Here is a 72,089-nt window from a genome sequence, read left to right as displayed (position 1 = left end):
GTAACTAGCTATGTTACCACATGCCTCTCTTTCTCCATTAATTACATGCCACATCATCTATTTTTTCTAGATAAGTGTGATGTTACCATCTATGTTACTCCCACTGTGGGTAGTTTAAGTCATCTTAGGTTGTGCACCGCGACCAAGGCGGAGGGAAAAATGAGAGAACTTAATGTCTTTTTGCTAATTAATAGCATTGCATGCAATGAACTAACCACTACATGTCATGTTTGTTAGTCTCAAGTCATTAAAAGCATGCATGGCCCACATCTCTTATTGGTTGATACGTCATGAAACAAGAAACGAGAAGGGAGTTAATTACCGTGCCTAAGTGTTTTGGGTTTATTTCGTTTTCGTAAGGTGACTTACCCACCTAGACGGAGGGAGTAGTTAAGTTACTCCCACTATGACTAGCCTAATATGTTACCATCACATAGCGCTTTCCAATGCAAAATGAGTCTACAAAATAGTAAATGAAGACATGTAGTACTATGTTATCACATATATGACACTACCCACTATGATGGTACTAGTAACTATTCTATGTCACTCTCCACTATGACCAGCCAAAGTCGAGGCGCGGGTACTAATGAGGGCCTGGTTGTGTCTATACTTGGACAACTTACCCGACTGCATGCGCACCAGGCAGACGAAGCTCGTGTCGTGTTGGTACCGTGTGCGGCCCGCACATTAACCAAAACCTCGCGCCTCCATCTTAGCCTCCGCGTTTTAAACTTCTCAATCTCAAGGCCAAGGAGCAACGTGAAACCTATGATGGAGCCAATCGGATGGTTGAGAACACTACAATTCGTAGCTACAGATGCGTGTGTGAGAGAGGACAAGTGTGTGTGTGCACCTCTTCTCTTCCTGTATAACATACTAAACTCAGAGTACAAGTGTATGTGGGTGGCATCGACCTAGGGAGCAGTGATGGTGCGTGCGAGAAGTCCCGAGAGATAGGTGTAATGCGTCTAAAAAAAGACTAGTCTATAGCTCCCCACGAGGCTATTCCTGTCGAACGCCAAGCATAAGATATGTATCTGACGGTGCCAGTTTTTGCACGTACACAGCATTAGAAAAACAACTAGCACCATGGCATATGCTACACCACGGCCGAGAACACGTGCCCACGTCACGCCATTTGGGAATAGTGCCGCACTTCGAAACTAGAACCGTCAATAAATTTTGAGCGCGTCTCATCACATTCCAAATTACTACTACTACCACGCTATATTTAATTGCAAACCTGTTCACACCGATCACAACCTAAATTGTTTCCCACTTAGGACCATATTAGTAGTACTCGGTTATAAGTACTACTATGCCAAGATAACCGCACATTCCTCCTCAACTCCTCATCCACAAAAAGCAATCAAGTCAATCAAGCCATGGCCAGCATGAGTTCCGAGTCGAGAGATTTCCACCGAGGAGAGGCGAGCATGGAAGAGGAAGCACGAGAGATGTCCCGCCTCGCCGCGAAAGCAGCTGACATGTCCAGCCACGTAGTAGTAGTAGCACAGAGGTCCCGCCGCACCACCGAAGCAGCACAAATGTCCTGCGGCATCGTCGATGTAGCAGACTGGTTCAACCATGCCGCGAAAGCAACCAAGATGTCCTGCCGCGCCGCCAAAGCTGCACGGAGGTCCCGCCGCGCCACGGTGGCCTGGGAAAATTTCTCGCGGGCAGGCGAGGACTCTTACAGGCGCATGCATGTGATCGTCCATAGCCAGATGAGTTTGCAGGACGAGGCTACCAGCGTCATCTGGCAACTAGGGTAGGGCAATGCGAAGCTCTGGGGCGAGCGCGACCTGCTGAGGGCGAAGATCGCCAGAAGGGCGAACCAGGAGGAGGAGACCGCTGCCTTGTTGCAGAGGACAGGCGTCATCGTCAAGAAACTTATGGACGAGAATGCCAAGCTACACATCGAGCGCAACAGGCTGGTGGAGGAATCCAGGGATGCTGCCAAGCAGCGTATTAAGGACATGAAACTGATGAAAGAGATCATCGCCCGCCGCGAGAACTAGTCTCCGCGACCTGCAACGCATAAATAAAGTAGAGATCAACGAGCCAGATCGTTGTATGCGTCTTCCTTCTTCTTTTGCCCTAGTGTATTTCGGGTGTAGCCGCATGTGGCTTTTTTTAATTATCTTCCTAATTATGTAAGACAATTATTATCCACTCTCGTTGTCCTTATATATATATATTCATCAATCTTGCTATAAGTCGCAGTAGATGTAGGTCCGTCGGATCTTACATCAAGATCCATGCAAAATTTTCTTTCAGGTTCTCTTTTTTATCTCTTAAATCTCAGTCGAGTGAGACATTGCCACGCCATTAAATAGAGGCTCGGGTGCCAATAATGGAGACCTTGGGAGAGAGGTGGACGATAGATGGAGGTCAAAGGGCTCTCCTCCCAATAAGCACGCGCAGGGGTCTGATCGCACGCCTCCCATACTCAAATAGCTACCCTACACGGCACCTCCTAGCTAATAAAAAAAGGGACGCGTGGCAGCACGTAAATGGTAAATAGAATGCTCACGGTTTCAATAATACTTGTGTTTCCGATTGTAACGTGACAGCACTTGTTCCAAAATGACTTTGTTGATTGTTAATGTGTGCGCCTTCGCAAATCAGACAGAAAAATTACCACAACATGTTGGTGCCATGTCATGACACCAAGCCAAGTTTCATGATTTTCATGCGTGTTTCGGATTTACAGGAATTAAAAAGCCAAGTTTCTCAATGTTTCCAGCCGAGCAACGACGCCCAGATGTTTGAATTTCATTCCCATTTCTTGCATGGGCCCTAGAAAATTACCTGAGGACACACATGTGATTTTTCAACCAACTTTCGTGCACTGGAGCGTGTGCTTGTATTTCAAATTTGAATTATGCACACAAAGGTGACACGTTCCCTCTCAGAACCATGAGCCTTCTTGAGAGAAGCTCCGGTTTGCAAGAAACTAATACCAAAACTTGTTCCTATTCTTCCAATTTTTTAACCACAACATGGTAGTACCATGACATGACACCATGCCAAGTTTCATGATTTTCAGGCATGTTTTGGATTTACAAGAATTTTAAAACCAAGCTTCTCAATGTTCTCGGCCGAGCCACGATGCCGAGATGTTTGAATTTCATTCCCATTTCTTTCATGGGACCTAGAAATTCACCCGTGGACACACATGTGATTTTTCAACCACCTTTGGTGCACGGGAGCATGTGCTTGAAGTTCAAATTTGAATTATGCACATTAAATGACCAGAAACACAATTAATGTATAAAAAAGGCCAAACAAACCCGGAATAATTCCAAAATTTAACAGGGCACTCATGTAGTTCTATGTTGTCTCTGTAAAGAAACTCAATGGGGGCAGTGTATGTTGTTTCACACTCAAAAGGTGATATGTTCCCTCTTAGAACCACGAGCCTTCTTGAGAGAAGCTCCGGTTTGCAAGAAGCTTATTCCAAAATTTGTTCCTATTTGGCCATTTTTTTACCAGGGCATGGTAGTACCATGAGATGACACCATGCCAAGTTTCATGATTTTTAGACGTGTTTTGGATTTACAAGAATTTTAAAACCAAGTTTCTCAATGTTCTCGGCCGAGCCATGATGCCCAGAATTTTGAATTTCATTCACATTTCTTGCGTGGGACCAAGAAATTCACCCGAAGACACACATGTGATTTTTCAACCAACTTTGGTGCATGGGAGCATGTGTTTGTAGTTCAAATTTGAATTATGCACATTAAATGACCAGGAACTCAATTAATGTATAAAAAAGGCCAAACGAACCTGAAATAATTCCAAAATTTAACAGGGCACTCATGTACTTCTATGTTGCCTCTGTAAACAAACTCAAGGGGGGGCAGGGTATATCGTTTCACACTCAAAGGTGACACGTTCGCTCTCAAAACCATGAGCCTTCTTGAGAGAAGCTCCGGCTTGCAAGAAGCTTATACCAAATCTTGTTCCAAATCGGCCCAATTTTTTACCACAACATGTTAGTGCCATGACATGACACCATGCCAAGTTTCATGATTTCCAGGCGAGTTTTGGATTTACATGAATTTAAAAACCAAGTTTCTTGATGTTCTCGGCCGAGTCACGACGCCCAGATGTTTGAATTTCATTCCCATTTCTTGCATGGGACCTAGAAATTCACCCAAGGACACACATGTGATTATTCAACCAACTTTGGTGCACCGGAACATGTGCTTGCAGTTCAAATTTGGATTATGCACATTAAATGTCCAGAAACTCAATAAATGTATAAAAAAGGCCAAACGAACCCGGAATAGTTCCAAAAGTTAACAGGGCACTCATATAGTTCTATGTTGCCTCTGTAAAGAAAATCTGGGGGGGGCAGCGTATATTGTTTCACACACAAAGGTGACACGTTCCCTCTCGAAACCATGAGGCTTGTTGAGAGAATCTCCAGTTTTGCAAGAAGCTTATACAAAAACTTGCCCCAATTCAACCAAGAACTTTATACATATGAAAACAGGGTTTAGATTATCCCGAGCATCTCGCTACCTAGACCAATGTACTCTGATTTGAATTCAACATAACATGAATACAAATAATTGAGTTGGATATGGTATGTTACATGTAGTTTATAGTGAAATATGATTACTGCTATATGCATGTTTTTGTTATCAAGATAATATTTAAATGATTGTATAACTTGACAACAATCGTATTCAAATAAGGCAAATTGATTCAAATTTAGTCCATATGGTAGACGACAATATATATGTTCATAGGGTGGAGTAAAATGTTCATATATGATGGAAGATCAAAATGTAGGACTACATCCATTATAAACCGCAAGGTCACCTAACGATATATTCGAATTCAACATAATGTGGATTCAAAAATTGAAATTCGAGATCCTGGTATTTGTAATCATATAAAAAGGGACACGACTCTTTCTTTTGCTGGAAATTGATTTGTGTTTTGTTGTTGTTGAGGGAAGTGCGGATCGATTTGGTACTGTACAAGGTAATCTTGTTCTCCCGATTTTTTTACATTTTTCTTGTGGTTTTTTCAATGACATTTATAGAAATATAGTAAAAGGGTACATGACTCTCTTGTGTCTTGTATGAATTGTTTTTTTACACGTTAAGTTTGTTCTGCCAAACAAGGAATCCGTGCCTTGTTATCTCGAAATTTTAAGCTCGAGTATCTTTTGTCTCATCTGCTTTAAAACTCCCGCCTCTTCAACCCACGCCACACCTTGTTATCCCGAAATTTTGACGCGTGCGAAAACTCCCTCCTCATCCGAAATTGGTCCCGCAGCCCAGACACGCGAAATCCCCCTTCTACCCCTCAGCCGGAAATGCTGGCTCGACATCACGGTATCAAAACCGGTGGGGGTACGCTGGTAACTTACCCTACATTTCGGACAAGCGCGTCCCTAAGCCATGGCTCCCCCTACCTTCCCCTTCGCTCCCCATTCGTACACCGAGGCCTCCAAAACCACGAAACCCCATGCTCCTCGGTCGGCCTGCCGACCGCCGCCTAGCCAGAGACTCTTCCCCGACGACGTCGTCCATTGCAACAGCTCGCCGTCCCTCATCCACTGCACCGGATGAGGATCCTTCGTCGATATCGTCGTCCCGCCGGATCAGCTGCCCCGTCCTCCACCTCCAAGGAGCTGCCCCGACGTTCGCCTCGTCTATCGTGCCACCTCCATCCCCATAGCGCCGTCTTGACCTGCCCCACCGGAGCCACAGCACCCTCACCAATTCCTCCGATGAAGCCGAGGCCAACTCGGCGCCACCAAGGAGGTTTTGCACTCACCACTGCATTTTATCTTTTATTCGATCTCACGGGGCTGCCGGTGCTCGATACCGAGCAGCCATGGCGGGTCTCCATCGACGGTGCCGTCGCCGACCACTTCATCCACGGCATCTCTCCCCCATGTCGTTGCTTCCTCGGTGGCCACTTCGTGCTGCAGCTCTACTCTGCTATTGTTGTCGGTCACGCTATTGCTCTGCTCTTGCTCTTCTTCGTGCCTCTGCTCTGCTCTCGCTCTCGCTCGCCTGCTGCTGCTGCACGACCTCCGGCAGCTACAGGAGTTGCTGCTTTAGCACTCACTCGCGGTTTTGCTGCACGACTTGCTCTCTACTAGTGTGTTCCCTTCTCAAGCGTCTGCTGATTTAGATCACTGCTTCTCTGCTACTAGTGCTTGAATGCCCTAAACATCTATTGCAATGCTCTTCTACTAGTTCAATCAGTTTCGACAGTAAAATTTAGTTTCGACTGTAAAGTTCAGTTTCTTCAGTTAAGTTTGGAGTAAACAGTATTTACAGCATCTGTCGGAGCGGCCGTGGCGTGGCTGATGCGTTTTACATCTAGCACTTTTTGGTGATGTATTTTACATCTATTGCAGATGATATTAGAGTCCCACTTCAGATTAACATTGTCTGTCTTGTCCTGCTTCAGCCTTGACGCCGTACACCTCATCGGAGCTGCTCCAATGACGGAACCATCCATCACAGCGGAGTAGTACCCTCGGCGTCATTTCCAGCCTCCGACGGTTACACCAGCATCGCCACCCTCCACGTCCAACCCAATGATGCTGAGGTCGACAAGGCTATGCCAAAGAGGTTGTACACTTGTTGCATCACTTTGTTACTGTGCAATCATGTCGATCCCTCAGGGATCCTTTGCGATGGAACTACTATGGTACTACTATTCATGCATTTGGTTAGGAGTGGAGCAAAGCAAAACTGGAGGATTTTTTCCTTTGGTGTCTCTTTCAAAGAAAAATGGTAGGAATTTTAATATCCAGTTGGACATCCTTTTGAAATTAATATGCATGAAGAACATGACTAATTGCATTACTAGCATAATTAGATTCTTATTTTTTCATTTTCACGTGGTTTGACTTTAATTTGACCATGTTTCTCCATTCCCGTGTTCTTCCAATTCATGTGAACCAAACACCGAGGTTCATAGAAATCCTATGTTTCCAAATGCTCTGTTTTGCACGTGCATTCCTATCCTATTCCTGTGTTTTTCATGTCCCTACGTTTATAGAATCCTCCAATTCTAAGGAGCCCATACAGATTTACTTCATTTTCAGATAGGCGTTAAAGAAAACTCTGTGTGTTATGTCCTGCCCCTGCCGTGCCATCATCCACCCCACCTGAGGTGCACCCTCGATAGAAGTGTTCACTACAGCAGAGATTCCCCCTACAAACTTTCTTTCACTGCCTCAGATCATCTTCCCCGTTGCCGGCAACCATGCCAACTACATTACCATCATCGACTGAGCAGATGAACCTGAGAACTACACTATTTTGTAAGAGAGGTCGCAGTCTTTCGTGTTTGCTTACGTTATACATCGGTTACTATAACCTGCTACTTCATCATTCAAAGTTGAGTTTTAAAATGCCCGTGGGTCTCATATCGAGGCAGCAACGAATAGTATCTATCTACTATCTTGTTCATCTGGGGTCTTCTATGTGGTTCATGTTGGGTGGGCAACAAACAGTAGATGATCCATTGTCTATCTTTTTAAACTGAAGCTATAATCTACCTGCTATCATTAGTTTTGGATCTATCCACTCGTTTGCTACCATCAGTCTTGATTTCTGCATGCACCCCTTAGGCCTTACAAAATCTCACTAATTTTTTCTTATGCATGTCAATTATTGTACACAATCGTACTGAACATGTAGAGAAAAAGAGAAGACCATTGCGTGGGAATACAATGTCATGCAGACATCGCTCCATGGTGGGCGAAGTGCCCCCTCCCGCCATTCCAGATTGTATTCTAGAGGAAGATAACTGTTCAGATGGGGATTCAGAGGGAGCCGACCACTCCTATTTACCACCTGAGGTGTTTGCTCTAACCTGGCATCCTGATGTTGGTCATATCATGCATATGGCGCCTCGCATTGCTTACATTATCCATCTTATATGTCATCAGCTTAGTTTAGATTTGCTTTGTGTGAATGCCACCTGTTCGGTTTCTATATCATACTTCCACCGTTCCTAAATATTTGTCTTTTTAGATATTTCAACAAGTGACTACATACGGAGCAAAATGAGTGAATCTACACTCTAAAATATGTGTATATACGTCTGTATGTAGTAGTCCATTTGAAATCTCTAAAAAGACAAATATTTAGGACCGGAGGGAGTATATGGGAATTATGCAATGCCATGTTTTTCAGCAAGTTATCATATATGTGAATTATGCACCGCCATGTAGCGAGGCATCATATATGTGAATTATCTCATGCCATCTTTTTTTTTCATTACATATTCCATTTGTCGACAATCTGTGTATATTAAACTACTCTTCATGTGTATCAGCCATTTGAGCCGGTTATGGAACAATCAGGAGTGAAAACAAGGTCTTCAGAGCAGGCAATGGTACCTGTTGAAGCATATATCTCGATGGTTACATGGATCTCCTCAGAGGAGGATTCAGAGACAGATGACCAGTCCTATATCCCACCTGAGGTGTATGTTCTAAGTTGCAATGTTTATATTTTTCATATCATGCATATGGTATCTTGCATTGCTTATTTTAGACATCATATGCACAATATTGAATTCCATCTGCTCAATTTAGAGATCATACATGCGAGTGCCAGTTGCTTAGTATATGAATCAATCGTGTCAATTATATCATGCCATCATGTATACTTAGACAACATTTATGTGAATTATTTCATCCCAACCTATTTTAGAAAGACATCATATAGTTTTGTCATGTCGTCCTGTTTAGATACTTATCATATGTTGAATTATCCCATTATATCATGTTAAGTTATCCATCATATATCTGAAACTGTGTCATGCTATCCTGTTTAGTTAGGCATCATATTTGTGAAATTGCGTCATGCTGTCCTGTTTGCTTAGACAACATATATGTGAATTACCACATCTGTCTATCATACAATGTATGTACGTTCAATTTCTTTTCTTATTTATCAGCCATTTGAATTGGAGGGGGTGATGGCAGTATCTAAGGGAGCAAAAACCCGTTATTCACAAAAGACAGTGCTACCCGTCCATGCAGATAGAACCATGGTTGTACTGGCCCACAAACTTGCCCCACCACACATAATCGAGACTCTTCTAGATTGCACACTTAGACCGTTGGGCAGAGAACCAGCTACAACCCATCTAACCCCAACCCCAGCGGATAGTAACCCACTTCTAGTTGACAAAGCACCATGTACACCACAGAGTACCCCCACACGAGCATTTTGTAAAGCAACTGCAGTGCCCAAAGCACGAAGACCACCACAGCGAGCCCAAACTCCACGTTTAAAGCAGAAGAGCAATTGTTCTCAGGTCAGATTCTGTAGCTATGGTCCATACTGCTGTGCTGTTGCATCACTGTATTTAGTCATACCAACTACTATCGAATATGAAGGATCTAATTGAAACTCCAATGGCGCAACAGGTATGTTTTAAATCTATTTATTTAACTGGATTGCTGTTCTAACTTCTTGCTCTATGTTGATTTCAGTTTCAGTTGTATAAACAGTTATGTTCTCATGTGATGCACATTATAAGTGTTGCCAATGTTGTGTAGTTTCTCACACTTATATTCTGTCTATGATGTTGTGTCTTCAAAATATATGAGTTGAAATGTGTCTCTATCTTGATTTAGCAACATAAACTAGAATTATATGGACAATACAGTGACCATAGTACATAGATATATGTTTGTTTCATGTTGTTATCCTGTCCACCTTACTACTGAACCGGTTTACCAAATGAGTTTGGTATACTACATGATAAACATGTGATGTGTCTGCTTGTTTCTCTTGTAGTATGCGAACAGAATATTGGAGAAGAGGTTCAAGATAGTGAGACAACCCTGTTGGTCTCCAAGAAAGGTGATAAAAACGATCTTATAGACAGTGAGAAAACCCCACAGTCCTGCATTGATGTAGTGTTTGAGTTACTGGCCGGTACCGCTGGCACAAGCTCTTCGACCCCGCTGCCTGAATCACTTCGACTTCTTCAGTCTCAGGTACAAGCTAAAAGGCATCAGTCAGCTGTGCTGCGGCAAGAAGCTGAAGGACTGAGGAAGTCACTGCAGAATTCAGATGCATACTTTCTTGTGCAACAGCAAGCGCTGGAGGATTTAAGCGCCAAACAAGAGAAAGATAATAAGCTTTCTAAGCATCTTTCCAGCATTATGGGTACCCAGGATATTATTTCTTGAGCTCTTCTAAAGTGGTTTCAGTTCTGGACTTCTTTTGCTACGGCGTTTATTTGCACTGGTCGCCAACTTTGACGACCAGTGTATGTGATATGCTGCTTTGTTCCCTATATTTGCACTGGTAGTGAACTTTGATGCCCAGTGGATGTAATATGTGTAATAGTCGTGATAGCCTAGCGTAAGTTTCTTGCTTATTTAGTTCCTTGTTGTCTTGTTTATTTGTTTGCTTGTAGTCAACGCAGTTCTTTTTCCACGGTTTGCTAGTGGCCGCAATAACCTTTTTTTAAAACTAGGCCACAATAACCATGGGCTACATATTTACTGTAGTTACCATGGGCCTCCTACGGGCGTAGAAACAATGGGCCTTCTATGGGTCGTAGCATCAATGGGCCTTCTACGTGTCGTATGATTGATAGGCCAAACATGGGCCAATAACATACCGCATTATGGGCCGTAAACAGGCTAGATTTGGAATCGTCCGTTCATGGGCTGACAATAACAGGTTGTCATTAATCGTCATATTGGACAACGCTATGAAAACGCCCCAATGGATTAACGGGCTGCAAACGGGCCGATTGTAACCGCGGGCAGAATTTGGCCCACAAGCAGAAAAGGCCAATAACGGGCCGTAAATAACTGAATGCTGGAAATGAGCCCAAGAATAAATGGGCCCTGAGAAGGCCGAAAGATAACACGGGTTGGAAACGGCCCAAATGAATCATGGGCCGTTAATGGGTATAAAGGGGTACATTGTTCATTGCGGGCCAGAATCACCACGGGCCGTTAATGGGCCAAGAGTTACAAATGGCCTCATATGGGCTGAAAGACATCATGGGCCATACATGGGCCGGAAGTTACAACGGGCTGGAATCATATTGAATGGCCCAAATGAAGCTACCGGGCTTAATTCCGATAGGCTGTAACGGGCCGTGAGTTAGCGAGCCATAAATGGGCTATATAAGAACATGCTTTCCATGGACCGGCCCGTTACCTTTTGACCAAGTCAAACGGGTCGGCCTTTTCATCGGAATGGGCCTCTATTGGGTCGTGCCACGTGTCAACATATCATAGGCGCCTCCTGTCCAATGAATGGACGACATCTCTCCCAACAATGAGCCAACATGTGTTTCCTCCAGCCAATGAGAATTTTACATGTGGAAAATCCTCATTGGTCCGGGCTGTTGGCGGGTTATCGGATCCAAAACCGGACCCGATAGCTTAATGGTGACCCGTTATGGTGGATGCCACATGTCGTTCACCCTTGACGAAAGCACTTCCATGACACGCGACTTATCGTCATGGAAGTGGACACTTCCGTGATGATAATTTTGGTAATGTCGTGGAACACTTCTACGATAGCACAGGTATGACTATCTTGATTCTGTCATAAAATCGTAATGGATGTACATGCATGACAGAAAACGTGACCTACTGTGACAAACACGTATCATCACGGAAGTGTCTTTTTTTGTAGTGAAAGCACCTCTTCCCACGGCAAGAAAAATCGATCTAGTTGGCCTAACTAAACCAAAGATTCGAAGAAGAAATACAAGGCTATAAGTAATCATGCATATAAGAGATCACGGAAACTCAAATAACTTTCTTGGATAAAAACATAGATCCGATCATAAACTCAAAGTTCATCGGATCCCAACAAACACACCGCAAAAAGAGTTACATCAGATATATCTCCAAGAGACTATTGTATTGAGAATCAAGAGAGAGAGAGAGAGGAAGCCATCTAGCCACTAAGTATGGACCCGTAGGTCTACAATGAACTACTCACGCATCATTGGAGAGGCACCAATGTGGATGATGAACCCCTCCGTGATGGTGTCTAGATTGGATCTGGTGGTTCTGGAACTTGCGGCAGCTGGAATTGATTTTCGTTGACTCCCCTAGGGTTTCTGGAATATGGGGGTATTTATTGTGCAAAGAGGCGGTGCGGGAGGCCACCGAGGTGGGCACAACCCACCTGGGCGCACCTGTCCCCCCTCCCAGGCGCGCCCTGGTGGGTTGTGCTCCCCTTGGAGCCCCCCTCTGGTACTTCTTTGGCCCAACAGGTGTCTTATGGTCCAGAAAAAATCACCAAAATGGTTTGCTGCATTTTGACTCTGTTTGGTATTGATTTTCTGCAAAGTAAAAAACAGCAACTGGCACTGGGCCTTATGTCAAGAGGTTAGTCCCAAAAAATGATATAAAGTTGCTATAAAATGATTGTAAAAATCCAAGAATGATAATATAATAGCATGGAACAATCAAAAATTATAGATACGTTCCAGACGTATCAACATTGAATTGATGAATAGGAGCTATTGTGTATCACTCTAGGTTGTGACTGCTATAGGATGAATGTCATCCAACACAAATGTCCATTGCTGATCTAATGGCTACACCTTTCTCATATTGTCTTTGCTAAGTTACTACTGTTGCTGCTGTTACAATCACTACAAAACTGCTATTGTTACTATTGCTACTATTGCCGCTACTATCAAACCATCATACTACTGTTCTACTAAATACTTTGATGCAGAAATATTATTCTCTAGGTGTGGTTGAATTGACAACTCAACTACGAAGGATCATAAATATTCTTTGAATCCCCTTGTGTCAAATCAATAAATTTGTGTGAAATACTACCCTCAAAGACTGTCGCGCTCCCCTATACTTGTGGTAATGATAATGATGATGCTAGTAATGATCATATCACTACTGCAGGATGCTGCTAACGCAACACTACAATCAGAGACCCTTCAACGAAACTATGTGCGATGTATTAATCGCAAGCAGTGATGTAAAAACCGTCAAAAAAATATGCAAAATGTTTGCGATGGCGGATGCATCAAAGACAGTTCAGATTTTAGTTACGTGTGCGATGTGGGGCATACGGTTCAGTTCAATGAACTATTTGCAATGAGGCGGAACAACAGAAATGGGCATCCAGATGAAGGTGTGTGTGCGATGTACGACATACAGTTGACTCGGATAAACTGTTTGTGATGAGGTGGAACAACAGAAACGAGCAGCCAGATAAAGGTGTGTGCGATATAAAACATACAGTTCAGTCGGATGAACTATTTAGGCAACACAAAAGAAATGGTCAGCCAGATCATGGTGTGTGTGATATACGGCATACGGTTCACTCAGATGAACTATTTGCGTTGGGCAAAGAGAACAAAAATGGTTCAACTTAACAAGATTTTTGTGATACACGACAAACAGGTCTGTAATCAGAAATGTGTGCGAAGACCGATAATAACACAGACGATTGCTGCTAATAAGAAGTGTGTGTTGTGCGATGTGATTGCATACAGAACAACAACATATCTTTACCTAATAATAAAGCAAATTGGGTTTCTTTCGTCCGTCATGGCATTTTCCAGAAAAGTCCCTCTATTTCAGAGAATTCAACCCGCAGTCCTGTTTTAAGTCAAAACGAATCGTTATTTTCGTATTTTACACAAAAGTCCCTGCCTTTTCTTGAAATCAACCCGCCGTCCGGATTTAAGTCACACTCGAACCATTATTTTACAATTTTCGAAAACCCCCCTAATGTTTTAGGTAATTCATCCCTAGATCATATTTAAGTCAAACAAATACTTTTTAAAATCATCCATATCTTTTAAACCGTAACTCTGATTTCAACATGTTATATATGAAATTTGATTAGAAAAATATGTAGAATATGAATATTAGATTATTTTTACCCGTTAAGTATTTTTAAATATTATTTTGAAATATATTTGGGTCAAACCAAATGATTTCCTAAATTATCTATATCTTTTAAACCGTAACTTCGATTTTAACATATTATATATGAAATTTTATTAGAAAAATGTGTGGAATCTAAATATGATGTTAATTTTACCTGTTAAATATTTTTAAAATATTTTTGTGGAAGCAAACTTATAATTTATAGTGAAAGATCCGTTTTTTCATACCGGCGGTGATCCAGATTGCAACTAAACACCCCACTATAACCATATAGGGAAAAGAAAACATCGATAACTACACATGCATACCTCTGAAAAATGTCGCAGTGGAAAATAACAGATTTCTCATCGCGAGAGTGAGAGAAAGCGAGAGAGAGAGAGAGAGGGAGGGAGGGAGGGAGAGAGAGAGATGGAGGAGAGAGGGGGAGAGAGACGCCTTAGGATTAACCATATTCAACACACGTTTTTTGTTGTTTTTTGTGAACACCGAGGCCAACGCCGGTGAGGGGGAGAAGGAGGATAAGCGGCAACACAAATATGATGCCTTGCAAAAATAAAGGAGATGGACCTATTGTGGTCTTGAGTGATGGTTTTCTAAATTATACAGATCTTTTAAACCGTAACTCTGATTTTAATATGTTATATATGAAATTTGATTAAAAAAATATGTGAAATCTGAATATGATGTTAATTTTACCTGTTAAATATTTTTTAGATATTGTTTTGGAAGCAAACTTATAACTATAGCGCACGATCCATTTTTCTTTCGTACAGGCGGCGATCCGGATTGCAAATAAACACCCACTATAGTCATATAGGAAAAAGAAAACATCGAGAACTACACATGCATACCTCTAAATACATCGCAGGGGAAAACAATAGATTTCTCATCATGAGTGTGAGAGAAAGAGAGAGAGATGGAGGGAGAGGGAGGAGAGATGGAGAGAGAGACGTCTTAGGATTAACCACATTCAAACACATTTTGGTTTGTGTGAACACTAAGGCCATCGCCGGCGAGGGTGAGAAGAAGGATAAGCGGCAACACAAATATGATGCGTCGCTAAAATAAAGGAGATGGACCTATTGTGGTCTTGAGTGATGGTTGTTCGGTTAAGAGTGTGTGTTGTGTTTTTTCTCCCGTTGCAACGCACGCGCTCTTTTGCTAGTATATATATATATATATACACTTATAAGGACATGGTTGCATAACCAAATTAAACATCCAATTACATAGGTGGCTACTACACACATGACATTTGCACACACCAATGTAAACTATTACATGCATAATTACATAGGTGGCTACTACACACATGACATTTACACACACCAAAGTAAAATATATATTACATGCATAATTAACTAGGATAAATGACCATATGATCATCATCTACTTCTTGTGATGCTTTCCGCTACTGCTCTGCTTGTGGCTTGATCCGTCCTCATCGATTTTGGGAACGAGGCACATCCTCATGTCAACGATCCGCCAGTGCATCTCGTAGCATGTGTACACGCTCTTGGCCACAAACCTGAGGTGAGGTTCATCCAGTTGCCGCATCCAAGCCCGTGCCAGGACACGGGACGTGTTTTGTTGTCATCCTACTTCATCTTTTTGTAGTATAGGTCGATGATGGCCAAGGCGAGTTCAACTAGGGAGTCCTTCGTGCTGCACCAGACCCTGTAGTGGTCATGGATTTTGACACGGTTCTTGCAGGCCAAGCCCGTAACCATGAGCGCTTTTACATAGTTGGAGGTTTCCACCGTAGAGAACTTGTAGTCGGTGCTGTTGACAAACCTGGCAAAACGCTCGCAAGGCTCTGTGGCCATGCAGTGGTGATAGATGAGGACATGATGGCGCACACACAACTAGGCGACGACAACCTTCTGATCTTTGCCCGGATGACCGCCGGTGTACTGGAGGTTGATACGTCTTTGTCGTATCTACTTTTCCTAATGCTTTTCCTCTTGTTTTGGACTCTAATTTGCATGATCTGAATGAAACTAACCCAGACTGACGCTGTTTTCAGCATAACTACAATGGTGTTGTTTTTGTGCAGAAATAAAAGTTCTTGGATTGGAACGAAACTTTTTGGAGAATTTTTATACAATAAAAGAAAAATATTGGAGCCAAGAACCATCGGAGGGGAGGCCTGGGTGAGCACAACCCACCAGGGCGCGCCACCCTCAGGCACGCCTAGGGGGGTTGTGCCCACCTGGTGGCCCCGCAGACCCTGATTCTAGTGTTATAAAATCCTATTTTTTGAAGAAAAAAACAAGAAGGAAGAATTATCTCATTTCGCGATACGGAGCCGCCGTCACCTCCTGTTCTTCATCGGGAGGCCAGATCTGGAGTCCGTTTTGGGCTCTGAAGAGGGGGATCTTCGATCTTTATCATCACCAACCCTCCTTCATCGCCAATTCCATGATGCTTCGCACAGGGAGTTAGTAATTCCTTCATAGGCTCGCTGGTCGGTGAGGAGTTGGATGATATTCATCATGTAATCGAGTTAGTTTTGTTAGGGCTTGATCCCTAGTATCCACTATGTGCTAAGATTGATGTTGATATGACTTTGCCATGCTTAATGCTTGTCACTTTGGGCTCGGGTGCCATGATTTCCGATCTGAACCATTTATGTTATCACCTTTTATATCTATGTTCTAGATCCGATCTTGCAAGTTATATTCACCTATTACGTGTTATGATCCGTAAACCCTGGAGTGTCAGTAGTCTTGATAATTTCCGGTGATGATCGTAGTTTGAGGAGTTCATGTATTCACTATGTGTTAATGCTTTGTTCCGTTTCTCTATTAAAAGGAGGCCTTAATATCCCCTTAGTTTCCATATGGACCCTGCTGCCACGGGAGGGTAGGACAAAAGATGTCATGCAAGTTCTGTCCAGAAGCACGTATGACTATTTACGGAATACATGCCTACATTATATTTACGGACTGGAGCTAGTTTTGTATTGCCCTAGGTTATCACTGTTATACGATGAATATCATCCAACGAATCCATCGATCCAATGCCTACGAATTTCACTTATATTGTTCTTGCTAAGTTACTACTGCTACTGTTACTGTTACACTTGCTACAAAATCATTGCTATCACTATTACCATTACTATTGCTGGAGCTACTACTATCAAAACTATCATACTACTTTGCTACTGATCACCTTGCTGCAGATAATTAATCTCCAGGTGTGGTTGAATTGACAACTCAGTTGTTAATACTTGCAAATATTGTTTGGCTCCCTTTGTGTCGAATCAATAAATTTGGGTTGAATACTCTACCCTCAAAAACTATTGCGATCCTCTATACTTGTGGGTTATCAAGACCTTTTTTCGGCGCCATTGCCCGTGAGCATAGCTATATTTGTTGAGTCACTTGGGATTATTATCAATTTATTACTAAGAAGAATCTGAAGGATACAAAGACTAAGATTGTTCCCTCTAGGACGAGGGGAGGTAAGGAACTCCCATCACACTCTACACTTGATTCACCTTCTGTTTTTGTAGACTTTCAACACCTCCACATGCTATTAATCCTAATATGTCGCAAGTTATTGATGATGCTACTTCTATAAATACTACTCATGATGATGTTAGTACCTTGCTTGATGATGGTGTGCCACTAGGTGATTTTCCTAATGAACAAATTGCTAGAGCTAAAGAGAATGAAATTACTGAAACTGATGAAATACCTAAATCTGAAAATCTTGATACACCTATTAGATCAAGTTCTCCTAGATATGAATTGCCTAAGATACCGGAAGGTTATGTTATGGATGAGGAGACAACTAGAGACTTTCTTGCTTGCAATGATAGGGATGATCTTAACAAATTATTATGCAAACTGAAAGAAAAATCTTTGAATGCTAGAATGAAATGTGATCCTAAGTTTGCTACTTCACCTATCTTTGTTGATGATAAGGATTATGAATTCTCTGTCGACCCAGAGTTAATTATTTTGGTTGAATCTGATCCTTTCCATGGTTATGAAGCTGAAACTGTTGTGGCACATCTTACTAAGTTGAATGATATAGCCACCCTATTTGCTCATGATGAGAAAATTTGCTACTATTATATTCTCAAGTTATTTCTGTTCTCATTAAAGGGTGATGCTAAGACTTGGTATAATACTCTTGCTCCTGGTTGTGTGCGTAGTTCCCAGGATATGATTTACTAGTTCTCTGAAAAATATTTTCCTACTCATAAGAAACAAGCTGCCTTACAAGAAATATTTAACTTTGTGCAAATTGAAGAAGAGAGTCTCCCACAATCTTGTGGAGGCTTATCCAATTGCTGAATGCTTTACCTGAATCCTCTTAAGAAAGCGAAGTACTTGATATCTTCTATAATGGAATAACCGATGCTTCTAGGGACTTCCTAGATAGTTGTGCTGATTGTGTTTTCAGGGAACGAACTATTGAACAAGCTGAAGAATTATTGAATAACATATTGAAAATTATGATGATTGGACTCTTCCTGAACCACTGCCTAAACCCACTCAGAAGAAGAGGGGTATCTTATATCTCAATCCTGAAGATAGGCAAGAGGCAAAGAAATGTATGAAGGAAAAATGTATTAAACCCGAGGATGCAAATTTTTTAACTCTTATTGAAAAATACATGGGCTTGATACACCACCACCAAAGGTGGTAGAGGTAAATGCTTTAGTGAAATTTTATAAAAAGGACAATCCTTATAATATGCATCCTAGTCAGTGCCTTTATGAGTTTGATAACTATATTAGAAAACAAGATCACTTCAATGCAAATACTATGAAACAATTGAAATATAATTCTGATATGATTGCTCGCTTGAGTGACTTGTTATTTAGAATCTCAAATGATGTTAGAGGTGTAGGAAAAGATGCCTCTATTGTCCAAACTCAAACAGAACAAGTTGCTAAATCTCAAGGAGAATTGCTTGATGAAATGAACAATAATATCAATGATCATGTTGTTAGGGTAATGACTAGAGGAGGTAGAATAACTCATGAACCACTCTATCATGACGGTCACCCTACAAGAATTGAACAAGACTCTCAAATAATTAACACTGATGCACCTAATCCTTCTAAAAAGAAGAAGAAAGGGAAAAATGACAGGACTTTGCATACCTCTAGTGAACCTGAAGTAGAAAAGCCTCCTGAAGCTAATAATGATGTTTCTATTTCTGATGTTGAAACTCAATCTGGTAATGAACATTCATCTAGTGATGACAAAAAGATAATGATGATGTTCATGTGGTCACTCAACGAAACAATGATAAACCACCAGAAAATGATGTTGAAATAGAACCAGCTGTTGATCTTGATAACCCACAACCCAAAAATAAAAGATATGATAAAAGAAACTTTATTACTGGAAAACATGGAAGAGAAAGAGAACCATGGGTTGAAAAACCCATGCTCTTTCCACCTAAATCAACTAAGAAGAAAGATGATGAAGAATTTGAACGCTTTGCTGAAATGATTAGGCCAGTCCTTTTGCGAACTCGCTTGACTGATATTTTGAAGATGGCCCCTTATTCAAAATACATGAAAGACATCATCACTAATGAAAGGAAAATACCTAAAGCTAAAATCTCCACCATTCTTGCTAATTATTATTTCAAGGATGGAGTACCTAAAAACTTAGAGACCCGGGAATACCAACTATACCTTGCTCCATCAAAAGAAACTATGTGAAAACTGCTTTATGTGATTTAGGAGCTGGTGTTAGTGTTATGCCTTTCTATTTATACAAAAGACTTGATTTGAATAAACTCACACCTATTGAAATATCTTTGCAAATGGTTGATAGATCAATCGCCATACCTATCGGTATTTGTGAGGATGTGCTTGTTGTTGTTGCAAATGTTACCATCTTAACTGACTTTGTTATACTTGAGATGCCCGAGGACGACAACATGTCGATTATCCTTGGTAGACCCTTTCTGAATACTACAGGGGCTATTATTGATTGCAATAAAACCAAGGTCACTTTTCATATCAATGGTAATGAGCATATGGTGCACTTTCTGAAGTAACAATTCCAAGTGAATGGTATAAATGTTATTGAAAAAATTCCAACACTCACTATCGGAAGTTTTCAACTACCTCTACCTACTGCCAAAAGGAATATTGTAACATCCCAAATTTTCAATTTGGAATGTTATACATAGATCATCATGCATAGCATATTTTCTTGCATTTAGGTTGATCCTAGAAATTTCACGCAACTCAAGGACCCTCGGAGAGAGTTGGAGATTTCGTTATTTTCATATTTGAGATTTCTCAAATTTTGAAAAGGAGGATCATTTGATTTATTTTATTTTATCTTCAATAATTTTTCCGATGTCAAAATATATGAGAGAGGGAATAATATGACTTTCCCAAAATTTAGGGAAAATGAAGATTTAATAAATAGATCAATTTTGTTTGCCGGTGTTTATTTGCATTTTATTTGGATAGGGAAAAATGCGCGTTTTCGAAAATTGCATTTTAGGTCCGGAGAAAAGTTCATTTTGTTTGGCTCATTTTTAGGAGTCGGGGAAAATTTACTTTAGACTTTTCGGAGTTCGTTTAGATCTCTTTTTGTTTTTTTTCTCTGCGCGCGGAAACTATTTATAAAAAAACAAAAAAAGCAGGAGCCAGGCCAGCCAGGCCAAGGCCCAAGCCAGCCGGCCGGCCGCCCAGCCCCTGCGTGCGCGCGTGCCAGGCAAGGCAGGAGGCCGCCGCCTCGTCTCTTGCTTCTTTAGCCGAGTCCTAGATGGACTCTAGGCTAGCTTTTTCCTCTTTCCGTTTTTCCTTTTCATCTAGGATTCCTATTCCTAGTCTAATTCCTTGCCCTCTACCCCAAGTAAACCCCTCCCCTCCCCAATATAAATACCCAAGCACCCCCCCTCTAAATCATCAAACCCAAAGCCTAGAGCTCCACCACACCCCACGCCGCGCCACGCCGCCACCCCACACCCGCCGCCGCCGCCTTTAGCCGCCACCGCCGCACCTAGCCGCCGCCGCCCTACGCCGCCGCCGGAGCCCCTCGCCGGAGACCTCGCCGGAGGTTGCCCCGCGTCTATTTTCCTCGGATCATTTTCTTCTAATCGTTCCGATTCTTTTCTTTTCTAAACCGTTCCGGTTTTCTAGATCGGTTTTTCGTTCGGTTTTCTTCTCCGAAACCCTAGATCGGATTCGTTTTCTTCTCCGATTTAGTTGCCTTGGAACGTTCGCCGGACCGTTCGTCCTAACGAACGTGATCACCGGATTCTTCTAGGTTAACGAACGTCCGTTCATTTAACCGTTCTTCTTTTTCTTTTCGTCGGATTTATTCCGCGTCTTTTCCGCGATCGTGATCTCAGATCCGATCTTCGTTCTAGTCTTTCTTTTCGCTCATTTATCGGAATCAGGTGATTCAAGCGCCTGGAGTTTCGTCTCGAAACCGCCGTTCCGTCTAATCAACTTTAACTAAGTTTTGGTACGATAAAATTTGACCTAGTTTCAACTTGCTAGAACCGAGTTGTTCTCTTTCGCCGTTTGTTTTCGGTTTCTTTGTTCGGTTCTTTCTTTCTGTGCAACCGGAGTTCTTAAGTTGAACTACCTGGTTCGTTCTCTTGTTCGAGTTCTACCTGTGCATTAGATGAGTACTTATTGTATGCTTGTTGTTTGTCTGTGATAGATTACCCGGATTGCGCCGCTTGTTACTTCGAAACCCTAGGACTCGCAGATCATCAGCAAGGCAAGTAACACTTTGATCATACCTTTTCTACAACCCAGTTTTATTGCATTAGATCAATCCTCACACATTTCATGATTAGGATCTAATTAAATTGTGGGATAGGAAGTAGATGAGGTAGTACCTATTACCTGTATTATTATCAAACCTTTGGGAGTTACTTCTACGTTTGCTTATTATGCCATGCTATGCTAGTAGACGTGGATTGGGTGAGTGATATCCATGACAGATGTGAGATTGATAATTTTAATAGTTTATCTAAGGTGGCAACTTAAACACACATCTGGGTGGATTGAGGCACCTGATGTCTATCAGGACTTGCCTGTTTTTTTTGGATTGCCACCCAGGCTCAAAGGGATCATAAGATCTTTCATGCTAGAAACTTCCGTGTGCAGCCACATGCCATTATGGGCTCTGGCATAGTTGACTAAGTTGTGCGAACTCTTACGGGGTGGACTAGCAGATGTAGGGGTTATAGGTGGTACGGTCTACCCCACATGTAAGGTGCTAGCGCTTCTGAAAGACTGTGTCTCGGTCATCCGTTTCTCAAACACCATGTAGTGCGAGAAAACAAACGGAGGCGATCGAGTCATGTGGGGAAAAGTGTGCAAACCTCTGCAGAGTGTACAAACTAATCATGATTAGCCGTGTGCCCGGTTATGGACAACTTGAGTATCTAGTACTTGAATATCGAGTGAATCTCAACATGTTACCTCTAATTAATGTTATTGGGTTTTAATTATTTTTAATTGGGATTGAGAATGCTGTCAACCATTCTCAATGTTTCACAACCACCATGATAGTTAAATAAATTTATTCCTTTGCAGTAGGGAAAAATTGGCTTTACGCAAAACTGTAACCATAGAGCTTTCCACCAGCCATATATGCATATAGTATAGCTGTTTCATTCCATTACTCTCTATGTGTTACTTTGCCAGCATATCCCATGTGCTGGCCCGTTTTCGGGCTGCAACATTAATGTTGCAGACTTTTCAGACGACGATTGAGGTGCTTTTAGGTCGTGGTTCTATACTCAGTGATGCCGCTAGAGTTGATGGACCCATTTATCTTCCGAGTCTTCCGCTGTTATCGATATTATATGGCCTTCAGCCATATTTATTGTAATAAGTTCTTTTTGAGCCATCGATGTAATAAGTGTGTGATTGCAACTCTGCTATAAAACCTCGATGTACTGTGTGGTGTCAGCATTACTGATCCAGGGATGACACCGTAGCACAGTAGACGTGATCCATTCGGGTCAGGTCGCTACAAAGATGGTATCAGAGCACACGCTGACTGTAGGACACGACCACTAAGTTAAAGCCATAGATCACCATTCTCTTCTCATTTTCTAACTCCTCATCTTTTCTACTCCTTTAGGATGAAGGACGCGAAGATTAAGTACGCTCAACCGGATGAAGGCACACCTTTTGGATTTCACTTGAAGGAAGTCACCAAGTACCTGAACATTGGATTACCAAGCTTCACGGGAACCTTCAACGCCACTCTGCCTGAAGAGGAGCGCTGGAAGATTCAAGCTCACGTTCCGGGAAGAACATTCACGCCAATCACGAAGCCCATAGATAGTGTTTTCAATGCACCAACCTGGAGTCTGGGAAAGAGCATGGCAGCTCATATCACCATAGGACGCATTGGAGAAGTTTATCAAGAAGACCTCAAGGACACTATCTATCAGATTTGCGGACGCCGAGATGAACAATGGGAGTTAGTCAGCACCAAGAAGGATAGATCCATTGCATCTTTCATCCAGGAGTTAAACCAGCACATTCGACGCCACGAGAACCAGATGTGCAATGACATGATAGAGTTGAAGAATGTGAAGGCAAGGATCATCGAGCTAGAAGGAGAACTGAAGTCTACACGCAAGGACTACATGGATGAGATCGTAGCTCTAGCTAGACACAATAACGATCTTGAGCAGGAGATTGAAGAACTCAAGAGCAAGTTAGCATCCCAGGAGGACGACGAGTACGTCACATGTCCGGACAACTACATCATCATCGACGACACCGATTCGGATCCAAGTGAACCCGACTTTGAAGACGAAGCTGGAGCAGATATCATGGAGTCTTCCACCGGTTCAAATTTCTAGATGACCACCAGATAGTAGTAGTATTCCCCCATGTAAACAATAGTCGAGCACTTTTGCGATAGATTTAGATCGTTTGTAAGCCCTTGTTTGATTGATTGAAGTGATTTTGTGTGCTTTTGCCTCATGTGCATATGGGTAGTGTTTTCCCTTTAGACCCCCTCTGTTCTTAATTCTCGTCTTTTCTAAAACCCTCAGATGCCTCCGAGACGTGACAATGGATTCCCACCGGAGCTCACTCAGTTGATCTGGCAACAGAATCAGTTGATGCAGATGTTAGTTCAGAATCAGCAGAACAACAACAACAACCCACCACCACCACCACCTATTGACCACTTAGCCCGTTTTCTTAGGCTGAACCCACCGGTATTTTCTAGTAGCACCGAGCCGATAGTAGTAGACGATTGGCTCCGCAAGATAGGAAGGGAGTTGACCACTGCCGGATGCACGGATGGTGAGAGAGTGAAGTTTGTCGCACACCAGCTTGACGGACCCGCGGCAGCATGGTGGGAGAATTACACAGCCACTTACCCGGTTGACACTGTCACATGGGATCAGTTTCAGCAAGCCTTCCGCACTGCCCATGTTTCAGCAGGAGCTATGGCCATAAAGAAGCGTGAGTTTCGCAACTTACGCCAAGGAGGAAGGACAGTTGGCCAGTATGTGTAGGAGTTTAGTAAGTTAGCACGTTATGCCCCAGATGACATTGCTACGGATGCAGCTAAGCAGGAGAAGTTTTTGGAAGGACTGAATGATGAACTAAGCATGCAGTTGATGGTAGCAAGTTTCAACAACTACCAGGAGTTGGTAGATCGTGCCATCATGATTGAAGGGAAGCAACAGCAGATTGAGAACCCTAAGAGGAAGTATGGACAGGGGAAGTATAACTCTGGATCCCAGCAGAAGCCCCGTTTTACCCCTAAACCGGGATTTAAGTTTCAGCACACCCATGGTGGAGGTAGCTCGCACAACCATAATGGCCACAAGAATGGTAATGGGAATGGAGGAAGCAACGGCCAGAACCGAACCACCCCATCGACCCCAACCAAGAGAGACCTGAGTCAAGTCACTTGTTTCAAGTGTTCCAAGACCGGACATTATGCCAATGAATGTCCCAAAGGCCAGAATGGAAATGGCAATGGAAGCTCTGGGAAGAAGCCGAACCCTTTTAGCAGGGGACAGGTGAACCACATTAGTGTGGAGGAGGTTGAAGATCAGCCTGATGCAGTAGTAGGTAAGTTTTTGGTTAAGTCGTTTACTGCACTCGTTCTTTTTGACACTGGTGCATCGCATTCATACATATCAAGGGGATTTGTGGATAAGTATAACCTGCCAGCCCAATCCCTTAGGTCACCCATGTTAGTACGCTCACCAGGAGCGGAGTTTATGGCCAGACGGTGGTGTGATAGGTTACCATTAAGGATTGGTAACTATGTATTTCCCTCAGACCTAATAGTATTGGAATCTCAAGGACTGGATGTGATATTAGGCATGGATTGTTTATCAAAGTATAAAGGGAATATTGAGTGTGCTAGTAAGTCAATTTTGCTTACCACACCAGAAGGAAGAAGGATCAAGTATGTATCCCGGCATGTACCAAAAAGGACACAAGTGAATTGCCTAACAGGAGTCGTGCAGGAGGAAGTACCAGTGGTAAAGGATTTTCCTGATGTATTTCCTGAGGAATTGCTAGGCATGCCACCGGATAGAGACATTGAGTTTTTGATTGAGTTATTGCCAGGCACAGGCCCAATATCGAAGCGACCGTACCGAATGCCAGCAAAGGATTTGGTAGAAATTAAGAATCAGATTAAGGAGTTATTGGATAATGGTTACATTCGCCCAAGTTCTTCGCCTTGGGGATCACCCGTACTTCTAGTGGAAAAGAAGGATGGATCATTAAGGATGGTTGTAGATTATCGGGGATTGAATGAAGTAACCATCAAGAACAAGTACCCACTGCCAATGATCAACGATCTGTCTGATCGGTTGCAAGGAGCTAAAGTGTTTTCCAAGATCGATTTACGATCAGGGTACCACCAGTTGAAGATTCGAGAGCAGGACATACCCAAGACAGCATTCACCACGAGATATGGACTGTATGAGTATACCGTTATGTCATTTGGATTGACTAACGCACCTGCCTATTTTATGAACCTGATGAACAAAGTGTTTATGGAGTTTTGGATAAGTTCGTCGTAGTGTTCATTCATGACATCCTAGTTTATTCAAAGAATGAAGAGGAGCATAAGGAACATTTGCATTTGGTTTTGGAGAAACTAAGAGAACATCAGTTATACGCCAAATTCAGCAAATGTGAGTTTTGGTTAAAGGAAGTGGGATTCCTCGGACACGTTATATCCGGAGAAGGTATAGCAGTTGAACCCACTAAGGTTGAGACCGTAACCGAATGGGAAGCACCAAGGACAGTTGGAGAGATCCGGAGTTTTCTTAGGCTCGCAGGATACTACCGGAGATTTATTTAGAACTTTTCAAAGATTGCAAAGCCTATGACTGAATTGTTGAAGAAGGATACTAAGTTCAAATGGACTGAGGAGTGTGAGGCTAGTTTCCAGGAGTTGAAGAAACATTTGGTTACCTCACCAGTATTGATCTTGCCAGATCAGACCAAGGATTATGAGGTGTATTGCGACGCTTCACGTCGAGGACTTGGAGCAGTGCTTATGCAGGAAGGAAGAGTTGTTTCGTATGCTTCACGGAAACTGAAGCCTCATGAGTTGAATTATGCCACGCATGATTTGGAGTTAGCAGCCGTAGTGCATGCATTGAAGACGTGGAGACATTTCCTCATTGGAAATCATTGTGAGGTGTACACGGATCACAAGAGTTTGAAGTACATTTTCACGCAGAAGGAGTTGAACCTCAGACAAAGGAGATGGTTGGAGCTCATCAAGGATTACGATATGAGATTGCATTACCATCCCGGAAAAGCTAATGTAGTAGCTGACGCATTGAGCCCTAAGAGCCATGTCAACACCCTAAATGACTGAAGAAATACCCAAGGAGTTAGCAGAAAACCTTCGGAACTATTTCCAAACATATCCGAGAGGCTATGTAGCAGCATTGGAGATTCAGTCAACATTGATGGATAAGATCAGAGAAGCTCAGAAATCTGACAAGGAGATTGCTGCTATAAAAGAGAAATTGAGCTAAGGAAAAGCAAAGGGATTTCGTGAGGATGAGCACGATACCTTATGGTTTGAGGACCGTGTTTATGTGCCCAATGACCCGGAGATCAGGAAGTTGATTTTGCAAGAGGCACATGATTCACCGTATTCGATTCACCCAGGGAATACCAAGATGTATTTGGATTTGAAGGAAACATTCTGGTGGACCGGAATGAAGAAGGATATTGCAGCATATGTAGCAGTTTGTGACGTATGCCAGAGAGTAAAGGCAGAGCATCAAAAGCCAGCGGGATTGTTACAACCATTGCCGATACCCGAATGGAAATGGGATAAGATAGGCATGGATTTTATCACAGGACTACCCAGGACGAAAGCAAGTTATGATTCGATATGGGTAGTAGTTGATCGTTTGACGAAGGTAGCACCTTTCATTCCAGTTAAGACCACTTACACCAGTGCTAAGTTGGCAAAGATATACATGACTAGGATCATTTGTTTGCATGGAGTTCCGAGGAGTATCGTATCAGATAACAGTAACGAAGTTGGAGACCGTCAATTCTTTGGACCAGATTTGATTAAGGAGTCTGAACGGAAAGTTAAGTTGATTCGCGACAGGCTCAAGGTAGCCCAATCCAGGCAGAAGAGCTACGCAGATTCAAAACGCAAGGAGACAGTTTACGGAACCGGAGACAGAGTTTATCTCCGAGTATCCCCACTTCGAGGAGTTAAGCGCTTTGGAGTTAAGGGAAAGTTAGCACCGCGTTTCGTTGGACCGTTTAAGATCTTGAAACGTATGGGAGAAGTCGCTTATAAGTTGGAATTACCAGAAGGACTGTCAGGAGTTCATGATGTATTCCATGTTTCTCAGCTGAAGAAATGTCATGCCGAGATGGCGGATATACCGCTAAGAGATACCGTGCCACTCGAAGCGACTCAGTTGAAGGACGACTTAAGGTATGAGGAGAAACCAGTCAAGATTCTCGAGTATGCCAGCAGAGTTAGTCGCAGCAAGGTTATCAAGTTTTGCAAAGTTCAGTGGAACAACCACTCAGAGGATGAAGCCACCTGGGAGAGAGAAGAAGATTTGCTCAAGGACCACCCACACCTATTTTCTAGCCAACCCGAATCTCGAGGGCGAGATTCATCTTAAGGGGGGTAGGTTTGTAACATCCCAAATTTTCAATTTGGAATGTTATACATAGATCATCATGCATAGCATATTTTCTTGCATTTTGGTTGATCCTAGAAATTTCACGCAACTCAAGGACCCTCGGAGAGAGTTGGAGATTTCGTTATTTTCATATTTGAGATTTCTCAAATTTTGAAAAGGAGGATCATTTGATTTATTTTATTTTATCTTCAATAATTTTTCCGGTGTCAAAATATATGAGAGAGGGAATAATATGACTTTCCCAAAATTTAGGGAAAATGAAGATTTAATAAATAGATCAATTTTGTTTGCCGGTGTTTATTTGCATTTTATTTGGATAGGGAAAAATTCGCGTTTTCGAAAGTTGCATTTTAGGTCCGGAGAAAAGTTCATTTTGTTCGGTTCATTTTTAGGAGTCGGGGAAAATTTACTTTAGATTTTTCGGAGTTCGTTTAGATCCCTTTTTGTTTTTTTTTCTCTGCGCGCGGAAACTATTTATAAAAAAAAAACAGGAGCCAGGCCAGCCAGCCGCCCAGCCCCTGCGTGCGCGCCTGCCAGGCAAGGCAGGAGGCCGCTGCCTCGCCTCTTGCTTCTTTAGCCGAGTCCTAGATGGACTCTAGGCCAGCTTTTTCCTCTTTCCGTTTTTCCTTTTCATCTAGGATTCCTATTCCTAGTCTAATTCCTTGCCCTCTACCCCAAGTAAACCCCTCCCCTCCCCAATATAAATACCCAAGCACCCCCCCCCTCTAAATCATCAAACCCAAAGCCTAGAGCTCCACCACACCCCACGCCGCGCCACGCCGCCACCCCACACCCGCCGCCGCCGCCCTACGCCGCCACCGGAGCCCCTCGCCGGAGGTTGCCCCGCGTCTCTTTTCCTCGGATCGTTTTCTTCTAATCGTTCCGATTCTTTTCTTTTCTAAACCGTTCCGGTTTTCTAGATCGGTTTTTCGTTTGGTTTTCTTCTCCGAAACCCTAGATCGGATTCGTTTTCTTCTCCAATTTAGTTGCCTTGGACCGTTCGCCGGACCGTTCGTCCTAACGAACGTGATCACCGGATTCTTCTAGGTTAACAAACGTCCATTCGTTTAACCGTTCTTCTTTTTCTTTTCGTCGGATTTATTCCGCGTCTTTTCCGCGATCGTGATCTCTGATCCGAACTTCGTTCTAGTCTTTCTTTTCGCTCGTTTATCGGAATCAGGTGATTCAAGCGCCTGGAGTTTTGTCTCGAAACCGCCGTTCCGTCTAATCAACTTTAACTAAGTTTTGCTACGGTAAAATTTGACCTAGTTTCAACTTGCTAGAACCGAGTTGTTCTCTTTCGCCGTTTGTTTTCGGTTTCTTTGTTCGGTTCTTTCTTTCTGTGCAACCGGAGTTCTTAAGTTGAACTACCTGGTTCGTTCTCTTGTTCGAGTTCTACCTGTGCATTAGATGAGTACTTATTGTATGCTTGTTGTTTGTCTGCGATAGATTACCCGGATTGCGCCGCTTGTTACTTCGAAACCCTAGGACTCGCGGATCATCAGCAAGGCAAGTAACACTTTGATCATACCTTTTCTACAACCCAGTTTTATTGCATTAGATCAATCCTCACACATTGCATGATTAGGATCTAATTAAATTGTGGGATGGGAAGTAGATGAGGTAGTACCTATTACCTGTATTATTATCAAACCTTTGGGAGTTACTTCTACGTTTGCTTATTATGCCATGCTATGCTAGTAGACGTGGATTGGGTGAGTGATATCCATGACAGATGTGAGATTGATAATTTTAATGGTTTATCTGAGGTGGCAACTTAAACACACATCTGGGTGGATTGAGGCATCTGATGTCTATCAGGACTTGCCTGTTTTTTTTGGATCGCCACCCAGGCTCAAAGGGATCATCAGATCTTTCTTGCTAGAAACTTCCGTGTGCAGCCACATGCCATTATGGGCTCTGGCATAGTTGACTAAGTTGTGCGAACTCTTACGGGGTGGACTAGCAGATGTAGGGGTTATAGGTGGTACGGTCTACCCCACATGTAAGGTGCTAGCGCTTCTGAAAGACTGTGTCTCGGTCATCCGTTTCTCAAACAGCATGTAGTGCGAGAAAACAAACGGAGGCGATCGAGTCATGTGGGGAAAAGTGCGCAAACCTCTGCAGAGTGTACAAACTAATCATGATTAGCCGTGTCCCCGGTTATGGACAACTTGAGTATCTAGTACTTGAATATCATTGTGAATCTCAACATGTTACTTCTAATCAATGTTGTTGGGTTTTAATTGTACTTTTAATTGGGATTGAGAATGCTGTCAACCATTCTCAATGTTTCACAACCACCATGATAGTTAAATAAATTTATTCCTTTGCAGTAGGGAAAAACTGGCTTTACGCAAAACTGTAACCATAGAGCTTTCCACCAGCCATATATGCATATAGTATAGCTGTTCCATTCCATTACTCTCTATGTGTTACTTTGCCAGCATATTCCATGTGCTGACCCGTTTTCGGTCTGCAACATTAATGTTGCAGACTTTTCAGACGACGATTGAGGTGCTTTTAGGTCGTGGTTCTATACTCAGTGATGCCGCTGGAGTTGATGGACCCATTTATCTTCTGAGTCTTCCGCTGTTATCGATATTATATGGCCTTCAGCCATATTTATTGTAATAAGTTCTTTTTGAGCCATCGATGTAATAAGTGTGTGATTGCAACTCTGCTATAAAACCTCGATGTACTGTGTGGTGTCAGCATTACTGATCCAGGGATGACACCGTAGCACAGTAGACGTGATCCATTCGGGTCAGGTCGCTACAAATATGATATACCTATTGTTGGGGATATGCATATCCCATTTGAGGTAACTTAGTATTTTACAAAAGTTCTTTGGTTCCATGCTAATTGAAGGTGGTTGTTAATAAGACTTGATCAACCTTATTAATGAATCACTTTTGAGAGTTATGAAGTTGATGAATCTAGTAGGCATAACCTTCTGTCCTTGACTTCTATTTTCTATTTTTCTTAGCTAAATAAAATAAAATGCCATGTTTATCCCATTTTCTGGATTTTCCGTGCAATAAAAATGACCCAAAAATAAAAGTTCTCAGAATGTCCTGAAAATTTAATACATTTTTTTCTGAATATTTAAGAATTTTTTTATGCAAATAACATCAAAGGGGGGTGCCCTAGGCACGCCCTGGTGGGTTGTGGTCCCCACGTGGGCCCCTCCCTTATCTCTTTAGCCCATGTCATCGCCTACCTCCAGAAAAATTCACCATTGCTCTCTCCCTCGCATTCTTGCTCTCAAACCCATGGATTTCGATCTCTTTGCTCGAAGCCCCGTTTCCAAAACTGTTTTGGGGGATGGCTACTTGGTATATATGTGACTCCTCCATTGGTCCAATTAGTTTTTTCTTTAGTGGTTTATATATTGAATAATTAGCTACTCTTGGTGATGCTGTAGATGAGGTTGCAGGTTGAATTCTTAGAGTTCTAAGTAGTTTGAATGCTCAATATAGCATTTATGCATGCTTACGAGTAGTTGCTTTCAATCTTGTGAAGTTTTGTTGAGAAATTTTTTGTGTATTAAAAAATTTCAGAATTTTGTTCATAGGAATAAGCCGAGTTTCTTTAGGAGTTCTTCGAGGAACATGTCTTTGGAGGCATCATCTAGTAGTGGCTCGGTGCGTCGGTCTTATGTTAAACCAAGCGCAAGTTCAATACGGGAAACAGCTACCAACTCCTTCATGTGGCAATGCAACAATTTTATGGTGAGAATGGGTATTAAAGAAGAATTTGAGCAATATTTTCACAACACCGAGCTCGGTCCGTACATGGAAGATAAGTGCAACCAACATCTCAGCCTCACAGAATCATTTACTAAAGAATTTAAATTCCATCCATGTGAGTCTAGAGTGTCGTTTAAACTGTATGACAATCCATTTACCATATCTCTAGAGAGATTTGCTTACCACTGCAAAAATCCATTTTGGGGTTCGCTGGACGAACCACCAAGATCCGAGTATGTCGGATTCAGGGTTCCACAGAACTTGAGAGGTTCGAACACTGGGTGCATGCGAAGAACTTGTCCCCCGCAACCTGCCTGCTTGCTAATTCCACGGCCTATCTCGACGAACCCAACGAACAAGAGACACAACAGTTTATCCAGGTTCGGGCCACCTTGCGGTGTAAAACCCTACTCCTGCTTTGTGCTGGATTGGCCTCGAGGGGCTGAGGATGAACTAGTTCAATGGGGAACAGCCTCCGGAGGAGAGGTGTTCTTGAGCTTGATGAGCTGGTGGGTGTGAGTGTAGTCCAAATGACCCCCCCCCCCCATCTATGGTGGTGGCTAAGTCCTATTTATAGTGGCCTTGGTCCTCTTCCCAAATGTAAGGCGGGAAGGGATCCCACAATGGCCAAAGTTGAAGGGAGACAACTAGTACAAGCTATCCTGACAAAATTAGTCTTCACCTGCCAAAAGCTCCTAGTCATGACGCCGCGGTGGGCTCCGCGATGACCTCCATTCTGCCGTCCTGGCGGTCTTGGTCTTATTGCACCGAAATGGAAACCGTTAGCTGATCCCTCAGGACTCCGCAACTGCGCTTGCCCCCTTGGCACCAAAGGGGAAACTGGTACACTGCGCCCGCTTGCGCCCGCCTGGCCTTGGTCATCATGGCTCACGTCATATGAACCTCGCGAGGTGCACCTTGCATTGATATCTCTGCTCCTCGGGAGCCAGCCTGGTGAGGCTGCCCCCAAGGAGGTCTTGGTGTCGTCTGCCTTGCGAGGCTTGGCCCCTAGCGAGGGTCTTGGGTCGTTGTTGCTGAAGCTGGGCCGTACCGGGCCATTGTCAGAGCCACACCATGGGCCGCATGCAGGCAAGTTTGGGTACCCCCGTTCCCAGAACGCCGACAGTAGCCCCCGGGCCCAAGGTACACTCGTACTTGGCTTCGAGACGAAGGCAAAGGGCAAGTGCGGAGCGCTGCGGGCCCTAACCACTTATGGCCCTGAAGGACGTGTGGCACCCGACGGGACGTGGGCATCCCCACTTCCCCAAGCATCATTGATATTTGCCGGGCTCGGTGGCCGCCATCGCCAACCCAGCCCTGCCTTCATTGCTTCCCGTGCCCTCCCTTGGCTCCTTCACCTTCCCGAGAAACAGCAGCTCCCTTCCCAGATCTGATGTCGGCACTGGTCCTCCCTCGTCGCTATGGCGCCGCAGTTGAAGAAGAAGAGGAAAGCCCATGCTTCGGCCGAACCTTTGCCAGCCTTCGAGCCCGCCCTTGAGATGTCAACGATGGACAATCAAGAAGGGCTAGACAAGATCCGTCCGGCGCTCGTCGGGAATTCCTATGAGTGGAAGGCGACGGTGGTTTGGACTGCCTCCCGGGCCATGGTCGACATGGCAGCCATCGAGATTCCCCTTCATCTTCATGCCCTCTTGGCTAGCCTAATTCCCCCTTTACCTCATTTCTTCAACGCCATACTCTTGCATTACCAAGTCCATGCGCTGCATCGGGATCCTCAATCCATCATCCTTCGTGCTGTCTTTCGCCTTTGTCGGTGAGGCCATAGTGGGCATTGCCCCTTCCGTGGCCTTGTTTTGCCATTTCTTCTAACTTCATCTGGTCGACGCCGGCAAGCGCTCGGGGTGCATGGCCTTTCAAGCTGCAGCAGTGACAACTGGCTCGGGCATCGACTTTGAGCACTCGCCAACTATAGGTGGATTCCGGAAGCGGTGGGTGTTTGTGGATGTTAGCGTGCTCAACTCCCTGCTCACACTTCCACGGGTGCCGGCCGTACCCGGCTCTAGCTGGGTGCACGCGAAGCTTGTCGACCATCAGCTTGCTCATGTCTGGCACCGGCTGGCCAGGTTCAAGAAGCTCGGGATGACGGCGCCCATGGTGGTGAAGGAGTTTGTCCAGTGCCGCATTGCTCCGCTTCAGCGTCATTCTCGACAAATGTGGGCCTTCATTGGCAGCGGTGACCCAATGAGGCTCCAGGAGCCCGCACTCCCCCCCCCCCCGAGACGCTGCGCGTGGTGTTCGAGCTCTTGATGGGCGACCCGGCGCCAACCACGGTTCTGGAGGAGGGCTGCCTCCTGTACTGTTGCTCGAACACGGAGTAGTTCGTGAGGTAGATGCCCCTTTTTGATGAGTGGGGGCTGCGTCTGGCTGGCCTTGAAGGACCCCGCAAGAACCCCGTCCTCGTGGTCCCCCTGCCCGTCGACCCCGCGGCGTGCAGCCCAAAGGTGGATGTAGGGGGGCGAGCACCACCGAGGGCCGCCGGGGCGGCTACTGAAGAGATGATGCAGGCCGACGCTCTTGAGATGGCAGTCTCCAAGGCTCGGGTGAGCCGTCCTGAGGGGGCGGCCGGAGAGCTGGCACGATCTGAGGCTCCCGAGGTCACCACCCATGAAGCTCGGACAAGCAGTCTTGAGGTGGAGGCTAGGGAGCTACCGCAGTCCAACGCTCCCGAGGTCGCCGCCTCAAGAGCCCCGCCGAATGCCCCAAACGCTGACGGTCGCGCCCAGGGCTTCGGCCAGCTTCGCCTGAACCTCGAAGCACTCCGCAAGAGGAAAGGGGCTCCAAGCTGCAGTGATGACGCCTTTCAGCTGCTGAAGCAGAGGAAGTATATAGCCATAGATGATTAAGTACCTTATCTCCATGATTTCCTGCGTGTCGCGTCCTTTCTTGACAATGGCTCTTCAGGGTCCCTTCGGCTGCGGCGGCGAGGTCTCCCGAGGCGCGGCCTCCACCAGTCCTTGGCTCGCTCCTGGTCTTTAGCCCCCACACCTGATCACTGCGCAAGACACGGGGCATGCCCGAGAGGCGGACACGCCGTGGGGGGTCTTGATCCTGCATTCTTGGCGCCCTTCCTTCACGGACCAGCCTGGGGTGCAGAAGGTGTGCTGAGGGCTCCTCCATTGGCCTACACTGGTGGCTGGGTAACCCCAGCACTGGCTTCATCCTCGGGTGGCAAGGCCATGCCACCCAGCACCTCTGCCGAGGCCTAAAAGGTGGCGGGGAAGGCACCGGCCTCCAGCCCCCTGCCAGGGGCAAGCGGGCCACCTCAAGCTTCCCCGACAACCCTCTGTGCGGAGGATGGGCTTGGCCGTGCGCTAGACCTCACGCATGGGCGCGGTGCCGTACGCCACGAGCTTTTCCAGGAGGCGATGTGTGTGCTGAGCCGGCTCGGAGAAGAGCTTGTTGATGTCGACGCTCGCCTTGAGATGGAGGACCTTTGCCTGGCGCACGAGTGGCACCAGTTGAAGGTTGATATGTCTCCAATGTATCTATAATTTTATATTGTTCCATGCTATTATATTATCTGTTTTGGATGTTTAATGGGCTTTATTATGCACTTTTATATTATTTTGGGACTAACCTATTAACCGAAGGCCCAATGCAAATTGATGTTTTTTTGCCTATTTCAGTGTTTCGCAGAAAAGGAATATCAAACGGAATCCAAACGGAATGAAACCTTTGCGAGGATCTTTTTTGGAACAAACGCAATCAAGGAGATTTGGAGTGGAGGACAAGGAAGCAAAGAGGTGGCCATGAGGTCGGGCGATGCTCCCCCACCCTCGTGGGCCCCTCGTAGCTCCACTGACCAACTTCTTTCGCCTATATATACTCTTATACCCTTAAAACATCCAGAGGAACACGAAACCACTTTTCCACTTTTCCAGCGATCTGCCGGGAGGGGGATTCGATCACGGAGGGCTTCAACATCAACACCAGAGCCTCTCCGATGATGTGTAAGTAGTTTACCATAGACCTTCGGGTCCATAGTTATTAGCTAGATGGTTCTTCTCTCTCTTTGGTTCTCAATACAAAGTTCTCCTCGATGTTCTTGGAGAACTATTCGATGTAATACTTTTAGCGGTGTGTTTGCCGAGATCCGATGAATTGTGGGTTTATGATCAAGTTTATCTATGAACAATATTTGATTCTTCTCTGAATTCTTATATGCATGATTTGATATCTTTGCAAGTCTCTTCGAATTATCAGTTTGGTTTGTCCTACTAGATTGATCTTTCTTGCAATGGGAGAAGTGCTTAGCTTTGGGTTCAATCTTACAGTGCTCGATCCCAGTGACAGAAAGGGCAGCGACACGTATTGTATTGTTGCCATCGAGGATAATAAGATGGGGTTTATATCACATTGCTTGAGTTTATCCCTCTACATCATGTCATCTTGCCTAATGCGTTACTCTGTTCTTATGAACTTAATACTCTAGATGCATGCTGGATAGCGGTCGATGTGTGGAGTAATAGTAGTAGGTGCAGAATCTTTTCGGTCTACTTGACACGGATGTGATGCCTATGTTTATGATCATGCCTAGATATTCTCATAACTATGCGCTTTTCTATCAATTGCTCGGCAGTAATTTGTTCACCCATCGTAATATATGCTATATTGAGAGAAGCCACTAGTGAAACCTATGGCCCCCGCGTATACTTTACATCATATTATTTTCACGTCAACTAGCCATTTATGTCGCCGTTTATTTTGCAATCTTTATTTTCCAATCTATACATTAAAAATACCAAAAATATTTATCTTATTATCTTTATCAGATCTCACTTTTGCAAGTGGCGTGAAGGGACTGACAACTCCTTTATCGCATTGGTTGCAAGGTTCTTATTTGTTTGTGCAGGTACTAGGCGATTTGTGTGTAGTCTCCTAGTGGATTGATACCTTGGTTCTCAAAAACTAAGGGAAATACTTATGCTACTTTGCTACATCACCCTTTCCTCTTCAAGGGAAAACTAACGCATGCTCAAGAGGTAGCAAGAAGGAATTATGGCGGCGTTGCCGGGGAGATCTACGCTCAAGTCAAGATATACCAAGTACCCATCACAAACTCTTATCCCTCGCATTACATTCTTTGCCGATTGCCTCTCGTTTTCCTCTCCCCCACTTCACCTTTGCCATTTTATTCTCCCTTTTCTGTTCGCTTCTCTTCGCTTGCCTCTTGTGTGTCTGTGTGTTAGATCGTTTATTTTGCTGTCATGGCTAGCCCTTTCTCCCTTCCGTCGTCTCCTGATTTTGAAGTTCTTCACTTCAAACAAAGACCAGGAGAAAACTTAAAAGATGCTTGGTATAGGATGATGGAATCCTATCGTAGTTGCACTATAGGGGGAGATTTCAAGATTCCACTTCGTAATTTTTATGTTGGGCTAACCATATCCCATAGACAACTCTTGGATTTTGCCGCTAAAGGGAATTTTGTTGAAATTGATCCCAACATTGCTTATGAACTTATAGAGGGAATAGTAGGAGTACTTCCCCCAAAAAAAGGAACTACATCTTACTCAAGAAGGAACCCAAATTTTAGACAAATTGTGCGAATTGCAGAAATCTATTGAGCCTCTTAAAAATGTTGTTGGGAACCTTCACCGTATGAATACGTTGATCACTCTTTGTAATAAGCGGTTGGATGCTCTAGATCTAAAAATCTCCGAGCATGAAGGGAAGCGTAAGAAACCTCACGGATCCGAGCACAACTCCATTAAAAGATAAGTACCAAAGAGGGCAATACCTAGATCTATTCTTGCCTTTATGCCTAGCTAGAGGCGTTACACGATACCGCTTGTTGGGAGGCAACCCAATTTTATTTTTATTCCTTACTTTTTGTTCCTGTTTAGTAACAAATAAATCTGCTATACTCTGTTATGATTGTTTTTTTTATGTTTTAATTAGTGTTTGTGCCAAGTAAAGCCTTTAGGATCTTCTTGGATGATTGTTATTTGATCTTGCTGAAAAAAACAGAAAGTATGCGCTCACGAGAATAATTTCCATTTTTTACCAGAGAGCGATAAAATACCAATTACAACTGCGGTAAATCAATATACAAATTATTTAGGACGTCCAAATTTATCAGGATATTTGGAGTTACAGAAGTATCCGAAACCAACAGATTACTACAGACTATTCTGTTTTTGACAAATTCTGTTTTTCGCGTGTTGTTTGCTTATTTTGATGAATCTATGGCTAGTATCGGGGGGTATGAACCATAGAGAAGTTGCAATACAGTAGGTTTAACACCAATATAAATAAATAATGAGTTCATTACAGTACCTTAAGGTGGTGGTTTGTTTTCTTATACTAACGGAGCTCATGAGATTTTCTGTTGTGAGGTTTTCAAGTTTTGGGTAAAGATTTGATGGATTTTGGAACAAGGAGTGGCAAGAGCCTAAGCTTGGGGATGCCCAAGGCACCCCAAGGTAAAATCCAAGGACAACCAAAAGCCTAATCTTGGGGATGCCCCGGAAGGCATCCCCTCTTTCTTCTTCATCTATCGGTAACTTTACTTGAGGCTATATTTTTATTCACCACATGATATGTGTTTTTCTTGGAGCGTCTTGCATGATTTGAGTCTTTGCTTTTTAGTTTACCACAATCATCCTTGCTGTACACACCTTTGGGAGAGACACACATGAATCAGAATTTATTAGAATACTCTATGTGCTTCACTTATATCTTTTGAGCTAGATAAATTTTGCCCTAGTGCTTCACTTATATCTTTTTAGAGCACGGTGGTAGTTTTATTTTATAGAAATTATTGATCTCTCATGCTTCACTTAAATTATTTTGAGTGTCTTTTAGAACAGCATGGTAATTTTCTTTGGCTATAAGTTAGTCCTAATATGAGAGGCATCCAGTATGGGTATAATAAAAACTTTCATATAGAGTGCACTAAATACTATGAGAAGTTTGATTCTTGATAGTTGTTTTGAGATATAAAGGTGGTAATATTAGAGTTGTGCTAGTTGAGTAATTGTGGAATTGAGAAATACTTGTGTTGAAGTTGGCAAGTCCCGTAGCATGCACGTATAGTAAACGTTGTGTGACAAATTTGAAGGATGATGTGCTCTTTGATTGCTTTCCTTATGAGTGGCGGTCGGGGACGAGCGATGGTCTTTTCCTACCAATCTATCCCCCTAGGAGCATCCACGTAGTGCTTGGTTTTGATGACTTGTAGATTTTTGCAATAACTATGTGAGTTCTTTATGACTAATGTTGAGTCCATGGATTATACACACTCTCACCCTTCCATCATTGCTAGCCTTTTCGTTACTGTGCATTGCCCTTTCTCACCTCGAGAGTTGGTGCAAACTTTGCTGGTGCATCCAAACCCCGTGATATGATACGCTCTATCACACATAAGCCTCCTTATATCTTCCTCAAAACAGCCACCATACCTACCTATTACGGCATTTCCATAGTCATTCCGAGATATATTGCCATGCAACTTTCCACCGTTCTGTTTATTATGACACGCTTCATCATTGTCATATTGCTTTGCATGATCATGTAGTTGACATCGTATTTGTGGCAAAGCCACCTTCATAATTCTTTCATACATGTCACTCATGATTCATCGCACATCCCGGTACACCTCCGGAGGCATTCACATAGAGTCATATTTTGTTCTAAGTATCGAGTTGTAATTCTTGAGTTGTAAGTAAATAAAAGTGTGATGATTTTCATTATTACAGCATTGTCCCATGTGAGGAAAGGATGATGGAGACTATGATTCCCCCACAAGTCGGGATGAGATTCCAGACGAAAAACAAAAATAAAAAGAAAAGAAAAAAGGGGCCATAAAAAAGGCCCAAAGAAAAAAACAATGAGAGAAAAAGAGAGAAGGGGCAATGTTACTATCCTTTTTCCACACTAGTGCTTCAAAGTAGCACCATGATCTTCATGATAGAGAGTCTCCTATTTTGTAACTTTCATATACTACTGGGAATTTTTCATTATAGAACTTGGCTTGTATATTCCAGTGATGGGCTTCCTCAAAATGCCCTAGGTCTTCGTGAGCAAGCAAGTTGTATGCACACCCACTTAGTTTCATTTGTTGAGCTTTCATATATTTATAGCTCTAGTGCATCCGTTGCATGGCAATACCTACTCCTTGCATTGACATCAATTGATGGGCATCTCCATAGCCCGTTGATTAGTTGCGTCAATGTGAGACCTTCTTCCTTTTTGTTTTCTCACACAACCTCCATCATCATATTCTATTCCACCCATAGTGCTATGTCCATGGCTCGCACTCATATATTGCGTGAAAGTTGAAAGAGTTTGAAAAGGCTAAGTATGAAACAATTGCTTGGCTTGTCATCGAGGTTGTTCATGATGGGAGCATTTTGTGTGAAGAAAATGAAGCATGGCCAAACTATATGATTTTGTAGGGATAAACTTTCTTTGGCTATGTTATTTTCATAAGACATAATTGCTTGGTTAGCATACTTGAAGTATTATTATTTTTATGTCAATATTAAACTTCTGTCTAGAATCTTTTGATCTAAACATTCATGTTGCAATAAAGAGAATTACATTGAAAATTATGTTAGGTAGCATTCCACATCAAAAATTCCGTTTTTATCATTTACCTACTCGACGATGAGCAGGAATTAAACTTGGGGATGCTTGATACGTCTCCAACGTATCTATATTTTTTTATTGTTCCATGCTATTATATTATCTGTTTTGGATGTTTAATGGGCTTTACTATGCACTTTTATATTATTTCTGGGACTAACTTATTAACCGAAGGCCCAGTGCAAATTGTTTTTTTTTCCTATTATAGTGTTTCGCAGAAAAGGAATATCAAACGGAATCCAAACGAATGAAACCTTCGCGAGGATCTTTTTTGGAACAAACGCAATCCAGGAGACTTGGAGTGGAGGTCAAGGAAACAACGAGGCGGCCATGAGGTAGGGCGGCATGCCCCCCACCCTCGTGGGCCCCTCGTAGCTCAACCGACCTACTTCTTTTGGCTATATATACTCTTATACCCTAAAAACATCCAGGGGAGCTACGAAACCACTTTTCCACCACCGCAACCTTCTGTACTCGTGAGATCCCATCTGGGGACCTTTTCCGGCGATCTGTCGGAGGGGGATTCGATCACGGAGGGCTTCAATGTCAACACCATAGCCTCTCCGATGATGTGTGAGTAGTTTACCACAGACCCTCGGGTCCATAGTTATTAGCTAGATGGCTTCTTCTCTCTCTTTGGTTCTCAATACAATGTTCTCCTCGATGTTCTTGGAGATCTATTCGATGTAATACTTTTTGCAGTGTGTTTGCCGAGATTCGATGAATTGTGGGTTTATGATCAAGTTTATCTATGAACAATATTTGATTCTTCTTTGAATTCTTATATGCATGATTTGATATATTTGCAAGTCTCTTCGAATTACCAGTTTGGTTTGGCATACTAGATTGATCTTTCTTGCAATGGGAGAAGTGCTTAGCTTTGGGTTCAATCTTGCGGTGCTCAATCCTAGTGACAGAAAGGGAACCGACACGTATTGTATTGTTGCCATCAAGGATAACAAGATGGGGTTTATATTATATTGCTTGAGTTGATCCCTCTACGTCATGTCATCTTCCCTAATGTGTTACTCTATTGTTATGAACTTAATACTCTAAATGCATGCTGGATAGCGGTCGATGTGTGCAGTAATAGTAGTAGATGCAGAATAGTTTCGGTCTACTTAACACGGACGTGATGCCTATGTTTATGATCATGCCTAGATATTGCCATAACTATGCGCTTTTCTATCAATTGCTCGGCAGTAATTTGTTCACCCACCGTAATATATGATATCTTGAGAGAAGTCACTAGTGAAACCTATGGCCTCCCGGTCTACTTTACATCATATTATTTTCTCATCAACTAGCCATTTTTGTCGCCGTTTATTTTGCAATCTTTATTTTCCAATCTATACAACAAAAATACCAAAAATATTTATCTTATTATCTTTACCAGATCTCACTTTTGCAAGTGGCCGTGAAGGGATTGGCAATCCCTTTATCGCGTTGGTTGCAAGGTTCTTATTTGTTTGTGCAGGTACTAGGCAATTTGCGTGTAGTCTCCTACTGGATTGATACCTTGGTTCTCAAAAACTGAGGGAAATGCTTACGCTACTTTGCTGCATCACCCTTTCCTCTTCAAGGGAAAACCAATGCATGCTCAAGAGGTAGCAAAGGTCGCCATCAACCTTGGGCATCTTCAGCATGAGCACGCCAACGCAACGGCCACGGCGTCCCTTGCGACCTCACGAGAGGCCTGTGCCACGGGACCGTTGAGAGGTTCGAACACTGGGGTGCGTGCAAAGAACTCATCCCCCGCAACCTGCCTGCTCGCTAATTCCATGGCCTAGCTTGACGAACCCAACGAACAAGAGACACATCAGTTTACCCAGGTTCAGGCCACCTTGCGGTGTAAAACCATACTCCTGCTTTGTGGTGGATTGGCCTCAAGGGGTTGAGGATGAACTAGTACTGTGGGGAACAGCCTCCGGAGGAGAGGTGTTCTTGAGCTCGATGAGATGGTGGGTGTGAGTGTGGTCCGAATGATCCCCACGTATATGGTGGTGGCTAAGTCCTATTTATAGTGACCTTGGTCCTCTTCCCAAATGTAAGGCGGGAAGGGATCCCACAACAGCCAAATTTGAAGGGAGACAACTAGTACAAGCTATCCTGACAAAAGTAGTCTTCGCCTGCCAAAAGCTCCTGGTCATGACGCAGCGGTGGGCTCCGCGATGACCTCCGTTCTCCCATCCTGGTGGTCTTGGTCTCGTTGCATTGAAATGGAAACCTTTAGCTGATCCCTCGAGACTCCGCGCCTGCGCTTGCCTCCTTAGCACCAAAGGGGAAACTGGTACACTGCGCCCGCTAGTGCCCGCCTGGCCTTGGTCGTCATGGCTCACGTCATATGAACCTCGCGAGGTGCACCTTGCATTGATATCTCCGCTCCTCAGGAGCCACCCAAGGAGGTCTTAGTGTCGTCCGCCTCGTGAGGCTTGGCCCCTCGCGAGGGTCTTGGGTCATTGTTGCTGACGCTAGGCTGTACGGGGCCGTTATCAGAGCCACGCCATGGGCCGCGAGCAGCCAAGTCTGGGTACCTCTGTTCCCAGAACGCTGACAGAGTATGAAACATTCTTGACTAGTCTCTGCTATGGTGAGACTAGAGGAGTGACACAAGGTAGAATAAAGAGCATTCATTTCCCATCGATTCAATAGTTTGCACTCTTTAATGGCAAATGCATTGTAGGCAAGTAGGATTGCAGCATACTTTGTGCTCCTGACTTGAGTCTTTTACACACTGCTCTCATTGGTAATAATTGTTATAACCTTGGAGCAATTGTTCCACACATACCGCAACACAACACCGGTAGTGGAGATTTTTATGGTGGGATTTATGCCTCCCGTCTAGCAAAGGGGACTAGGCATATCGCCTTGGCCTAGTGACCATATCCTACCCACCTAGTACCTAGATTTTGAGGCCATGAAGCACCATAAGTTCCTCAAGGGCGAGGCCACTGATTTTATTTATAACTTGTTGTTTAATAAACATTCTGTGGTGCACACCTTTTTGCCTGCTCCTGCTCCCTTTGATTATCGCAGCAAGGGAAGATATTATGTTCTTGAGAGCGAGGTCCGTGTGCACAATGCAGAGGTTGTAGCTGCTCGGCGGGCTGAGGAGGGTGCACCTAGAGCCTCCGTGAGCTATCACTCTGATTATTATGCAGGCTACTGATGGTGATTACCAAGTTAGGCCAAAATCCTAAGCTTGGGGGAGTACGTATTTCCACCGACATTACATTCATGTTCACACATTTCATTCCAGTTGTCAGTTTCCACACTTTTTCATTGTATTATCCATGCTATATTCATTTTCTCGCTTCCTTCTTCTATGTTTGAAAAACATTGAGAAAATCCAAAAACATTTCCTGCTTCTTTTCATTTTTCTTTCTAGTTTAATTAGTTGTAGTATTAAAAACAAAACCCAACAAGATTTCTCAATTCTTCTTCTTGCTTGTTGGGAGCTTTCCCGTGTAAATAGTTTTTCTCGTTTTTGTTTTTCCTACTTTAATCTACTTTATTCTAGAAAAAACTAAAAACTCCAAAAATATTTCAGTGTGTTTCTCTGAATTTCTTTTCTGTTTGTTGAGTCATACCAAGGAGAAGACCATGATGAAAATGTGGAGTGGCTCTCATTTGCATTATTGTTTATCTGACAAAGAGCCCAAATTACCCTGTCTTCTCCTTTGAATAAAATGTTTGCAGATTCCAGCTTAGTCCACGACACTCTTGCACTATTATTATTTTCTAATCATCCAGTCGTGCAAGTGAAAGGCAATAATGACGATATTTGGTGAACTGGCCGTGGCAGAGAGAAACGGGTATGAACTCGACTTGTTTTGTTTTTGCAAATATGTTTAACCTAGTATCCATGATTCAACATATTATGATCAAACATGTTTGCAATGACAATTATAGATTATAGTTTCTCATGCCATGCTTAAGTATCTAGGAGTGGATAATGATTTATCTTGGATGTCAACATTGTGTTAAAATTGTGATGTAGTATGATGATATGGTATCCTCCTCTGAATGTTTTGAGTGGCTTGACTTGGCACATGTTCATGCATGTAGTTGAATCAAAACTACATAGCCTATATGATATTTATGTTCATGGTGTTCATATCCTACTCATGCTAGTATCGAAAGTTCATTATGCATAATGCATGTTCTTGACCATTTTTGATCTCTAGCTGGACGCTTCCCAACCTATTTGCTAGCCTTAGCATGTACTAAGCGGAATTACTGCCTATGCATCAAAATCCTAAAACCCAAGTTATTCTAGATGAGTCCACTATACCTACCTATATGCGGCATTACCCTGTCATTCTAAGTAAATTTACATGTGCCACCTCTAAAAACTTCAAATAAATATCCTTTTTGTGTGCCTGGATTATTCATGGAGTGACAGGAGGTAGTCGGTATCTTCCATGCTAAGCGGGTTATTCTCATGGTGAGTGTTTATTCACTCGTCCTTGCACGAGAGGGGTGGTAATAGGGATTCCCAGTCCCGAAATCAAATTGCAAATAATTAAACAAAACTTCCCCAAGACTGATGTTGGTATGGACGGTACCCGATGATTCGGCTAGACATGGAGTGTAAGTTTTGGTGGAGGTGGAGTAAACCTTTATCTTTATCGCTTGGGAACCGCCACTAATGAGTTTAGCATGGAAGATATCGATAACTAATGATCGGGAAGTAAACAGGAAGGGTGTATTTCTCAAAATTTCATTTACCTCAGTTTTAAAAAACCGAGCTCTAGCACCGCTACAAATCCCTGCTTCCCTCTGCGAAGGGACTATCTATTTAATTTTATGTTGAGTCAACACCTTCTCAAATAAGTGCCAGATTCTTAGAGCACTATTGTCATCGTCATGCATTTTGTATAGTTAATGTTGGATGCATCATGATTGGATCTTTTCTACCATGAATTACAATGTTTAGTCGCTGCTTGAACTTTGGAGGTGCTCTGCATTTATGTTTTGCGGTCTCAGAAAGGGCTAGTGAGATACCACTGTTGTCATATTATATCATGATTATTTTGACAAAGTGTTGTCAGTTGAGATATTTTATTATTGCTTACTAGTCGACTATGTCATTGATATGAGTTAATATAATTTTTAAGAGTTATTGTTGACATGGTTAGTTATAATCTTGCTAAAAACCTGGGTGTTACTTAAGCTTATTTATGTAAACAAGAGCAAAAGATTTCGTAAAAGTTTTTCTTTTCCACTTTCAGTTTATCAACTGAATTGCTTGAGGACAAGCAAATGTTTAAGCCCGGGGGAGTTGATATGTCTCCATCGTATCTACTTTTCCTAACGCTTTTCCTCTTGTTTTGGACTCTAATTTGCATGATTTGAATGAAACAAACCTGGACTGACGCTGTTTCTAGCAAAACTACCATGGTGTTGTTTTTGTGCAGAAATATAAGTTCTTGGATTGGAACAAAAAAAATTGGAGAATTTTTATACAATAAAAGAAAAATACTGGAGCCAAGAACCACCGGAGGGGGGCCCTAGGTGAGCACAACCCACTAGCCCCCCCTCAGGCGCGCCCAGGTAGGTTGTGCCCACTTGGTGGCCCCACAGACCCTGATTCCAATGCCATAAAATCCTATTTTTCCATAAAAAATCCGGGAGGAAGAATTATCTCATTTCACGATATGGAGTCGCCGCCACCTCATGTTCTTCATTGGGAGGCCAGACCTGGAGTCCGTTTTGGACTCTAAAGAGGGGGGGGGTCTTCTATCTTTATCATCACCAACCCTCCTTTATCGCCAATTCCATGATGCTCCCCACTAGGAGTTAGTAATTCCTTCATAGGCTTGCTGGTCGGTGAGTAGTTGGATGAGATTCATCATGTAATCGAGTTTGTTTTGTTAGGGTTTGATCCCTAGTATCCAGTGTGTTCTGAGATTGATGTTGATATGACTTTGCCATGCTTCATGCTTGTCACTTTGGACCTGGGTGCCATGATTTCAGATCTGAACCTTTTATGTTATCACCTTTATATCTATGTTCTAGATCCAATCTTTCAAGTTATATTCACTCATTACATGTTATGATCTGTAAACTCTGGAGTGACACTAGTCGGGATACTTTCTGGTGATGACCGTAGTTTGAGGAGTACATGTATTTAGTATGTGTTAATGCTTTGTTCCGGTTCTCTATTAAAAGGAAGCCCTAATATCCCTTAGTTTCCATATGGACCCCGCTGCCACGGGAGGGTAGGACAAAAGATGTCATGCAAGTTCTTTCCATAAGCATGTATGACTATTCACGGAATACATGCCTACATATATTTATGAACTAGAGCTAGTTTTGTATCGCCCTAGGTTATGACTGTTATATGATGAATATCATCCAACGAATCCACCGATCCAATGCCTAAGAATTTCTCTTATATTGTTCTTGCTAAGTTACTACTGCTACTGTTACCGTTACACTTGCTACAAAATCATTGCTATCACTGTTACCATTACTATTGCTATTGCTACTACTATCAAAACTATCATACTACTTTTCTACTGATCACCTTGCTACAGATAATTAATCTCCAGGTGTGGTTGAATTGACAACTCATCTGTTAATACTTGCAAATATTCCCTGGCTCCCTTTGTGTCGAATCAATAAATTTGGGTTGAATACTCTACCCTCGAAAACTATTGCGATCCCCAATACTTGTGGGTTATCAGAGGTCGATGCCTGTTGGCGTTCTGGGAACGGGGGTCCCCAGACTTGCCTGCCTGCGGCCTGCGGCGTGGTTCAAAGGGGGGCCCAGAACGGCCCATCTTCACCAACACAAGACTCAAGACCCTCGCGAGGGGCCATGCCTCGCGGGGCGGACGACACGGAGCTTCCTCAGGCGCGGCCTCGTCAGGCTGGCTCACGAGGAGGCGGAGAGATCAAGGCGGGATACCTCGCGAGGTGCCCGTGACGCAAGCCATGACGACTCGGGGTACCAGGCGGGTGCCAGCCCGCGCAGCGTCCTCCTTTCCTCTTTGGTGCAAAGGGAGCAAGCGCAGCCGCGGAGTACCGAGGCATCAGGCAAAGGTTGCCATTTCGGTGCAACGAGACCAAGACCAGACGAACTACGAGACGGAGGTCACCGTGGAGCCCAAGACGGAGTCATCACCAGAGCTTTGCGTAGGCGAAGACTGCTTTTGTCAGGATAGCTAGTACTTGCTGTCCCCCTTCAAATTAGCCCGCCATTGTTGGCTCCCTTCCCGCTCGATATTTGGGAAGAGGACCAGGGCCTCTATAAATAGGACCAGCCGCCCACAGAGCAAAAGGTCGGTCATTGGTTAGGTTGAAAGCATAGAGAGAGAGAGAGAGGAAGGGCGGCTGAACTCCTCCCAGCAGTTCATCGCCCCAGCCAAGAACAGACCCTCGCGAGGCTGTTCTTCCTTGTATTGTTCATCATCATCAGCCCCAAGAGGCAATCCATCCACCACACACTAGAGTAGCGTATTACACCACAACGGTGGCTCGAACCAGTATAAACCTTGTGTCTCTTGTGCTGTTCTTTCAGTAGTTTAGATCTTTGCGAGACAGTGAGGTAGAAGCGTAATCTCCACGCGCACCCCAGCGTTCGAACCTTAAGGGTCTGCCGGAACCCGAAATCCGACATTTGGCGCGCCAGGTAGGGGTGCGCCGGAATTCGTCTTCTACCACTCCGTGCCCAGTGGCGTCTTCATCGCCATGCCCGGCGACCAGGAGGGCAACCCTGACCCATGGGCTGCGTGGCCCGCCCACGCGGAACCGCTCGCCTTGGGTGACCCCTTGCCCCAGGCAGCTCGCGGTCCGCAGGGCGCTGCGGGCCTCGCGGGCAGACTTTGACAACTCTTACACCGCGGCAGGCACGGTCGGCAGCAAGGGCCTCCAATCACGCCGCGACCACGACACCGTACACCCGCCGGGAGTAGGCAAACTCGAGGGCCGCGCTCACGGTGGCCCGAGAGCTGCTGCGGTGCAGACTGCTGGAGGGCGGCCACGACGTGCTGCTGGAGCGAGTGGCGGAGCTCCTGGGCTTCGCCGCCTTGGGGGCTCACCCCTTCTCCACCCAGCTCCCGTCTCAAGCCCAGGGCGACCCGCGCGGGGGCCCCGCGCACGCCCGCGGGCTCCAAGGCTACTCCGACGCCGGCGAAGCTGTCAGCGCCGGACCGGCGGCGGCGCTGCCCCCGCCCCCGGACCGCGAAGAAGAAGGACTCAACGCGACCCGCGGCCCCAGTGGGCGGCCACGCTGCCACCCCGCAGTGAGCGTGACAGGCGGAGCCGCCTGGCATGCGGGGCATTACGGCGTGGCATTCGGGATGACGGCGCCAGAGGAATACATGCCCCTCATGATGGACCAAGGACACCCTCACGAGAACGGACAAGGCTCGCTCCTCAGCCCAAACTGGGTGGACGAGGCGCTAGAAGCCGAGCCTTTCCAGGGGCCCCGGAACGGTCCCACTAGCCACGCTGGAGGCAACGATTATTGGGCACCGCTAATTCTTCCGGAGCAGGTATACGCTAACCATGGATCACAGGAGATGCAGGTCACCGCAGCAAGCAGCGGCCCCGCTCCCACAGTCTCCTACCCCTCGGGAGGAGGGCGCAGGGGGCTGCAGGAGAGGGGCCGAGATCCGGCATCACCACCGTGGCGTTCGGAGCAAGGTGTTCTCAGGAGGTAGGCCCTCTGCTAGGGAGGTGCCTCAGGGCCTGCCCCTGGCGGAGGACCCGTGGTCGTCGGGGGAACCGCTGGCGACCGCTCTACCCCATTGGGCGGTGTCCTGGGTTCCGGTCGTTGCTGATGGCACTAGAGTGTGGCGCAAGGCAGGGCCCCCGTCTGGCGATATGAAGCAAGGCCAGTACCTGTGAAGAAGGCCCGGTGCCTGTGAAGCTCGCCGCCCCTTGACACTCTCACGTAATAATGAGTGGGGCTGTACACGCCCCGTTGTCTCAGGGGTGCTGGCCTCAGGCCCTGGGGCTCCCTCCCACGCCCAGTGGACAACACTTAGCTCCGCGCTGGTGAGAAGACATCCAAGACTAGATTAGGTGCCGGACGCGGCCTTTTGTCTGCTTTCATTGCCTTTCCCATTGGCTGTATCTTTTCCCCCGCTGGATTTAAGTTGGATTTGAATTTGAGATTTGCGTGTGTTAGGGGAAGGGGTGCTTATTCTCGCTCGAGCCGTTTCTCGCGTTCTGGTTACCGCTTCGTCACAGCTACCTCCCCTCGTGAGCCCCTCGCGAGTCGGGTCAGGCCTGGCTCGTGCGCAGCCCAGCTGCCGCTGTTGCTCCCTCTCGGGAGGATTTTTGGGTGCCTGCGGAGGGTGTCTTGTTAAGAAAAGGCCCAGAGCCTGTGAAGCAAGGCGAGTGCCTGCGAAGCTATCGCGTTTGCGAAAAGGCCCAGACCCTGTGAAGCAAGGCGAGTGCCTGTGAAGCTATCGCGTTTGCGAAAAGGCCCAGAGCCTGTGAAGCAAGGCGAGTGCCTGTGAAGCTATCGCGTTTGTGAAAAGGCCCAGAGCCTGTGAAGCAAGGCGAGTGCCTGTGAAGCTATCGCGTTTGCAAAAAGGCCCAGAGCCTGTGAAGCAAGGCGAGTGCCTGTGAAGCTATCGCGTTTGCAAAAAGGCCCAGAGCCTATGAAGCAAGGCGAGTGCCTGTGAAGCTATCGCGTTTGGGAAAAGGCCCAGAGCCTGTGAAGCAAGGCGAATGCCTGTGAAGCTGTCGCGCTCAAGAGAAGGCCCGGAGCCTGTGAAGAAGGCCAACGCCTGTGAAGCTCCCCGCCGGCGGCACTCTCATATCCAACGGATTCAACTAAAGAACACCAAAGGCGTCACGCCCTCCTACAGGATGCTTCGGGGCTGGCGCGAAACAAAGGTAAACCAGCCGACCACCAGGCACGGGCGCTCGTGCAATATGACGACTACTAATACGATGAACACAAGTTTTACATGAGGGGCTTCCCCTCCCAAAATGCTCTTACAGCCATCAGGTCAAAAACCTGAGTTCTATTCAGGCAGGGTAAAAAGACAGGAGTGATACACATTCAGTCGGACCAATCTCCCAATGCGTCCTCAGAAGCACCTCCCGAGCCTTCGCTGGCGTCGCCGAATTCGCCATCATCATCTGCGTCGCCGCCAGCGGCGTCGGGGCTGTTCGCCGCACCACCCTCGTCAGCACCCACGATCGCGTCATCATCGTCCGAAGCAAAGGCCATGACGAGGGCGTCCACGTTGTCTTCCACCCAGTGCGCCAGATCGCCTCGGACGGCCTGGGGAACTGGGGCGATGACGGCGTCAAAATCGAAACGTGAATCCATGTTCAGGAGATGACTGAAGACACGGGAAAAGGCGCGCCCGAGCAGGGCGCGGCTCCTCTCTTCCACCAACCTGTCGGCCCTGGCAGACCGCGCCTCCAGCTGCGTCACTACGGCGGTGAAGAACTGAAGGTTGCCAGCATAGTTGGCTGTGTGCGGCTCGCCAACAGCCGCCTCACAGATGTTGCCCAAGGCCACGCTAGCTCTCTCCCGGAGCGTGGCGAGCATGGGGCCGTGCACGTGCTCCAGGACCTGTAGTTGACATATCTCATCCGCGTTCTGACGCGCGACGCCCTCAGCCTCCTCCACCCGCTGACGAAGACGGAGCATCTCGGCCTGGGTGGCGGCCAACTCCCCTTGCGCTACCTCAAGGGCAGCTCGGGAGGCGTCGGCCAGCCGCGTCGCCTCCTCCCGCTTGTCCCTCATGGCTACGGTCCTCCCTTCAGCTTCGACCCGGATCAACTCCAGCCTCCCCTCGAACTCGAGCTCGAGGTCTTGGCGAGCCAACGTCACCCGACGTCCGACCTCTTCCAGGACATGAGCTTCCCGTGCGGCGACATCGTCCTCCGCCTGCGTCACCAAGCGCTCCCTCGTCTCCAGCCGCTCGTACTCGCGGGAGCGTTCGGTAGCTTCCAGTGTCAACGCTTCTTCACGCTTCTGGAGCTCAGCTGGGTCGCCAGAGGCCACCCACATCGATGCAAGGGCCGACTCGCGCAGCTCCGCTTGCTCCTCCAGCGAGTGGCACCAGGCCAGGAGCTCCTGAGCCCGCTCCTCCACCGCCACTCGCCGTCGGTCAGCTCTCCGGGCCTCCTCGGCAGCCTGGGATCGGGCCACCCGAGAGGCCTCTAGCGACGCCTTCGCCTCTTCATCGTCAAGATCACGCTGATGGCGCGCGAGGGCGATGGCGGCCTCCAGCTCGCGCCTCCCTGCAGCCAGGCGCAGGCCTTCGGCCTCCAGGCGCGCGTCTTCGTCAGCAAGTTCCTCCCCAAGCAAGTTCACTGCGTCAGCCGCCCTTTGAAGGAACCCTTGGCGGCGAGCGCGGCGCTCCCGGGCGCGCTCAAGCACGTCTTCCACCCCATCATCTGCCCCAAGCAAGCGCCGGGGGCCACGGATCATCGTTCCCCCTCTGGGCAGGGGGCTGGGGGCTTCCACCCTCGCGACGGTCGGGCATGCCGCACCAGAAGCCCCGCTTGGAGCCAGCCCGTCTCCAGATGAAGGGCGCAGGGGGCGCCTCAACCAGTCGCAGTCCACGACCAGACGAGAAGCCGACGGCAGGCTGGCTATGCCCCGAGAGGGCCCGCGAAGGAAAACCAGGGGGAACGAAGGGCCGCGGTGTGCCACGGGAGGGTCCACCCCTTCACTCGCCATCACCACAAGGGCAAAGCTGCTCGGAGCACTTGAGAACGGTAGAGGAGGCGAAGCCAAGGGAGGCGGCACCTCAGCTACTTCCGCGAGCTCGGCCGGAAGGGGACTGCGGAGCAAGGATCAGTGAAAGCAACAAGAGGATCAGGAGCCAGAAAGGGAGAAGACTTACTCGTCAGTAGCAAAGTACTTCCTGCACTTCAGCATGCGACAAGGGAAGTCATCACCCAGGGCCTCCCTTTTCCTCCGGAGGGCCTCAAAGTCCACGCGGAAGCGGCCCAAGAGAAGAGCTCAAGGATCAACCTGCAACGAAGACGGAGCATCAGAGCGGCCCGCGTCAGGGGCGCCTGAAAGTGCAACTTTCCCTAGGTGGTTTTGGTAATTCATAACAACATATAGCTCATTGAGCTAATGCTATTCCAAGATGATTATTTCAGGAAAGCTCAATGATGGGAATGGCATGGATGGTGAAAGTGGAACCCTCAAAATGCTAAGGACAAAGGATTGTCTCAAGCTCAAAAGCTCAAGACTCTTCATTTTATATTTTAGTGATCCAAGATCACGTTGAGTCTTTAGGAAAAGCCAATACTATCAAGGAGGGATGAGGTGTTGCTTAATGAGCCTCTTGCTTCATGTGCTTAGTGATATGCTCCAAAATCCTCAGCTACTTTCCCATATCCACATTTGACCTAAACCCTAAGCCAAACTCGGCCCTACCGATTCTTTCAACCCGGCGCCACCGAGTTTCACTTGTCATAGCCATTGCCAAACCCTAGCAAATCGGTTCTACCGATAGGGATCTCAGTCTCACCGAGATGGGATTGCAAACTCTCCGTTTCCTTTTCGTAACTTTTCGGTCTCACCGAAAGAGCGGATCGGTCCCACCGAGATTGCAATGAAAACTCACTATTTCCTCTTTGTAACTTTTCGGTCTCACCGAAAGAGCAAATCGGTCCCACCGAGTTTGCCTGACCAACTCTCTGGTTAGCTTATTACCAAAATCGGTCTCACCGAGTTTGTGTAATCGGTCTCACCGAGATTACGTTATGCCCTAACCCTAACAAAGTCGGTCCTACCGAGTTGCATGTCAGTCCCACCAAAAATCTCTAACGGTCACTAGGTTTACTATTTCGGTCTGACCGAGTTTGTTGATTCGGTCCCACCGAGATTGGTAAATTGTGTGTAACGGTTGGATTTTGTGTGGAGGCTATATATACCCCTCCACCTCCTCTTCATTCGTGGAGAGAGCCATCAGAACACATCTACACTTCCAACTCATATGTTCTGAGAGAGAACCACCTACTCATGTGTTGAGACCAAGATATTCCATTCCTACCATATGAATCTTGATCTCTAGCCTTCCCCAAGTTGCTTTCCACTCAAATCTTCTTTCCACCAAATCCAAATCCTGTGAGAGAGAGTTGAGTGTTGGGGAGACTATCATTTGAAGCACAAGAGCAAGTAGTTCATCATCGACACACCATTTGTTACTTCTTGGAGAGTGGTGTCTCCTAGATTGGCTAGGTGTCACTTTGGAGCCTCCGACAAGATTGTGGAGTTGAACCAAGGAGTTTGTAAGGGCAAGGAGATCGCCTACTTCGTGAAGATCTACCGCTAGTGAGGCAAGTCCTTCATGGGCGATGGCCATGGTGGGATAGACAAGGTTGCTTCTTCGTGGACCCTTCGTGGGTGGAGCCCTCCGTGGACTCGCGCAACCGTTACCCTTCGTGGGTTGAAGTCTCCATCAACGTGGATGTAGGATAGCACCACCTATCCGAACCACGGGAAAAACATCCGTGTCTCCAATTGCGTTTGAATTCTCCAAACCCTTCCCTTTACATTCTTGCAAGTTGCATGCTTTACTTTCCGCTGCCAATATACTCTTTGCATGCTTGCTTGAATTGTGTGATGATTGCTTGACTTGTCCTAAAAATAGCTAAAATCTGCCAAGAACTAAAATTGGGAAAAGGTTAAGTTTTTATTTGGTCAAGTAGTCTAATCACCCCCCTCTAGACATACTTTCGATCCTACAGCGCCTGCCTAGCGCGTGTCGCCCATCACCTCGCCAGAAGACGCGGCTGGGGCCTCCGAGGCCTCAGCCCGGGCGCTGGGAGCGGCCGCTTGCCGCCCTCAGCCTCAGCAGCACGGGTCTCAGGAGCTGTCCCCTCGGGAGCGTTACCCGGCGCCGTCACCTCATCAGGAGCCCCCTCGGCCTCCGGCGCCCCCTGCCTCCCTGCTCCGCCATTTTAGGAGGAGTCGCCTTGGACGATTGGAAGGGCAGTCACCACCACTGGATTCTCACGAGGTCCCTAGAGGCCATCGGGGCGCAGCCCCCACTCATTAAAGACAGGCATCTGCTTCACAAAGTTGACCCTACTCTGGCAGAGATACAGCAAGGCCCCTCCTTGCCGGACGCTTCCGGGGTTGGGGTCCCCGGCCAAGGTCAAGAGCGCCGACCTCAGCACCTCAGGAGCCAGGTCCTCTTCCTGGAGCCTCATGCTGTCCTCGCGCCCACGGAGGGCCCACATCCGGCGAGAGTGGCGTTGAAGGGGAGCAACACGGCATAACAGAAACTCCTTCACCACCTTGGGCACTGTCACGCCGACCTTCCTCAGGAGCGTGAAGCGGCTCCAGACGAAGACGAGCCGGGGGCTCTTGAGCGTCTCCTGGCCCCAACCCGGATTGGGGACAGCAGGCGAGGTCGGCTCCGATAGCAGGGGGCTGGGCACCCCTACATCCACATACAGCCACCGCTCACGGAACCCAACCGCGGGCAGGGGGATTTTGAAGTCAATCCCAGAGGCTGCAGTCTCAGGTTCGGCAGCGAAGCTCACGCATGCCCAGCATTGGGTAGGGTCGACGAGATGCAGCGAGAAGAAGTAGCGCAGCAAGGCAACCGAAGGAGGGATGCCCACCATGGCTTCGCAAACGAAGGCGAAGACCGAAAGGAGGGTGATGGACTCAGGACTTAGATGCATCATGTGGATCTGATAGTGGGAGAGCACGGCATTGAAGAAATCAGAAAAGGGGGGAACCAGTCCCGCCCACAGGGCGGCAGTAAAATTTGGGACCTCGGTGGCTATCCTGTCGATGGAGAAGTGGGGCGCGGGCCAGGCCGTCGTCCTCCCACACTCATTGAACATGGTGGCCAGAGCCAAGCTGTCCTTGCCCAGGCACTCTTGATTGAGTATGGTCGACCGGCCGACGGCGGGGGCCGCTGATGGCGGCACACAAGACGAAGGCATGGGTTTCTTCCCTCTCTCCTTCTTCATCGGAGTCATGGCGATGGGAAGGAGGGGGAAGATTCGAGATTGGATTGGAGGCAGGAGCTGGCGTCGGAAGGGAGGAAGAATAGGGGGCGCTCAAGCAACAAGAAAGGGGGCGGCTGTGTACAACTACAAGTCCGCCTAGCGAGGCGCAAGAAAGGGGATCTGAGCAGCAACCGGAGAAAGCAAAAGGCCAAGTCTGGGAAGATGCCACTCCTTTATCAACCTGCGCGGTTGCTGAAGCACTTGCGTCCAACCAACCGCCACGCGGCGCCCAAGGCCGCAGGCTGTTAGGGCCCGCGGCGCTTCGCCCTTGCCCTTTCGCCTCTCGGCACGGCCAAGTCCGAGCGCGCCTTGGGCCCGGGGGCTACTATCGGCGTTCTGGGAACGGAGGTCCCCAGACTTGCCTGCCTGCGGCCTGCGGCGTGGCTCAAAGGGGGGCCCAGCACGGCCCATCTTCACCAACACAAGACTCAAGACCCACGCGAGGGGCCAAGCCTCACGGGGCGGACGACACGGAGCTTCCTCAAGCGCGGCCTCGTCAGGCTGGCTCACGAGGAGGCGGAGAGATCAAGGTGGGGTACCTCGCAAGGTGCCCGTGACGCAAGCCATGACGACTCGGGGTACCAGGCGGGTGCCAGCCCGCGTAGCGTCCTCCTTTCCTCTTTGGTGCAAAGGGAGCAAGCGCAGCCGCGGAGTACCGAGGCATCAGGCAAAGGTTGCCATTTCGGTGCAACAAGACCAAGACCAGACGGACTATGAGACGGAGGTCGCCGTGGAGCCCAAGACGGCGTCATCACCAGAGCTTTGCGCAGGCGAAGACTGCTTTTGTCAGGATAGCTAGTACTTGCTGTCCCCCTTCAGATTAGCCCGCCATTGTTGGCTCCCTTCCCGCTCGATATTTGGGAAGAGGACCAGGGCCTCTATAAATAGGACCAGCCACCCACAGAGCAAAAGGTCGGTCATTGGTTAGGTTGAAAGCATAGAGAGAGAGAGAGGAAGGGCGGTTGAACTCCTCCCAGCAGTTCATCGCCCCAGCCAAGAACAGACCCTCACGAGGCTGTTCTTCCTTGTATTGTTCATCATCATCAGCCCCAAGAGGCAATCCACCCACCACACACTGGAGTAGGGTATTACACCACAACGGTGGCCCGAACCAGTATAAACCTTGTGTCTCTTGTGCTGTTCTTTCAGTAGTTTAGATCTTTGCGAGAAGGTGAGGTAGAAGGCGTAATCTCCGCGCGCACCCCAGCGTTCGAACCTTAAGGGTCTGCCGGAACCCGAAATCCGACAATGCCAACCACCTTGTGCTTGTCTTGAGGAAGCAACTGCTCCACAGTGTTGATGTAGTCATCCACCACGGCCAGGTCGATGGTGTACACCATCGAGAGATCCGTCTCCCTCGCGTGGGTCTCCACTTTATGCTCACCTAACTCCATTGGAGCGCCGCTAGATATCCTCTCTGTATGTGCCATCATGGGTGTGCTTGTTGTGTTGAGGGGCAAGATCGGAAGGTTGAAGAGACTAAGGTTATAATGGCCGCGGGAATTAATGGGGAAGCCGGACGGCCTGGAATATTCGCACGCCCGGATGGCAGTTCTAATTTGTAGCATGCATATGGGCCCCCAACATGATCGTCCGTAGGCCCCTGATGACCCAGAAGTATAGGGGATCAATTTTAGTCCATTCTATAAGTAAGAGTGTTGAACCCAACGAGGAGCAGAAGGAAATGACAAGTGGTTCTCAGCAAGGTATTTTTCTGCTAGCACTGAAATAGTCGGTAATGAGTAGTTTGATACCAAGATAATTTGTAATGGACAAGTAACGGTAATGGTAAACAAAGTGCAACAAGGTAGCCAATCCTTTTGCGAAAAAGGATACGCCAAAACAATCTCTTATAATAAGCAAAGCGTTCTTGAGGGTACATGGGAATTTCAATCTAGTCACTTCCATCATGTTGGTTTGATTCATGTTCGCTACTTCGATAATTTGATATGTGGGTGGACTAGTGCCTGGATGTTGTTCTTACTTGAACAAACCTCCTACTTATGATTAACCCCCTCGTACGGATCCACAACTACAAGAAAAGTATTACGATAAAATCTAACCATAGCATTAAACATTTGGATCCAAATTGGTCCCTTACGAAGTAGCGCATAAACTAGGGTTTAAGCTTCTGTCACTCTAGCAACCCATCATCTAGTAACTACTCCACAATGCATTCCCTTAGGCCCAAAGATGGTGATGTGCCATGTAGTTGACGTTCACACGACACCACTAAGGGAATCACAACATACATATCATCAAAATATCGAACACATACACTACAAAAAAAGACACATCCGTGACATTTTGGGCCAAATGATTTTTTTCTATCATGCTTATAACACTTCTATGACGATAATTGTCACAAAACCCGGTATCATCATAGATGTGGTGGGCTCCTACTTCTATGACAAAAAATCAAGACAGAAAATGGGCTTTTCGTCCTGGGCGGGCCGGAGACGTAGCTGCATGACATTCTTTGGGTCGTCCAAGACGGAAAAACCCATGGTAGAAGCGAAGGCAAGGAAAATTCCTGGGAGTTCCCGGTTATGGTGGGTGGTCGGGGCCGAGCGACGCATGGAGGTTTACGCGTTTCTCTCGTACACTACGCGCGTCTGTGTGAGGTGTTGTGCTCTAACTGAACCCGAGTGAGGCATTCGCTTACTGAACCCGAGCGATCACACTGGCTACGCAATACTGAACCCGAGGGATCGATCGATCCCTGGCTATTAACTGAACCCGATCGAGCGATTCCTTCTCTACTGCTAAGGGAGTCCTGGATTAGGGGGTCCTCGAGTGTCCGGTCTATTTGATATGGGTCGAACTGATGGGCTATGAAGACAAAGTAGAAGATTATCTCCCATGTCCGGGTAGGACTCCTATGTGCGTGAACGGCAAGTTTGATGTCCGGGTGTACTATTTCCTTCCTGTGCAAACCAACTCTGTACAACCCTAGGCCCCTCCGGTGTGTATATAAACCAGACGGTTTTAGTCCGTAGGGGCCATCAGAATAATCATAGGCTAGATAGTTAGGGTTTGGCCAATCGAATACAATCAAGCAGGATGTAGGGTTTTACCTCCTTTGAGAGGGCCCGAACATGGGTAAACATTGTGTCCCCATTGTCCCTTGTTACCATTGATCCTTAGACTCACAGCTTGGGCCCCCTACCCGAGATCTACCGGTTTTGACACCGACAACTGCTGCTAAATCAAGCCGATCGAACCTGCTGCCTCTTGATGAACAATGAGCGTTGATGGGGGTTGGATGAACAGTTCCCCGTGGTGATTGGATGAACAGGACCCCGTGGAGGTAGAGGCCGTTATCGCTGGATGAACAGGACCCTGATCGAGAGAAGGCCGCCACACACCCGAGCCGGTTGGGGTTGGATGAACAGGACCCCGTGGAGGGCTGGTTGAATAGGACCACATGTGGAGGGCTGGTTGAATAGTAGCCGGTGGAGGTTGGATGAACAGGACCCCATGGAGGGCTGGTTGAACAGTAGCCGGTGGAGGCTAGATGAACAGGAGCCCGTGGCGGAAGGAGGGAGACGCCGTGGATGAACAGTAACAGGTGGAGGCTGGAGGAGGTCGATGGTGGATGAACAGTAGCCCTTGGAGTCCTGTTTTGCATTACGACACACCTCTCCCGATGAACAGGACCACATTTCTACCGTAGGAGGTCGAAGAGAAGTTTGTTTCCTCCGTTTTGCGGTATGCCACACCCCTCCTGATGAATAGGACACCATTTCGACCGTAGGAGGTCGAGGAGAAGTCCATTTCCTCCGTTTTGCGGTACGCCAGACCCCTCCCAATGAACAGGATCCCGTTTCGACCGTAGGCGGTCGAACAGAAGGCTGTTTCCTCCGTTCTGCGGTACGCCAGGACTCGTTTTGGCTATTCCGTCCAAGCCTCTTGGCTCCCAATGAACAGGACACATTTCATTGCCTCCAGATGAACACGACGCAGTTTCTCCATTCCGACCCAGTTGGTTGGCTGCCGATGAACAGGACGCTATTGCTGCCTTCCAATGCCTCTCCATGTACACGAGTCCTGGTCGTACGTATGTGCGAGTAGGCGTTCGAGACCCCGCCCGTGTGTATTTATGTGGTCGCATTTACTTTCTTGCACCCTAGCTGTACGTACGTGTACACGATATAGACAGGACTGCGTGACGTGCTACGTCCGCACCTCTACTATGACATGTGTCATTCCTTACTCAGCCACGGTTCATTGCTGCAGCCTGCAGACAGACCGATCGACCAGTACGTACGTACACGTTCACGACTAGAAAGACAACCCTATGTATGGTTCGACCGGGTGGGTCCTAGCTGTCAGGGAGGTAAGGAGGCACTCCCTTGCGTGCGAAAATATTGCTGGTGGGTCCCAGCTGTCAGGGGGAGAAACATATTTTTGCCCGTAATATGGGCGTACTTCCTTGCGTGCAAAGATGTAGCTGGTGGGTACCAGCAGTCAGGGGGGAAACATTTTTTCACGAAATACGGTGGCCCGTCCGGTGGGTCCCTGCTGTCAGGTGGAGGAATCATTATTTTGCGCGAAATAAGGAGGCACGCGTAATAAGGAGGCGCTTCCTTGCTGCGGCCGTGGACCCAGCTGTCAGCCTCTCCGCGTACAGTCCTCTTCCGATAGAAGTCGATCCTTGACCACATTGATCACAGCACGCCAAGAGCACCAAGGCGGTGGACGATAGTGAGGCCTAGGAAGGGGACGACGCGGAGCCGGAGAAGAAGAAGCAGTGGATGCCCACATGGAGAGGAGTACGAGGGTTGACATCTTTGGTTGCGGTGTGAGGCTGCCGTCGTCGTAGAATAATAGGGGTTGTGGGTGAGTAGAGGGATGGCCTGGCCAGAGGTTGCCTGCGCAACAGCAGATCCGGTCACGGGAGGCAGGAGCAGGCGGCACGACCGGCGCTGGTTTGGGCGGCTGGAGCAAGAAGACCAGAGGTTGAAGAAGCACTACGGTCGTTGGATGGACATCGTACGGTCACTAGAGCTAGAATCGTTCATATTGACTAAGTTGACAAAGCCCTCCGTCTGCGTAAACTTAGTAGGCCCACAAGTAAGTCAGCCTACCACTATGGTGGGTCCCAGCTAGTAGGGGGAGTATTCACATTTTTGTCCGTAATAAGGAAGCACTTCCTTGTGTGCGAAGATATAGCTAGTGGGTCTGAGCTGTCAGCGGGAGGAACGTTTTTTCATGAAATACAGAGGCCCTTCCGGTGGGTCCCAGCTGTCAGGTGGAGGAATCGTTATTTTGCGAGTAATAAGGAGGCACTTCCTATTGGAGAACGTAGCAGAAATTCAAAATTTTCCTACGTGTCACCAAGATCTATCTATGGAGAAACCAGCAACGAGGGGAAGGAGAGTGCATCTACATACCCTTGTAGATCGCTAAACGGAAGCGTTCAAGAGAACGGGGTTGAAGGAGTCGTACTCGTCGTGATCCAAATCACCGGAGATCCTAGTGCCGAACGGACGGCACCTCCGCGTTCAACACACGTACAGCCCGGTGACGTCTCCCATGCCTTGATCCAGCAAGGAGAGAGGGAGAGGTTGAGGAAGACTCCATCCAGCAGCAGCACAACGGCGTGGTGGTGGTGGAGGAGCGTGGTACTCCAGCAGGGCTTCGCCAAGCACCGCAAGAGACGAGGAGGGAGAGGGGTAGGGCTGCGCCAAGAAGGAGATTGAATCGTCTCTCTAGCAGCCCAAAACCTCAAGCATATATAGGGGGAGGGGAGGGGCTGCGCCCCCACCTAGGTTTCCACCCCTAGGGGTGGCGGCCAGCCCTAGATCCCATCTAGGAGGGCGGCCAAGGGGGGAGAGAGGGGGGCGCACCACTAGGTGGGCCTTAGGCCCATCTGAGCCTAGGGTTTGCCCCCTTCCACTCTCCCTTGCGCCTTGGGCCTTGGTGGGGGGGGGGCGCACCAGCCCACCTGGGGCTGGTCCCCTCCCACACTTGGCCCATGCAGCCCTCTGGGGCTGGTGGCCCCACTTGGTGGACCACCGGGACCCTCCCGGTAGTCCCGGTACATTACCGATAAAACCCGAAACTTTTTCGGCGACCAAAACAGGACTTCCCATATATAAATCTTTACCTCCGGACCATTCCAGAACTCCTCGTGACGTCCGGGATCTCATCCAGGACTCCAAACAACATTCGGTAACCACGTATATCTATTCCCTATAACCCTAGCGTCATTGAACCTTAAGTGTGTAGACCCTACGGGTTCGGGAACCATGTAGACATGACCAAGATAACTCTCCGGTCAATAACCAACAGCGGGATCTGGATACCCATGTTGGCTCCCACATGTTCCACAATGATCTCATCGGATGAACCACGATGTCAAGGACTTAATCAATCCCGTATACAATTCCCTTTGTCTATCGGTACGATACTTGCCCGAGATTCGATCGTCGATATCCCGATACCTTGTTCAATCTCGTTACCGGCAAGTCTCTTTACTCGTTCCGTAACACATTTTCCCGTGATCAACTCCTTGATCACATTGTGCACATTATGATGATGTCCTACCGAGTGGGCCCAGAGATACCTCTCCGTTTACACGGAGTGACAAATCCCAGTCTCGATTCGTGCCACCCAACAGACACTTTCGGAGATACCTGTAGTGTACCTTTATAGCCACCCAGTTACGTTGTGACGTTTGGCACACCCAAAGTATTCCTACGGTATCCGAGAGTTGCACAATCTCATGGTCTAAGGAAATGATACTTGACATTAGAAAAGCTTTAGCATACGAACTACACGATCTTTGTGCTAGGCTTAGGATTGGGTCTTGTCCATCACATCATTCTCCTAATGATGTGATCCCGTTATCAACGACATCCAATGTCCATGGTCAGGAAACCGTAACCATCTATTGATCAACGAGCTAGTCAACTAGAGGCTTACTAGGGACATGGTGTTGTCTATGTATCCACACATGTATCTGAGTTTCCTATCAATACAATTCTAGCATGGATAATAAACGATTATCATGAACAAGGAAATATAATAATAACTAATTTATTATTGCCTCTAGGGTATATTTCCAACAGTCTCCCACTTGCACTAGAGTCAATAATCCAGTTCACATCGCTATGTGATTAACACTCAAGGTCACATCCCCATGTGACTAACACCCAAAGAGTTTACTAGAGTCAATAATCTAGTTCACATTACCATGTGATTAACACTCGATGAGTTCTGGGTTTGATCATGTTATGCTTGTGAGAGATGTTATAGTCAACGGGTCTGAATCTTTCAGATCCGTGTGTGCTTTACAAATCTCTATGTCATCTCCCAGATGCAGCTACCACGTTCTATTTGGAGCTATTCCAAATAACTGTTCTACTATACGAATCTAGTTTACTACTCAGAATAATCTGGATTAGTGTCAAAGTTTGCATCGGTGTAACCCTTTACGACGAACTCTTTTACCACCTCCATAATCGAGAAAATTCCTTAGTCCACTAGTTACTAAGGATAACTTTGACCGCTGTCCTGTGATCCATTCTTGGATCACTTTGATACCCCTTGACTGACTCATGGCAAGGCACACTTCAGGTGCGGAACACAACATAGCATACTGTAGAGCCTACGTCTAAAGCATAGGGGACGACCTTCGTCCTTTCTCTCTATTCTGCCGCGGTCAGGTTTCGAGTCTTACTCAATGTTCACACCTTATAACACAGCCAAGAATTCCTTCTTTGCCGATCCATTTTGAACTCCTTCAAAATCTTTTCACGGTATGTATTCATTTGAAAGTACTATTAAGCGTTTTGATCTATCCTTATAGATCTTAATGCTCAATGCTCAAGTAGCCTAATCTAGGTTTTCCATTGAAAAACACTTTTCAAATAACTCTGCATGCTTTCTAGAAATTCTACATCATTTCCGATCAACAATATGTTAACAACATATACTCATGGAAAATTCTATAGTGCTCCCACTCACTTCTTTGGAAATACAAGTTTCTCATAAACTTTGTATAAACCCAAAATCTTTGATCATCTCATCAAAGCGTGCATTCCAACTCCGAGATGCTTACTCCAGTCCTTAGAAGGATTGCTGGAGCTTTGCATACTTGTTAGCATTTTTCCAGGATTGACAAAACCTTCTGGTTGTATCTCATACAACCTTTCCTCAAGAAAATCGTCGAGGAAACAATGTTCTGACATCCTATCTGCATGATTTCATAAATAATGCAGTAACTGCTAACATAATTCCAACAGACTTTTAGCATCGCTATGTGTGAGAAAGTCTCACCGTAGTCAACTCCTTGAACTTGTCGGGAAACATCTTAACGACAAGTTGAGCTTTCTTAATGGTGACATTTACCATCATTGTCCGTCTTCCTTTTAAAATCCATCTGTACCTTACGACCATCGAGCCGTTCTGCCAAAGTCTACACTTTGTTTTCATACATGGATCCTCTCTCGGATTTTATGGCCTCGAGCCATTTATCGGAATCCGGGCCCACCATCGCTTCTCCATAGCTCGCAGGTTCATTGTTGTCTAGCAACATGACTTCCAAGACAGGATTACGTACCACTCTGAAGTAGTAGGCATCTTTGTCATCCCACGAGGTTTGGTAGTGACTTGATCTGAAGTTTCATTATCACTATCATAAGCTTCCACTTCAATTGGTGTAGGTGCCACAGGAACAACTCCCTGTGCCCCACCACACACTAGTTGAAGAGATGGTTCAATAACCTCATCAAGTCTCCACCATCCTCCCACTCAATTCTTTCGAGAGAAAGCTTTTCTCGAGAAAGGACCCGATTTCAGAAACAATCCCTATTGCTTTCGGATCTGAGACAGGAGGTATACCCAACTGTTTTGGGTGTCCTATGAAGATGCACTTATCCGCTTTGGGTTCAAGCTTATCAGCCTGAAACTTTTTCACATAAGCGTTGCAGCCCCAAACTTTTAAGAAATGACAGCTTAGGTTTCTCTAAACCATAGTTTATACGGTGTCATCTCATCGGAATTACGTGGTGCCCTATTTAAAGTGAATGTGGTTGTCTCTAATGCCTAACCCATAAACTATCGTGGTAATTCGATAAGAGACATCATGGTATGCATCATATCCAATAGGGTGCAGTTATGATGTTCGGACACACCATCACACTATGGTGTTCCAGGCTGTATTAGTTGTGAAACAATTTCCACAATGTCTTAATTCTGTGCCAAACTCGTAATTCAGATATTCATCTCTACGATCATATCATAGACATTTTATCCTCTTGTCATGACGATGTTCAACTTCACTCTGAAATTACTTGAACCTTTCAATAATTCAGACTTATGTTTCATGAAGTAAATATACTCAATATCTACTCAAATCATCTGTGAAGTAAGAACATAACGATATCCACTACATGCCCCAGCACTCATTGGACTGCACACATCAAGATGTATTACTTCCAATAAGTTGCTTTCTTTTTCCATCTTACTGAAAACGAGGCTTTTCAGTCATCTTGCCCATGTGGTATGATTTGCATTCTCAAGTGATTCAAAATCAAGTGAGTCCAAACGATCCATCTGTATAGAGTTTCTTCATGCATATCTAACAACAAACATGGTTCGCATGTCTCAGTCCTTTCAAAAATGAGCGAGTCCAAAGATCCATCAACATGGAGCTTCTTCATGCGTTTTATACCAATATGACTCAAATTGCAGTGCCACATTTGTGTGGTACTATCATTACTATCTTATACCTTTGGCATGAAAATGTGTATCACTACGATCGGGATGGTATTATTCAAATAAACAGAGTAACCATTATTATCCTTAAATGAATAACCGTATCGCGATAGACATAATCCAATCATGTCTATGCTCAACGCAAGCACCAAATAACAATTATTTAGGTTTTAATACCAATCTCGATGGTAGAGGGAGCGTACGATATTTGATCAACCTTGGAAATACTTCCAACACATATCGTCATCTCACCTTTTAGCTAGTCTCCATTTATTCCATAGCCTTTTGTTTCGAGTTACTAACACTTAGCAACTGAACCGGTATCTAATACCCTGGTGCTACTAGGAGTACTAGTAAAGTACACATTATAATGCATATCCAATATACTTCTGTCGACCTTGCCAGCCTTCTCATCTACCAAGTATCTAGGGTGGTTCTGCTTCAGTGACTGTTCCCCTTATTACAGAAGCACTTAGTCTCAGGCTTGGGTTCAACTTTGGGTTTCTTCACTAGAACAGCAACTAATTTGTTGTTCCATGAAGTATCCCTTTCTTGCCCTTGCCCTTCTTGAAACTAGTGGTTTTACTAACCATCAATGATTGATGCTCCCATTTGATTTCTACTTTTGCGGTGTCGCAAATAGCTCAAGGATCATATCTATCCCTGATCTGTTATAGTTCATCACAAAGCTCTAGTAGCTTGGTGGCAGTGACTTTGGAGAACCATCACTATTTCATCTGGAAGATCAACTCCCACTTGATTCAAGCGATTGTTGTACTCAAACAATCTGAGCACAAGCTCAAGATTGAGCTTTTCTCCCTTATTATGCAGGCTAAGAAAATCGTCAGAGGTCTTATACCTCTTGACGTGGGCACGAGCCTGAAATCCCAATTTCAGTCCTTGGAACATCTCATATGTTCTGTGATGTTTCAAAAACGTCTTTGGTGCCTCAGTTCTAAACCATTTAGCATTACGCACTGAACTATTATGTAGTCATCAAAACGTGTATGTCAGATGTTCGTAACATCCACAGACGACGTTCGAGGTTCAGCACACTGAGCGGTGCATTAAGGACATAAGCCTTCTACTGTCTGCATAATTGCTACTATCAACTTTCAACTAATTTTTCTCTAGGAACATATCTAAACAGTAGAACTGAAGCGCGAGCTATGACATAATTTGTGAAGACCTTTTGACTATGTTCAGGATAATTAAGTTCATCTTATGAACTCCCACTCAGATAGACATCCCTCTAGTCATCTAAGTGATACATGATCCGAATCAACTAGGCCGTGTCCGATCATCACGTGAGACGGACTAGTCATCATCGGTGAACATCTCATGTTGATCGCATCTTCTATACGACTCATGTTCGACCTTTTGGTCCTCCGTGTTCCGAGGCCATGTCTGTACATGCTAGGCTCGTCAAGTTAACCTAAGTGTTTCGCATGTGTTCCGAGGCCATGTCTGTACATGCTAGGCTCGTCAACACCCGTTGTATTCGAACGTAAGAATCTATCACACCCGATCATCACGTGGTGCTTCGAAACGACGAACTTTCGCAATGGTGCACAGTTAGGGAGAACACTTCTCTGGAAATTTTTGTGAGGGATCATCTTATTTAAGCTACCGTCGTTCTAAGCAAATAAGATGTATAAACATGATAAACATCACATGCAATCAAATAGTGACAGGATATGGCCAATATCATATTGCTCCTTTTGATCTCCATCTTCGGGGCTCCATGATCATCATCGTCACCGGCATGACACCATGATCTCCATCATTGTGTCTCCATGAAGTTGTCTCGCCAACTTATTACTTCTACTACTATGGCTACCGGTTAGCAATAAAGTAAAGTAATTACATGGCATTGTTCAATGACACGTAGGTCATACAATAAATAAAGACAACTCCTATGGCTCCTGCCGGTTTTCATACTCATCGACATGCAAGTCATGATTCCTATTACAAGAACATGATCAATCTCATACATCACATATCATTCATCACATTCTTCTTGGCCATATCACATCACATAGCCTACCCTGCAAAAACAAGTTAGACGTCCTCTAATTGTTGTTTGCATGTTTTACATGGCTGCTATGGGTTTCTAGCAAGAACGTTTCTTACCTACGCAAAAACCACAACGTGATATGCCAATTGCTATTTACCCTTCATAAAGACCCTTTTCATCGAATCCGATCTGACTAAAGTGGGAGAGACAGACACCCGCTAGCCACCTTATGCAACTAGTGCATGTCAGTCGGTGGAACCAGTCTCATGTAAGAGTACGTGTAAGGTCGGTCCGGGCCGCTTCATCCCACAATGCCGCCGAATCAAGATTGGACTAGTAACAGTAAGCATATTGAACAAAATCAATGCCCACAACTACTTTGTGTTCTACTCGTGCATAGAAACTACGCATAAACCTAGCTCATGATGCCACTGTTGGAGAACGTAGCAGAAATTCAAAATTTTCCTACGTGTCACCAAGATCTATCTATGGAGAAACCAGCAACGAGGGGAAGGAGAGTGCATCTACATACCCTTGTAGATCGCTAAGCGGAAGCGTTCAAGAGAACGGGGTTGAAGGAGTCGTACTCGTCGTGATCCAAATCACCGGAGATCCTAGTGCCGAACGGACGGCACCTCCGCGTTCAACACACGTACAGCCCGGTGATGTCTCCCATGCCTTGATCCAGCAAGGAGAGAGGGAGAGGTTGAGGAAGACTCCATCCAGCAGCAGCACAACGGCGTGGTGGTGGTGCAGGAGCGTGGTACTCCAGCAGGGCTTCACCAAGCACCGCAAGAGACGAGGAGGGAGAGGGGTAGGGCTGCGCCAAGAAGGAGATTGAATCGTCTCTCTAGCAGCCCAAAACCTCAAGTATATATAGGGGGGGGAGGGGCTGCGCCCCCACCTAGGTTTCCACCCCTAGGGGTGGCGGCCAGCCCTAGATCCCATCTAAGGGGGCGGCCAAGGGGGGAGAGAGGGGGGCGCACCACTAGGTGGGCCTTAGGCCCATCTGAGCCTAGGGTTTGCCCCCTTCCACTCTCCCTTGCGCCTTGGGCCTTGGTGGGGGGGCGCACCAGCCCACCTGGGGCTGGTCCCCTCCCACACTTGACCAATGCAGCCCTCCAGGGCTGGTGGCCCCACTTTGTGGACCACCGGGACCCTCCCGGTGGTCCCTGTACATTACCGATAAAACCCAAAACTTTTCTGGCGACCAAAAGAGGACTTCCCATATATAAATCTTTACCTCCGTACCATTCCGGAACTCCTCGTGACGTCCGGGATCTCATCCGGGACTCCGAACAACATTCGGTAACCACGTATATCTATTCCCTATAACCCTAGCATCATCGAACCTTAAGTGTGTAGACCCTACGGGTTCGGGAACCATGCAGACATGACCGAGATAACTCTCCGGTCAATAACCAACAGCGGGATCTGGATACCCATGTTGGCTCCCACATGTTCGACGATGATCTCATCGGATGAACCATGATGTCAAGGACTTAATCAATCCCGTATACAATTCCTTTCGTATATCGGTACGATACTTGCCCGAGATTCGATCGTCGGTATCCCGATACCTTGTTCAATCTCGTTACCGGCAAGTCTCTTTACTCATTCCGTAACACATCATCCCGTGATCAACTCCTTGATCACATTGTGCACATTATGATGATGTCCTACCGAGTGGGCCCAGAGATACCTCTCCGTTTACACGGAGTGACAAATCCCAGTCTCGATTCGTGCCACCCAACAGACACTTTCAGAGATACCTGTAGTGTAGCTTTATAGCCACCTAGTTACGTTGTGACGTTTGGCACACCCAAAGTATTCCTATGGTATACGGGAGTTGCACAATCTCATGGTCTAAGGAAATGATACTTGACATTAGAAAAGCTTAGGATTGGGTCTTGTCCATCACATCATTCTCCTAATGATGTGATCCCGTTATCAACGACATCCAATGTCCGTGGTCAGGAAATCGTAACCATCTATTGATCAACGAGCTAGTCAACTAGAGGCTTACTAGGGACATGGTGTTGTCTATGTATCCACACATGTATCTGAGTTTCCTATCAATACAATTCTAGAATGGATAATAAACGATTATCATGAACAAGGAAATATAATAATAACTAATTTATTATTGCCTCTAGGGCATATTTCCAACACTTCCTTGCGTGCGACCGTGGACCCAGCTGTCATCCTATCCATGTACAGTCCTCTTCCGATGGATGTCGTTTGTTGACCATGTTGACCACGCCGCTGAGAACACCACGGTGGTGGATGACGGTGAGGCCCCAGACTGGAATGACCCGAAGAAGCCCCACTGTTTTCACGTAATAAGGAGGCACTTGCTTGTGTGGGTTCCTACTGTCAGCCTCTCCACTTACATCCCTCTTCCGATGGTTGTTGTTTGTTGACCATGTTGACCACGCCATGCTGAGAGCACAAACGCGATGGACGAGAGCAAGACCCAGGATGGGAACGGCCCAGAGCCAGTGAAGCCACAGGATCCCATGCCCATGCCGAGGGGAGTACGAGGGCTGACTGGTCGGCTGTGGGGTGAGGCTGACGTCACTGGAAAATAATAGGATGTGCGGGTGGTTAGAAGGATGGCCTGGCGGCAGCACAACCGGCCACTGGAGGAGGGAGTAGGCAGTCCCGCCAGCGCTGGTTTGGGCGACTGGAGCAGGAAGATCAGAGATTGAAGAAGCGTGACGGCCGTTGGATGGACATCCAACGGTCACTGCTCTGTGTTGACTAAGTTGACAAAGCCTTGCGCCGCGTCAAATTTTTTTAGGACAACATCATCTCAACCTAGTAGGCCCAGAAGTCAACCTCCAAATCTGTGGAAAACGGCATATAGCCCATTTGCTAATTCTTAAGGATAGTTTGAAGCCATATGCTTTTTATTAGCATTACATACCATATTCTAGGCACTGCAAAAAAATTCAATGAAATTTTGCATATTTCGGTTGGGTCTGAACTCTTTTAATCACGAAATTTTGAGTCATGCTAAAAATAATTTTTAGAAAATTATATCAAATTAAAATTCAAAAAAATTCTCCGCAAAAAATGGATGAAATTTAAAATCTTGACTAGCAAGATGCCCGTGTGTTGCACGGAACATCAAGATGCATTTGTATGAGTAGTTTATCTAATGGGAGAAAAGGATGAACGAGGGAAGGCCTTATCTACAAATGTGGAGAGGAGTGGGGTCAATTGTCATAGTTTCCTTCCTATCCGTTAGATATAGATCGGACGGCCTATATTGCAGGATGGCAGGCACACCATCATCGCCAACTCTGTTTCATAAGAGTAGAGAAATCCAGAAAAAATGATATTTGAATGTAATTGCCGGTTGGGTTTGGTTTAAAAATTTACGTCCCATTTCTTACTACGTATAGCCCATTTTCTGGGGAAGCCCATTTCTTACTACTTACATCCCTCCTCGTCTTGAAAGATTTGTAGCCCAGCAGGGCTGAGAAAAGAAAGTAGGCCTCGGTTGGGTATTCTCCAAAAAAAAGAACTGGCTAGCCATTTTCAGAAAGAAAAAAGATATCAACTGGGCTCGTCATGTGCTTAAATAAAACCGTTAGCGTGGGCTAGACGGGCCACAACCCCCGCACAACATGTAGTTGAGCTCTGCCTCTAAAACTAAAAAACAACTGGGCAATCTGCTGGGTCCTTGGTGTTATCCGCTCGTATTGTAATTTTCTCGTTTATTGACTACATTGACAATGGTGTGGGACCTAGTTGTTAAACAATTAGGAGGAAGTATTTTTTGGCTTGTAATAACGAGGCACTTGCTTGCGTGATGCAATGACCCTGGTGGGTCCCTACTGTCAGCCTTTCCACATACAATCATCTCCCGATTCTCTCGGTTGTTGACCATGTTGACAACGCTAGACGGCGGCGGGCATAGCGAGCGAACCAAGGCAGAGAACGACGACGAGGCCTCGGACAGGAACAAACAGGAGCCGTGGAAGATGCGGGAGTGTAGTCGCAGGCAGAGGGGAGTACGACGGCAACAACATGTAACTCAAGCTTACAAATGGTACAAAAAGCCCAAGGATTAATTGTTCATAAAATTTAGGCAAAACCCAGATTGAACATAGCAATAACATCTAACCCAACCACTATTTTTCGCAGTCACAAACAAATGGATTGGTCTGATCCATAAAATCAACATGTTGTGCAAAAAAATTATTGGAGGATGACTACAAGTTGTTGTAAATAGAAGCCGAGCATGTTCAGAAGCCCATCTGTCCACCGAAAACATCTTTTTTTGCTGTTCAACATGTCTGTCCATGAGAAATCTCTTGTTGAAAAACTTAAGCCTCATGGAAAATAGTAACCTCACATTCAACAGGAAGAATGTGACAAAGCTTCTGTTTGCCTGGTTGGATGCATATCCTTCCATCGTTATTGTCCTCAAACGAATGTCATGAGAACTAAGAAAATCCTGGTGCTTATTACGCCACCGATTGGTTATATGTTTTTTCCATGTGTTAGTGCCTAAGTAGACATGAAGATTGAAAATAGTTAAGGTATGAAAAAAGAGTATGTTGAAAGAGAGACAACTCAACGGTTAATTCTAGTACAATATATATGCGGGCTTTCAATGTGCATGAAATCATCACCTTTATATATAAATTCTCTAGACATCGAAAGCATCGGAGCAAGCCAATAATTATGTTCAGATCATAGCTAAACATTCCGATATATAAGATCTTGACAGAATCCCGCATCATTGATAGGCTATCCATGGACAAACTCTTCATTGAGCATATAACATAATATTAGTACCCAAAGTGTACTCCAAGATGATATAAAACTTATGCGCACAAATGAAAAATGCAGCTTATGATTACAAATGTGTAGATGATATTATATAGTACCTAAAAAGTGAGGAGACAAACACCAACTTGTTGTGATCATTAAACGGATC

This window comes from Triticum urartu, chromosome 4A (genome assembly GCF_056163025.1).
Source record: "Triticum urartu cultivar PI428250 chromosome 4A, HENAU_Tu73, whole genome shotgun sequence".
NCBI classification, from domain to species: domain Eukaryota; kingdom Viridiplantae; phylum Streptophyta; class Magnoliopsida; order Poales; family Poaceae; genus Triticum; species Triticum urartu.
This window is presented reverse-complemented; position numbering follows the sequence as displayed.